At 36.7% G+C, this 72,089-nt stretch overlaps 3 protein-coding genes across 5 annotated transcripts in view; all 3 read right to left on the reverse strand.

The window, feature by feature from the left end:
- LOC149806086 (uncharacterized) overlaps positions 1–12,759 on the reverse strand; it is a 25,968-nt gene extending 13,209 nt beyond the window's left edge. Inside the window, exons 1-3 of one of the 2 annotated variants that reach the window (XM_089950964.1) lie at positions 12,310–12,759; positions 6,995–7,065; positions 281–335 (exon numbers count right to left, since the gene is read on the reverse strand). In XM_089950964.1, the coding sequence (XP_089807090.1) occupies positions 281–335; positions 6,995–7,065; positions 12,310–12,654 (471 nt within the window). In that variant the 5' untranslated portion in view covers positions 12,655–12,759. The remainder of the gene's footprint in view (positions 1–280; positions 336–6,994; positions 7,066–12,309) is intronic. The other variant, XM_089950963.1, reaches the window with a different exon arrangement.
- Positions 12,760–39,624: 26,865 nt separating this feature from the next.
- Positions 39,625–58,631, reverse strand: LOC149806087 (uncharacterized). 2 transcript variants are annotated; one of them, XM_089950966.1, is made up of 4 exons: positions 57,835–58,631; positions 46,436–48,174; positions 45,414–45,539; positions 39,625–41,938 (listed from the first exon to the last, which is right to left on the reverse strand). In XM_089950966.1, the coding sequence occupies exons 2-4, from the start codon at positions 48,081–48,083 to the stop codon at positions 41,502–41,504; spliced, it is 2,211 nt and encodes a 736-aa protein (XP_089807092.1). In that variant the 5' UTR covers positions 48,084–48,174; positions 57,835–58,631; the 3' UTR covers positions 39,625–41,501. The 2 variants fall into 2 exon arrangements, with proteins under 2 accessions (XP_089807092.1, XP_089807091.1); XM_089950965.1 differs by having other exon boundaries at positions 46,436–48,239.
- A 4,115-nt stretch (positions 58,632–62,746) lies between these two features.
- Positions 62,747–72,089, reverse strand: part of LOC149806088 (uncharacterized) — a 9,540-nt gene continuing 197 nt past the window's right edge. The window contains exons 1-3 of the mRNA XM_089937303.1: positions 70,591–72,089; positions 67,965–68,066; positions 62,747–63,562 (exon numbers count right to left, since the gene is read on the reverse strand). The exon at positions 70,591–72,089 is cut by the window's right edge and continues 197 nt beyond it. Coding sequence (XP_089793429.1) covers positions 63,063–63,562; positions 67,965–68,066; positions 70,591–72,058 — 2,070 coding nt within the window. The 5' untranslated portion in view covers positions 72,059–72,089 and the 3' untranslated portion in view covers positions 62,747–63,062. The remainder of the gene's footprint in view (positions 63,563–67,964; positions 68,067–70,590) is intronic.

Consider the following 72,089-nt stretch of genomic DNA (forward strand, 5'->3'; position numbering starts at 1 on the left):
AATGAATTGGGATTATGTTCATAATATGCATACAGTCTTACTTTTCTTACAAGCTTACAAAAGCGAATATGGAGGACCTGAACACTTAAGCTGCTAATCCAGAGAGGAATTTAAAGAAAGGTGGAACACTGCATACAAGGAAGAATCTCTCAATGAATAAGCTTATATCTACTGTTTGATACCGGATATATTAATTGGAAAATGTAGACAATTACATTGTATCTATCTTCAAATAAGAGTTAATAAAAAATGCTGCAGTCTTAAAAACTTTCACACTTACATTTCTGTATGGATGTTTCACATTGTGGGGATTTGTTCCTGATTTCAGGTCGGACCTGCAATAAAAGACAAGTTATGAATATGTGAAGCAACTTTCATCAATCTATTTAAAAGATGGTACATGTAGTTGCTGATAAACTTGTCTAACTTGCTACTACACAAATCTGGACCACTAACTCACTTCCATTTTCGTATCAATCCACAATATGTAGACAGAAGCAGGTGAAAGTTTGAGTTCAGCATGACACCTGACTAATAATAATATGCATAAACAATTTTATCAATAGAGAATGTATCAGAATTTACATCAGCCAAAACAGCAGTGTACTGTAACATCTCATGGATATATATTAGATACAAACTGATTGCAAGAACAGCTAGTTTAAAAATAACATGCTGACAAATCATTGCAGAAAATACATAATTTATTGACTTGATGAATCTGATGTCCAATAAAAACATATTATTCAATTTATCACATATTAAAACTTCACAGTTCAATAATGTTTTAAGTACATTGTTGATGTGTGTTGTATCATAATGTTGTAAGCAGTGTTGATGGGTGTTGTATCATAATGTTGTAAGCACTGTTGATGTGTGTTGTATCATAATGTTGTAAGCACTGTTGATGTGTGTTGTATCATAATGTTGTAAGCACTGTTGATGGGTATTGTATCATAATGTTGTAAGCACTATTGATGGGTGTTGCATCATAATGTTGTAAGCAGTGTTGATGGGTGTTGTATCATAATGTTGTAAGCACTGTTGATGGGTATTGTATCATAATGTTGTAAGCACTGTTGATGGGTGTTGCATCATAATGTTGTAAGCAGTGTTGATGGGTGTTGTGTCATAATGTTGTAGGTGCTGTTGATTGATGCTGTATCATTATGCTGTAAGCAATGTTGACAGGTGCTGAATCATAATGCTGTAAGCAGTGTTGATGGGTGTTGTACCACAATGTCACATGCACAGTTTATACTATGACCTTGTAATACCAGTAAAATTTAATGTAATCAGTAAAACCTAACTTGAGTGACTAGTTTTGGAATAACACCTGTTATAAAAGACCACATTATTCCTATAAGGAAGAGGGATCATAGGTTCTATAATATCATGACCTCTAAGGAGAAATCACCTCTCTTGACAGACCACATTTTGATGGCCAAAGGAGTGGCCTTACAAGGCAGGTTCTGCTAATTTAAAACATTTCTTGCTGCTCCATCAAAACAATTTACTCAGTATTTTTAGTAAAAACTGCTACTTCCAAACTAAAAAATTGACAAACACAGCGTTTTGATTGGTCAAAATATTTCAAGTATGACTAGACATTAAACCAAGTTTTATAACAGAAGAGACTGGTGTTAAGTGTTTAACTTATTTAAGGATTAGACAAAACTTGTATTAAAAAGTCATATTCTGGCACTTATAAATCTATTTTTAAAGCCATTTAAAGAAGATAATGTATTTCTTTATTAGTTTTTATAATGTAAAAAATTTTTTCCAGAAAAAGGGCAAATCCAAACTTTCAGCTATGAAGTTGTCTTTCTAAACTTACTGTCAAACCTATCCCACACTCTAGGGATCATCCTGGGCTTTGCCAATGTTGCAATTGGTATTTATTTCCTTACTACCGATAAATTATACCATCTGGTGATTTGTTTTTGCAACAGCCTTTTTGGCTGTTTAATTTGTACATACAATCATGTATTTGGAGTGGAGAAATTCAAAGGGACCACAAAAGGAAGCCACAAACTTGGATACACAATGCACTGGAATCTATCTGTTACATAAACAAATACTTTGTTCGTATTGACAAACCCATATTTACGGTGCATTGTTACATCATAATTCGCTTATGCTAACATCTGGCCTGAGTACTGTATGCTGTGATACACTCAGTCATGCTACCGGACTATACCTACTGTTGACCGACGTCTGAAGATGCGAACAGAAACAGCTACAATTAACTGACTGACGACTAATCCTTGTTTTTTTTTTTTAAAATATACCAACAAAATAGTTTTGCTGAAACTTCAAAGAAAATGATTACCTTTGAAGTACCGATTGCTGTATATAAATACAAAGCAAATGGAAAAAAATCTCAATCAGAATTATATACTGTCAACAGTGCAACATTATAATGGATAAGTTAGACATTGCATGTTCATCATCTCATCCTAAGAGTAAGTTAATAAAATTAACAGTATTTGGATTTAGTGCAAATTCATCAGACAACAGTCATGGAACCTGATGTTATACCTGACAGTCCAACATCATCTACATGTAGTGATGGTAGTAATGCTTCAAGTGCAATACCACATCATGATGAACGGGTCAAAAGTTCCCAAAAATTTTTTGACGGCTGCAAACTTGGGCATCCATGGCTGAGATATGATACAAAGTTAAAGCAGATGTTCTGTAATATATGTATCAAGTCATCAATTCATTTATAACTGGCTGTGATATTTTGAAGGAGCGTGTCACCAAACATGAATCCAAGTGGGGTAAGTAATATAATATGTTAATATTGTTCACTGATCCTTTACTTTTGCTGTCAATCCTGTGTTACGACTGCAGGGACTTAAACTATGCAATAACAAAGGGCAAAACAATCAAGTTTTGCATAATTGAAAATAATTTTTTTCTCATAATACAGGAGTGAAAGAATTAAATTAACTTACAGCATCGTGAATGAATTCCTATTTCCTAAAAGTCCTATTAATTCCAATAGTTCCAAGAAATCTGAATACATTCCAATGAAAAATGCCCCTTCTGTGTTTAAGTTTCAAATGTACAGAAATAATTAATTATAAAAGAATTCAAATAGTTGGTGAATAGTTTACGGTACAGTTATTCTAGCATGTCATGCAAAAAAATATTTTTTTTCAAGCCTAGTCATGAGACAGAATCTGAGAACATGCAGATTGGGACCTACCATCTGTAATTTTTATGTGGCATATTTAAGCACCATTATCACTAAATATTCTCCAATTTTTGGATCCAATGCACGTGAAATTTTCCAAAAGGACATGCCATTTCTCCGTGTGGAATGTGCTATTTGCCCCAATTTCATATTCTATACAATAACTGAAAGTTAGACTTAAGCCTCTTCGACATACTTCAAAGAAACCACCTGTTCTACATTGAGTGAAGCACTAGCAATTGATTGACAAAAAAAATGCCCTTTTTTGTTATAACAAACAGTGCCTAAAATGGGTGTGAATTTATGTTAACAGTTCAAATGTTGTCTCATGCTACCATCCATGAGATAACCATTTCCCACATTTTATATTCCACCTTATTTTCTTATTGTTAACTAGTATATGCATATAACACTGTTGACTCAATAACAAATGTTTTCCGAATTGGTGAGGGTGGGGCACATATGCTCTGTGATGTTTCTTCACTCCTTTCAATTTAATGATAGTAATTAATGCTTATATATATATATATATATATATATATATATATATATATATATATATATATATATATATATGGTGCATTAATACCAGGTGTTGACTCATGTAAGTTTCATTGGTGGGAATGGAGATCCTAGTTTGCTTGTCGAGAAAAATTCTACAGCATTCAGTGATCATTCTTGGGATTTAGGAAGATTTCACTATAAGCAAAAGCATGTAAAGCACAGCAAAAATAGATTTCTGAACTCCTGGTTGACGGATATGTACTTTGTGAAGTTAGCCATAAAAGGGGGGGGGGGGCATTTAATAACTGAATGCATGAAATTGACGGACGCATTATACTTCACTTATCTTACATTGCAAAGTATGATCATGGGGTTTTAGTATTAAAATGTCATTAACTAAAGTTCCTTAAAAAACTATTATTTGGAAAATAATATACATAATATAGATGTCAGGAAAGTGGATATTTTACATTTGATAATGCATTTTTTTCAGGTGACAACAGTCATACCATTGCACTAAGAGTGATGCGGGATGCAAAGACCATTGGAAGTAGCGAAGATCACTGCTATTAGTAAAAGTAAAAATGCCATTATCGTTGCCATGAGTAACACTTTCTTTGCAGCTTACTACAATCGCATTGGATCATTATGTGACATTCTATAACATTTTAAAAGTGCAAAACAGCCATGTAATGATTTATTTTGTAATATTATAGCTGTACTGCTTGTCATCAATAAAGCAATAACCATCCCATCTTTTTCAATTTTCATTGCCTATTACATTAATAGACTTGGAAAAATATTCACTACTTGTTCTGGCGATATTTTTCGAAAATTGGCAACAAAATATTGAGGTTGGCGATTCTTTTGGTGACAACTTTATAAAAGCCAGGACCATCCCTGCACTGGTCACTTTTATATAGCAGTCACCTGGTCATAATGGTCATTATAATTCCCTGGCCGCCCCCCCCCCCAATAATTATGACATAAAGTACTGTAACTGACACTTCTGAGTTGCATCGACAGTGTGACTGCAGTACAGTAAGTACAATCGAGCTAAGAAATGCTTACACATCAATTCATATGCTATTCCTTCACCGAAACAATGCCATCATCATCAAACAAAAGTTTAATCTGCATGTGTACAGCAGTCACTGTTGATATGCTGCAGTGACTGCTTAAATCTGAGAGGAAATCTGTATCTTAATTTTGTTGATATCATGTAAATTAATCAATGACCAGAGATTCAAATTCATCTCACTGCATCAGGTTCAAAGGTCAATCAATGTTTGAAAAACTGGTCGCTAAAGGCAGGCAACATTTCTGTTAATGTGATATTAATTACAACCACATTTGGGATGAACCATTTAAATGTTTGTGGTGGGGATAGAAGAACTGGCAGAAATCCTCGCTTCGATTCATAGAAAAATAAAAATTATTATATCCGCCATAGTTCAACTATCACTCACTATAACGTGTTATTCTGTAATGCCATTTGGATCCAACTCCATACAACTATCGACTATGAATAAAATCATACCAATGTCGAAGACTGGGTTGACTACGGAATAAACCTAAAGGACAAGTAGATAATACATTCAACTCATCCTCCTGGTTTTTAAAAACAGCCATGTTAATTTCATGCCCTGCATTGCCAACATCATCTGGTATTTACCCCATGAAGCTGTTTGTAACAATGAATACTAACACTGCTGACTTTAGTACTGCATCAGAGGTCTCGCTAGGATTTTAAAACTAGGAGTCCAGGACTCCAATTTTGGTAAAAATTGGAGTCCCACCATCAAAAGTTGCAGTCCCTTCTTTCCTACAGAATCAACACAGACATGAGTTCATCTATTTTTAGATGGAGAGGTTTCCGTAATGTAATCACTACTATAATATAGCTTCATTACAACAGTCCATTGACAGGATCGCAAATTTATGGTTTATTTATTTATTTACGTACTTGTTTTAATTTTAGGCAAATAAATATTATCTTATTTGCTGGGTTTTTTTAATTGGTATTTTCGCAAATAACTGTCAAGTCAGAAAACAGCTTAGACCTTAAAGCGCATCTCGTGAATTCCACAACATAGCATTGTCCATACGTTTCTGACCTACATAATTTGCATTTTAAAGTTAAATCTTCAATAAAATAAGACTTAGACTTTGGTTTCAATGATTTGTATATTTTTTCTGAATATATTTGCCCGATGATTTAAGAAAACAGACAATCTAATAAACTGGTACATCCCAGACTTAGCGAAGTCCACCATTATTTCCCGTTAGGCTTACTGGTTCACTTACAGTTTCAAAATAATTTTATGTCAAAATAGTGTACAAGGCAGTTAATATATATCCCGATCAACGATTCTGATCTTAAATTACAAGTTTGTATGTTTTATCATCAAAGGATAGCATGCAGGAAATTTATTGTTGCTACCTTACTCGGAAAAGGGTTAATGGTCAATCAGCTATCAAAACATAATGCTTGTGAATGGGCAAGAGTTTGTTTGTCAATGTAATTGATATAAAAACTAGACCTAGCTACTGATGCCTTCATGAATACATTTCGCTACAACACTAGAACTAACCGGGATAAGGTGAGGGGCATTTTAAAAAAATATGGATTGGTCAGTCAATGTACCTCTTAAATAATCACAGGGTGAAGTTGTTTTTGCTTTCCTAACAGAAGAAGGCAAAGTTTAGATTTTTAGGCAACTTGTCACCCACTTACGAATGGCATTTTGTCTTAAGTCTTAACATGTCTTGATTCTGAGGTCACATGCACTGCTTATTCCGCTACATTTGGAAATGAACACAATAATGAAAGTTAAAGTTGTTTATTTGATGTACTTTTATAAATGACCACATGTACATCTCTGGGTCTTTCTGCCTATGAATTCAATCAATGTAAATGTCAGTACATTTTCCCACCCGGCTGCCAGTCAAAGCCATTGAACTTGCTGCCCAGCTATTGCATCATGTTTTTTTTATGTACTCTTATAAAATGGCAACATGTACGCACATCAAGGGGTCTTTCAGTCACTGAATTTTGTCATTGTAAATATCAGCACAGCTAACTGATCAACACATTTTCCCACAAAGCAGGTGGCTGAAGCAGTACTGGCAAGTCTTTGAATTTTGCCGCACACCTATTACATGCGTACGGAGGACTCCCGCCTCAGTGATTTTCTGCATCCCAGATAACAAATTGGCATCCAAATATGCGTAATTAAGCGTTTCTGAGATATTTACATATTTCAGGTTATCATAATTACTTACTTGTACTTTCCTTCATAATTTATAACACTCTTGTGGACCACCATTACTCCATAGTCACCCTTAGGTCGAAACTGCAAAAAAAAATATATATATACTTAAAAGCCATGAACATCAAATATAAACTAATGACTGCTGTATGAACATCTGTTATGAATGCAAACATTAATATTTTTTCTTGCTGTTTAGAAATTATCATAGTGACCAAGTTCTTTATAAGATTCTTTCATTACATGACAGCCAGTATATTTAGTGGACAGCCACTGACCCATAGGAAGCTACTGACAAGCTAGCATATCCACTTCTGTTGAGCCAAGGTTTGAACACATGCTGAGAGATAGAAAACAGTGAGTGATCTATAAAGGCAAGTGCCCCAGATGACTCTAATTTTGTTAATATATAAAATCCAGTGCATTAGTAGTTGTTGTAGGGTTTAATGCCATTTTTCAGCACACGATAGGCTATACATAGCGGCCAGTATTAATGGTGGAGGAAGAACCCGGGAAAGCCCCGGAAAGAACCACCGACCCACGAGAAGCTAATGGCAAGCTTTCTCACATACCCACATTAGCCGAATCCAAGACTTGAACCCATGCAGGTAGAGGTGACAGTGCATTAGTTATAAGTAAAATTCTTTACAATAATCCATAGGTTAACACTAACTTGGACACAACATGAGGTTATATCCACAAAGACAAATGTGTTGGTACAGGGTACAGGGCACAGGTCCCCCTAAAACCCATGTATATTTTGTATCAATTAAATTTTATTTTATCACTGACTTCATACTGCTTATAACTTTAACCCATCAAGTGAAACATAGAACATCTGAAACCGCTGTAACATAAAAGACCAGATACCACATTTTTAATTATTCTGTTATGTACCAATTTATTTTTAAATGCAGATATAAAATTTTCATTATCTTAAAGAGTTAACTTTGTATGGTGCTTGTCTGAAAAATACTGTACTACCAAATAATGATGATAGTAAATGTTCAATGTGACAACTGGTCTAGTCCCTATAGTAATACTTGGCAGACTCAATAAAGCAGTCAAGTAGGAAATGTAGTATATACAAATGACATAATTTTTTAAGTAGATAGAGTTTTACAATCAGAGAGGTTAATTTGACCTTTGTAATGGATCAAAATCATCAATTATAAATTCCTAGGGGAATCTCTGCCGCTTATCCCCGTCCTACATCTGACTAAATGACAGCACAATATTGTTACAAATTGGATAAAAATGATTACTGTTTTAAATGTTTTGTAAAATAAACTCAATGCCAAAAACTATCACACTTTCCATTCAAAGTGACATTTCAGGCTTTCATTAAATCCTGTGACGGGTAAGCTTTTGTCATTGAGATCCCTCAAAGGCTTAAGTTTTAGAGGAGTGAATAAGTTTGTGCATTCACGAGTGTCTGTTTCATTCCATTCAACTATCTTAGGATGTCTGTAAGCTACTATTTCCCGAAAAATGGGTTTTTCCTATTGTGTTCACCCATTCCCAGAAATAGACTCATCCGATAAGCTATCATACATCTAAATGAAGCCATTTATGTCACGTACCAAGAGGCACATCAGGTTTCAATCCACATCTCTAAGATAGTGTAGGTAATAATATTAGGAAGGTCAAGTAAAGACATGAGAGTCTGGCCTGGCCAAAACTGTTCAAAAGCTGGTACACACTTTGCACATATGCACCAAATAACAATGACATCCTGCTTTTTCCAAGGAAAGAACTTATTTACTGAATAAATTTTACATAAACTACAGCTTACAGATGGCCATATTATCATTTGAATTGGACAAAAAGCAGACATATCTACTGTACATTTTATTTCAGTGATTCAAATATATTTCTAGTATAGCTTTTGTAAAAACATTATTTTCAGGAAAAGTAATATCCTTTCTGAATTCCGTGACTTTTTGCAATTTCTTGGCAAAGTGGTCTTTTTAAACACAAAATCGTTACAGCTGAAAACAAAACAGATCTTTGCATGAAGCATGCGCTGTAGATTGCTATTTTGATAGCTTGTATTAACTGATACTGTTATAAAAACAAAACAATCAAAACCAATGGGCCGAAGTGGTGACAATGCTGTTTACAAGAGTCTTGTGTACTATATTAGTCTGCCTCCAGACCATTATGAACTGTACCCCACCCCGTCCTTTAAAGAATTTAACTGGAACAGATACAATCTAACTGAGGAGTATTTAATCCCAGCAAGCCTTACAAATTTTAACCAAACCTTGAAGACAATTTCAACCAACAATTCTGTGAGGCACATTGACATTACAGGCAGTGCGGATCATGATTGTGACAACAATTCTGTGAGGCACTTTGACATTACAGGCAGTGGGGATCATCATTGTGACTACATTCAGTGGAGGAAACTCTCCAAATAAATGCCTGCAAAATTTTCACACATCTCCCGAGCACGTGTAAAGTGTGAAATTTCACAAGAAACTAAAAACATGCACAACACTTTCAAAATCATCAAAACATGGAAGATTAACTATTATCATCATTTATTAACTTGAATACTCTTTCATTGTTTTGACAAGCTGCTTGTGAAGAACTTCTGATACCACTTTCAGCTTGTACGAAACATTTATGAATGGCCTGGGGCTCCTGCTTTCAATTAAGAAAAAAAAAAAACGTGTTTCCTATTGCACTGGTTTAATAATTAGGGTAGGCAGATTTCTTTTAAACATTATATATAATGATTAGTATAGATGATGTACCAAGCAATTCAAGTACTGGGCTAAACCAGCTCCATTAGATGCACATATCAATTTTGGGATTTTGCCAAAAAAATTGTTTTTTTTTTACCCTGGGGTGAAAAAGATACTAGGGTTGGCAACAAAAAAGTGGGATGGTTGGCTGACAGGAAATATTTTCTTTCGGCCTGAAACAGTCACTGACATTTTCAAAGATGAAAGTGACTGTAAAACTGCTGGAAGTTTCTGCGTAAAACTGATCTTCCCTGTCTGTGCTTTATTGTTATAGTATAGTTAAGGAACACTTTTTTGCCAGCTGATCCAGAACTGATTTTGTCTTTGCAGCTCATGCACCAGGCAAGTCCAGGTTCCTCCAATTAATAATTCCCCACTGTTATCTTTTACTTCCAGCCAGCTCTATCTGAACTGATTTTTTGTACTGACTGGTCAAAGTTAGTTATATCCGTACATTTCTCTCTTTCTAAAAGTTTCAATTCAGTAGAAGCCACAAAAAGATGCGAGTCTGTGAAACGTTACTCAAAACTGCATAATGAAGAACTGAAACAATGATCAATTCCTGCCTGCACAATTATCTTCTGATATACGGTGTCTTAGTGTTTTATAAACTTCTTTCCCACTCAACTACATCCAGGAATAAATATTCCAGTTAAAAAAAGAAAAACGTGGAAAAAGTTCCACCGGAAATTTTACCAAAAAATAAGAGGAAAATTGGTCTGCATTAAAAACTGGATTTCCGACAAAATCCGGAAAATGTCCATCTCTGTACACTGAAACAAACTGAGTGGATGATGGCTAACTGATTGGTGTGTGTGTGTGATTAGGATTTTTAATGTAGCTTTAACAATTTTTCAGTCATATCGCTACGATGTCTGCAGTGTGGCAGTTTATAGTGATGTCTAGCATTGGGGCATCATGCGCAGACATGTAGCATGATGTCCCACCCAGTCACATTAAACTGACACCAGGCCAACCAGTCCTAACATTAACCTCTTAATGCTGAGCGCCAAGCAAGGAAGATGTTAGTACCATTTTTGTAAGTCTTTGGTATGACTTGGACGGGGATCAAACCCATGACCTCCTGCTTCAGAGGCAGACACTCTAACCACTAGGCCACCGGAGCGGTCGCTAACTGATTGGTATTTTTTTTTTACTCAGATGATGAATATGTGGATGCTTTTCAAGTTATTAGACATTTTGAAAACTTGACCACTCGTTAACTTTGCCCAAATAAAACAAAATTGGATGTGTGCATAACATTACAAAAGTTTACTGCATTCCTGGAAAAGGACCTAACTAAATCCAACAAGACTAATATTTTTACATTAGAATTTATTATGGATGAAAGCTTCTGAACCAAAATGAAAAGCTTTCTTGACTTCCCAATAAGGTCACAATCAAGCAAAATGAGTAAAATTGCAATAGCCTTCGACTTTCATGATGTATTTTGTAAAATCTTTTCACCTTCTTAAATGATGTAAAATTCCCAAAATTTCATAGACTTACGAGGTAAAACTGCATTCTCTCATGCTGATACACTACTGACTGAACAATTATCCACTTCTACACAACAGCTTGTCTGACTGGGATTCATTATGATAATGGTTAAATGTTAAACAATTTGCTGGCATGCTAAATGCCTTCTAAATAGGAATTAAGTACAATTCTGTGTAAAACACTTCTGTTCCTGCTGCATTATTGTGAAATGTTTAACATATAATTAAAAAAAAGTGATAAAATTGTGCTTTCTGCTTAGCTGGCTTATTTATGATTCAAAGAATTTTTTTAAACTAGTTGTGTATCCTTTTATTATAGTTAAGTCTTAAAGCTGCAGTTATCTTGTATGGTGTATGCAGTATCGATCCACATTACAACCATGCATCTAGTAATACAACTATCAAAGATTCTGTTACAATATTATTTCCATTTGTATTCATTACTGATTGGGATTAGAAACAAGAAATGACTAGTATCTGACTATTTTAATTATGACTTTAAATATAGTTCTAGTTAGATAAATCAGACCCCCAAATCGGTGTTGATACCAATAGACAATTTGTGGGTATGATATCACCTTGTTCACTGAAATGTGCATTTTGCTGCATGCAACTTTTTCTTGAACTCTCTTGCATACAGTTTAGACCAGGGGTGGGCAAACTATGACCCGCGGGGCATATGCGGCTCGCCAAGGGCTTTCATGCGGCCTAGGAATAAGTCATCATTCGCACTGACTCTGTTTATGTTACTCTGTTTATTAAATAAATGTGCTTCTTTTGAAGTTTAAGAATATTAACAACATATTAACAACTGAAAATTAATTATGATGTTATTTAGAAAAACCTTTTGATTTTGCTATTTCAAATATTAATTATTTTACTTAATGAACTATGCGGCCCGCGACAAGGTGTAAATTTGTGTATGCGGCACTTGCACTGGAAAGTCGATATTTCCTAAGATGTCTGAAATTGTCAATTTCTCATGTGAGCACTTCAATGTAATGTCCATTATATTACATTCACCAATACTAAGGACACGTATAGGTAAACTAGCTTATGCTTGGTTAATACACTACCACAAGATCCCTTCTGTAGGCGTTGGCCCTCCGCTTGGCGAACAATATAAGCCAGGTGGCCAGGCCGGAACACAACAAAAACATTATGAAGAAGAATGGACCCAGAAACTGATCATTCCAATCCCACAGGTAAACATGGCGGTACCGAAGGCCCACAACAAGAATCCCAACAATTAAATTGAGGGCCCCAAACACAAACACCCATTTGGCAATGGTGCATGGAATATGTCCAGGCCCAAAATCAACACCATTTAGTTCATCCTGTATTCGTCCCTGGACGAATTCGTGATAGGCAACTACAGTGTCTTTATCCGACTCCTTCGGCTTCCTCGTCTTCGGCTTCATGATTTTACCGATTCATAATTTTAACTTCAAATATTAACAAAAATGGAGGTGCAATCAAAACTTTGTCAAAAATTGCTAGTCCATGATGCACCTGAGGCTGGTTTAAGGCCTGAAAGAAATACATTAGCTTCTGCTCGCAGGTTCGAGATAAAATATTTCTTAACCCGTCTATTATTTTACCTGAGTCATTTTGCGCATGCGCAGTGTTGTTTACCTGAAATTATATACCTTGAATGACTCAACTTTTACAAGGTGAATAGTTTTAATAACGGGAGGGGGGAGGGGGGTCTCTTGGCGCGCTTAGCATATCCTCAATTCTGAAAAAGACAGAAAGAGTAGGTAGTCGTGACCCATCTAAAAAAAAATTGTTTGATGGCATATGTTCTTCTTCTTTTTATTATTATTATTATTATTATTATTTAAGTGGGGTGCATTTTATGTAATCTGAGAGTGAAGCTGTAGATCCTGTGAACCACAGGAGTGTGCGAAACTAGGTTGTATCCATTTCCGGGTTGGGGTGGGGCAGTATGTAGCGGTATATATTCGGGGAAGAAGAACCAGGAAAAACCACAGACCCACGGAAGGCTACTGGAAAGCTTTACCACATACCCACTTTGGCCGAGCCTAATACTTGAATGAACATGACAAAGGTTAGATATTAGTTTTATGTAAAGGTAAGCGCCTTATACCATTCTTCCACCTGTGGTTCCCAACTTTGGTGGTCCTTTTGGGTCAAGGGAAATCCTATGTTAAAATTGTCCATATGTTTAATGTGGAGATGGTTTTATGGAGTCAAACTGATTATATGACAAAAAATTTTTTTTAGCGTCAAATTTGTTTTTAGGATCGAACACGCGGGCAGAGGTGAGATGTCAGTGTTATGTAATGGCGAGCGCCTTAGACCATTCTGCCACCAGGAACCCCCACAAATTAGGCAGTATTTGTGGTAATGGGGAAATCCTATGTTAAAATTGTCCATATGCTTAACACGGGGATGGTATTAAGGAGTCAAACTGTTCATAGGAACATACATTTTACAGAGTCAAAAGTGTTTTTAGGTTCAAAATGTTTATAGGGTAAAGAATTTTATAGGGCTAAACGGAAATAGAAATGTTAAGTTTTTGTATCTGCAATCGAACACATCACATATGCTATTAAGCAACTGCTTTTTTTTTATTACCGTCAGACACACCACATGTACTATCCAGCAACCACTTTGTGATCGCTATTCAGCACACACTCCACTATCCATGAGCGACTTTCTGAATACAGTCCTCGCCACATAGCATCCAGTAACCACATTTTCGTCACTATCCAGCACACACATGACTATTCAGCAGCCATTTATACAATTACAATGCAAACACAAACCTCTAGTATCCAACGAAAACGGCGGGAGTGTTTTTACACACACACACACACACACACACACAGACACACACACAATGATATATACACATACATACTATTATTCAAGGGTATGAAGTTTTTATAGACACACAACTAAACCCTCACACATACTGTCAAAAAGAAGAGAGAAGGTGTACGGGGTTTTAAATTTTAGTCTTTTGATGGGAAAGACAAAGCCATACACAAAGCATAAAATTTGGCAAATATGATTGGTATTCTCTTTTCTAGAAACTAGGTGGTCCTGAAAATGATAGTCGATGATTGTTATTTAAAGTTGGTTAACACATGTGGCATAAGTAGTGTGTTGTTGTTCGTCCGTCGAGTCGACGAGGACCATTCTAGTGATACCTGGGTTGGAGGGACAGGTTCTATTATGTGCGGGTGCAGGTGGGTGATGAGGCCAATCCTTGCACGGAATGCTCGTTTGCATAAAGGGCAAGGGATGAATGGGACATCTCCAGGAGGGTTAATGGCATGTGCTTTTCTAACTTGCCTCTTCAACTCTGCAGCTGCTTGATTCGCAAAGCCTGGAGCCTTTGTTCACGGAGGAAAGCCTAGTGACTCGATCGCTTGATGTATGCTCCCAGGAATCAGGGTTTATGCTGAACGTTTTCAATGTAGGTTTCAAACTGTTTTTGAAGCGTTTCTTCTGACCTCCGTTGGATCGCTGTCCTTTCTATAGCTCGCCATAGAAGAGTGTCTTAGGCAGCCGATGGTCTGACATGAGTACAACATATCCCGCCCAGCGTAGCTGGAACTGCATCAGGATGATGTGGATGCTGTGTAGACCTGCTTGAGCGAGTACCTCAGTGTCTGGAACCTTGTCCTGCCACTTGATGTTGAGGATTTTTCAGAGACTTGTGGTGTGAAAGTGGTTTAGCTTCCTGGCGCGGCTTTGGTACATCGTCTACATTTCATATGCGTAAAGGAGTGAGGTGGGCACAACTGCCCTGTAGATCTTTAAATTGGTCTGGATGCTGATGCCTCTTCTATTCCAGACGTTGGCATACAGTCTGCCGAAAGTTGAGCTGGCTCTGGCAATGTGGAGGTTCACTTCGTCGTCAATAGTTACGCTCTGTGACAGTGTGCTACCAAGGTAGGTGAAGCGGTTCACTACGTTGAGTTTTTGGCCGTTGACGGTGATGTTGGGCTCAACATAGGGCTTTCCAGGGGCCGACTGATGCAGGACGTCAGTCTTCTTGGTACTGATGGTGAGAACGACGTCTGTGCAGGAGTTGGAGAACTTGTCAACGCTGCGTTGCAGGTCGGCTTCTCAGCTAGCGTTGAGGGCGCAGTCATCAGCAAATAAGAATTCCCTGATGATGTCTGTCATGACCTTGGTTTTTGCTTGAAGCCTCATGGGGTTGAACAGTTTTCCATTTGTACGGTACCTGATGCCGCCTCCAACATCTCCGTCTCTAAAAGCATTAATCAACATGACGAAGAACAATAGACTGAACAGCTTAGGTGCCAGAACACAACCCCAGCTTGATGCCATTGGTTACTGGGAATAGCTCAGATGTCTCTCCGTTGTCCTGGACTCGTGCCTGAATACTGTCGTGGAAATGCTGTAACATGGATATAAATTTTCTCGGGCATCCGTACGTGGCCATTACCTTCCACAAGCCTTCTCTGTTGACATTATTAAAGGCCTTTGTCAAGTCGACGTAGATGGAGAAGAGGTCGACGTGTTGCTCTTGACATTTCTTTTGTAGCTGCCTCGCAGCAAACACCATGTCGATGGTTCCACGTTCTTTTCGGAATCCACACTGGCTTTCTGGCAGAAGTCCCTGGTCAAGGCGCGTAGTGATGCGGTTCAGTAGGAGTCTGGCGAGTATTTTTCCTGCGATTGGGAGCAAGGATATACCCCGGTCGTTGTCGCAGTCCTGGCGGTTCCCTTTGCGCTTATATAGGTGGATTATGGAAGCGTCTTTGAATTCCTGGGGGATCATCTCTTGCTGACACATCAGTAAAAACAGTAAACAGTCAAACTGTGCCCCCTTCCTTGTAGACATCAGCTGGGATGGAGTCTGATCCAGGGGCTTTGCCACTGGAGAGCAGACGTATCACTTTCTGTCTCGTGCAAGCTGGGGGGGGGGGGCATCCAGTGCTTCGTTGATGGGTAATGGGGGAGACGACGGATGGCTTCATCGTTGATAGATGAAGGGTGGTTCATGATAATTCATGATCATAGCGCTCCATGGCACTTTGCTGGGAATCACCTTTCTACCCGTTGACTATATGGTGGTACCTCCGCGCAGGCTGCCGAAGCCAGTCTTCACATGCTAGGTAGACAAAGCCTAACTCACCGAGAGCTTAAGACCCGTCGGCTACCCTCAGTCTGGTTTAGCCGGCCACATCCTGGCATAAGTAGTATATGGGGACTGTTTAGTGACAATGGAAATCTCAGTCAAAAAGTCGTGGGCACGTTTAGCGACAAGATTTTTACTGATCCCCTGGGCACGTTTAGGACTCACGGTACTAATTCAGTTTCTATAGTAAACCTATGCAAACACCATCATATTAAAAATTCAATAACTTAAAATATCTGAGTGCTCATGATCAAACCTATATTTATCAACATAGATGAAACCTTTATGTCAGCTTCTGTGTAGAGGAAAGGATATGCGCCTCGGCATTTGCTTGACCTGCATGTGTTTGAAACACGTGCTTTCAATTCCGCATTAAAGATTCAGGTACTAATTTTCGTAATGAGTGTTTCAGACTCAAGACTGTTAAAGGACTGAAATTCAATCAATAAAATACCGTCTCTATTTTTTTCACTTACAACTAGGATAAGCTCTCAAAAGCTTCTTTTTCCTAAATCATAACTTACATTATTAACAAATCCTGGTCAGCCAAACCCATATATACTCTATTTTTTTGTTCACCCATTTTCACGCCGATTCCCATTTTTCCATATCATTAGTACATTGTGTCCTATATCCACCCTTGATTTTCTTGACAGCCCTAGGAATAGTAAGTAGTTCAATACATAAGTAAGCAATGTGCATAGTTCTGCTTGTCAAAGATTACATTAGTGAAATTAAATCATATTGCAAGTTCATGTTCACTTAGAAAGCAATGGTGCATTTCAGGCAACATTTAAATATTTGAGCTTTATTTACGAAAATCAGAAAATAATTATGGCTCTTCAATTTAATACTGAAATATATTGCCAGCCTTGTCATATTATGTAATTAATGAGTAAAAGGTCAAGGTGACCATCTATATGTACATGTATCATTTCAGAAAAAGAGATTTAAATGACACAAATTACCTAAAATTTCTCCCATGACATATAATTTAAAACTAAAGTAAGGTAGACTTAAGTCCATTAAAAGGCAAAATATGAACTTATAAAACATCTAATGAAAGAAATTAGTGGGATGCTAAGTCATGAGAGGTCAAAGTGTAACCTTCTGCATAATCCTCGTACGTAATGCAGATGCTGGTGTTTGTTCCAAGGTGTCCCCATGCTTCATACTGGGACAAATACGATCTCAAGTATTTCTTCTTCTCGACACTAAAGTCAGGTTCGAAAGGACTGGTACACAAGGTTTTGCCATCTCGACTGACTTAAATCTTGGACGCGTTGTAGTGCTGAAACTCAAAAGTATTTTCTTCGTAGGCTCCAATGAAAGATGCAATTTTGACGATACCAATGAATAAACCTTTATGCAACTGTCCTTGGAACAGATGATCTTCTATCATCGATTGATGTCCAGTGGGAATGGTAAAAGTTTTCACTTCCTCGCGTCGTATCGGATACTTGGCGGTTGTTCTGTACAAAGTGTGACTGATGTCGTTTGCCACTTTAGGTAAAACTTCCACACGTTGTACGTAGAGTCTGGCTTCTTGAATGACTGTTTTGTAATAGGCAGACTCAGCTATCAAATGGAAAGCGGCACTGCTACGATTCAGTATCAGGCGGACATCCACTCCGGTCAGCTAATAATTCTCTGCAATCACATGTCTAAATGCAAACGGTCCATCAGTTCTAAATCTGTGTTAGGTCCTTTGATTTATTTTCATCAATCGTTGAATCCCACATTGTGGTTTGTTTCTCTATCTGTAATCAAATCAGTATCGTTGAATTTGCCTGTTGTGCGAGGTTTCCATACCACACAAGCATCCAGATGGGTGTTCTTCGTTTCGTTTCTGTACGTCAAGAGATTTTCCAGGTACGCTCGATAAGGGAAGGTGTCCATGCTGCTACTGACCAGTTTGATATTCGAGTAAAAATCCACTCCACTGAACAAGTAATGCATGAAATTGTTGACGGGGGCTCCTTTATCTTCGTCCTTATATCACGACCGTCCGTTGATGTGTCGATCACTTTCACTGTCAAGTACGAGTAATTGCTATTGCTATCAATGTAATCTTCGGGCTGTCCTTTGATTTCAAACTCGATGGGAGCTGATCCTAAGTCCTTGACACAGGAGACGGGATGAAATTCAACCCATTGGGATTCTTTCATCGTCATCATGGTGGGTGGCATGGCAAACAGATTCAGTTCCGACATGGAACAGGCACAAGACATTCGGTGCATCATTTTTCTCTGTCTGTGATTTAATAATCATAAACGTCAAATTCTCGGGCGGTTCTTCTTTTCTTGGTCTTTCTATCTCGGAGGGTATGAAGTTCTCTTGAGTGGTGTCTTCGTCGTCACTTTCTGCTTTGTTCTTGTTGTCGCATCAGGAAAGCAGGAATGACTGACTCGGTAACATACAGGGCATTCATAGGAGTTTCTGCTCCGCCCAAAATGTCTTTGCCTTTTGATGGAAGACATGTTTGCCTGCTCTCAAGAAAGCTTCGCTGAGGTTTTGTTTGTCGATGATGACATTTTGGAGAAATTCTTCGCCGTGAGTCAATTCGACATCTCTCAAAGCGTGCAATCCTCATGTCACCATCGGTTTCGAAATCGGGTCCTCCGAAGCAAAGGCCGATTTCAGCTTATATCCTAAACCATGTCCTAAAGCGACGCCTCGGTACACTGGCTACATGACTTACAACTCGTTGGAGAATCGTTTCCGAAAATGAAGTTTTACCGTGACTTCCCCTTTGGAGAATGGAATATTTTGTTCCAGATCTCCTTTTATAGCAATGTTGGCAGTCTCAAAATACGACATACTGATGGGTAAATAGTGAGGATGTACAAATTCGCGGTGAACATGAAAGGTGTTTCCACATTCCTTGTCATTGTTCGTGGCAGAATCCACTTTGAAAGAAAAAACACGTAGTAACGATACGGAGGTGTGTCCCACTACGTTGTACTGAATCACATCGGTATTCACAAAGATAAAATTGAATCCTTGGTTCATTTCTACATGGGATCCACAAGACCGTAAAATCAATATTAATATTGATCTTCGGGCTCTAATTCTACGCAACCATCTGTGGATATCCACCCAAAATTTCAAACAAACTACCATTAAACCTGATGGACAACGTTTTGGCATCCTGAAATTTCATCAGCAGGCGACAAGCCACTTTATGATTTTCAATCGTAACACCTTTCTGACTCTGTTTAAGTCTTTGCCAAACGCTGTCTCGAACCTGTCAGCAATTGTGTCCACCAAATGTTCACCGCTATAATAATAGTATGCCGGAATTTTCAACCCGTAGATGCTGAATGGTGAATTGCTTGCTAACTTTGTGTCACCTGAAAACCCAATTTTATTCATCTCATCTTGCAATTGGACGTTTAAGATTTCGACCAGGAGAGTGTTTTGAGTTTCAATGATGTTTGTGATTTGTGTAGGGTAAATCATTTCCACCAAAGCCACTTCCCTATGGGCTTCGTGATTTAATTGGATGGCGTGAGGTAATTTGGCCGTGTAACAACACAAAGTATTGTTTGGAAACACCTACATGGAACTGTCAGTGGGTGAGGTTAAGTAAAATTGGTTGTTGTTGTTGTTCATATTTCTAGAATTCTGCTGATGTCCGAGGTGTCACTCGGAATCAGAGGAATGTCTAAAAGAGAATTGCTGTTGTCTTTATTGTTGGAGGGGTGACTGATGTTGGACACAAGACTCCCGTTGTTCCCATTTTGTGGAGTACTTCGAGCAGAATTGGGGAGAAGGTATCCGATGCAACTGCTCAATAAAACGGTCCACAATTGTTTGTCTCCTTGTTTGAAACTCAGATTGGCAATGGCAGCACGGATGACACATACAACACAACGATTTGGCAGAAAAAGACGATTTAATTTTAAGGCACATGTTTTACATACCAAACCCACAAGGTTTGCTTTTGTAGATCTTGCAGAGAAGAAGTCGGCGAAGGAGTGGTCACTGCGGTTTTAGCGGTTGAAGCTATGTTGAAAGGCATAATTGTCACTTCTTTTTATAGTCGGTGACTTGCGAAGCGTAGATCCAAGAATCACAACTGGAAGGATATCCTTTTCAACGCACTTTAACTTCTTTGACAAGGAGCTTTCCCACTTTACGGGTTCTTCGTTCGAGAATGCTTTCGATGTCGTATATTTCGTCTTCATTTTTGGTCACACGTTTAAACTCGGGTAAGTAAAACGTTACTTTTAACACTTCCCGGTTCATGTCTTCCAATTTATAGACAGCAGGATGACGATCACGCACTCGTCCGGTGACACGAAACAATTCACTGGTCCAGTTGGTTAAATAACCTTTGTCGAAATTGCGTTTAGTTTTGCAAATGTGCACCCAATGTCCTGCTGACAAAACTTCACTTTTCTTGGGGACAGCCACCGTCGGGAACGTACCAAACAGGCGCTCAAAAAACAGTCACTTTGTTGTCGGAAGTCAGTTCTTGGGGTCACATCCGATGCTCCGATGCTAAGATTGGCTGTACGCTTAGACTAGGTGCGGTGAGACGTCGATGTACTTGAGAGTGTGTTGATGCGTAAAATATTTTCAAATGCGTTTTTTCAAAGTGCGTTGAAAACGTTCCACGATGCTGGGTTTTGTTTCGGGATTCTCGGTGATGAATAAATGAATGTCACGTTTCTTCAAACCTTTTTGAAAAGCTTGGTTCAGAAATTCGTACCTGTGTCGGTTTGCCATCAAAGAGGGTGACGACCAATTTGTTCAACACCAGTTTGATGGCTTGCACTAACTCACTATTCGATTTGAAAGTCGATGGCACGACCCAGCCAGATTTAGAGAAGACGTAGATGATACAAAACAAATATTTGTAGCTACGATTGTAGGTGGCCAAATGGGAGACGTCGGCTAAATCGGCTTGCCATTGATGATCGATGCTGTCCACTCGGGTGCGACGTCTGGAAAATTGTCGTCGAATCGGCTTGTGTCAAATGTACGTGACGTGTTCTTGTAACCATCGTTGCACTTGAGTTAACAGACACTTTTCAGTCGAGTTTTGGTAGCATGATACAATTTCTGAACTCCTCCGTAAGCTGCGGGATGGGACGGATCGTAGTAATTGCTGGCTAACACCTTCTCCATTTGTTATAAGTCACCCACTCTTCGCTGATGATACTTTTGATGGGGTGAGATGGTGGTTTGAAAACGACTTTACATGTATTACGTGCCACGGGAGTGGAAGGCGAGGGTAGTTGTGGGGGTGGTGGTGGTAATGGGCAGGATTTGGTCTTCTTTTTTTTCACTTCTGGTTTCCCTTCTTACCTTTTGCCTTCTGTCGAAGGATGAGTGGGTGTTACCTTCTTAACACAAACTCTGAATTCTTCCCGTTGAGGAATGGGGGAAATGGTCAACAAGGATGCTGAAAGTTTACTAGGGATTTGAGTTGCTGTCGTTTCTTTGAAAGACTTCTCGTGCATCTGTTTCCTCTGGCATCCGTGGGTCTGTCTGTCTTGTCCGTTGGAAGTGGTAGTGATTAACTTTACATATGAGTCTTAAAATCTTTTAGAGTTGGTAGGGCTGTTTCGTCTACAGCTATCTGGTAAAAGAGTTGCAGTCGTTGCAACAGTTGATCGTACGTTTGCGATTTTTCTTTTTCGGACAAATCGCTTTGATCCATCAACGATTGCAATTAGTCTTGTAACTGGAACATCTCTGTCAAATTAGGATTGGGAGGCGAATGCAGAGCCCGTTGTTCTTATCAACGATGGTATTCCATCCATCGTTTATAAGGCACTAAAGTCATTTTTCGTCCTTTCATTTGATTCCAAAGGTTATGTCTGAATTTTCCCGAAGCCAGATCTCCAAAGTATCTTCTTGGTCCTTTTATCTTGGACCCATGGATACAACGCTTCCAAGGAATCTTCACAGCATGGCTCCAGATATTTCTTTGACCCAAGGTCCTAAAATAAATCTTCCGCGTTGCACCATCATCTTTTTCTTTTGAAGGATTGTTATTTTCTTTTGGACCATTTTGCAAAGAACGTGTCGATGTTAGGCTAAGCATTTTTTATGGTGTTTAGACAAAGATATCGTTCCTTTTTATATATTCCGACAACATATGCTCACGGTATTTGAATATGTTGTTTTCGTATGGGTGGGGGAGTTTTGGACAGGACAAGACACGTGTCCGAATATTTGGCAAAACGAGGAGGCAGTCCTTTCCTTTTCTTTCTTATTTTTTAAGCCAGAGAGTGGTTTGCACTTCATTTAGGGGACTTACTTTTGATTCAGGAGCAAAAAATACATTGAAGTCCATGTCATGACATGCGTCTTTTTATCTTATTTGTCTGAGAAGGTTTGAAAAAACAATCCTCCTTTTTGGTTGCTCCTCGTTTTCTTTGGACGACTGCGTCTTTTCTGGGGGTGACGTCAATGCTTGGCTAAGTGTTTTTCGGATGTAGACTGCCCTTTTCGTTTTCCTTTTACTTTGTGGATATAAGAACGAGGATGGTCGAAACGGTGTGCATTTCTTTGAGGGGACATCTTTGGGTGTTCAGGAGCACAAAAACACTGGTCCCTATCCTTTGCCTCAGGTCTCCTTTTATACTGGAATGCGCGCCACTGATTGTCCTTACGTCGCATCAACTTGATGACAGGTACAACATTTCGTGGAAGGGTTCGCAAAGGACTAATTCGGGTTAGTTCTTGCTTGAATAACTTGAGAAAGCATGCCCAATCTCTCTTGGATTTTGATTTGTGAGAAGCTGCTACTGCTACTGTAGCTAGAGAGGAGGAGGGTGTTACCGCTGATGTAGAAGTTTGTGGAGACGCGGGTTTCTATTGTTTCGTCACATGAGGAAGAATGGCTGACAAATTGGGTTTGGCAGGCATTACCAGCTACGGAGCAGTGGAAGAACCCGAGGTCGTGGTTTGCGAATGTAAGGTTGCGTCCTGGCCGAAGTATCTCTCTTGCGGATGGAAGCTGTTTTCTGAAGGCTTTTATTTTACTGAGGATCTTTTTCCCTGGGATGTGATATGATCTTGACACCGTTGATCTTTTCCTTCTTCTGGGTACGTCGGGGAGTGACGTTTTTCTCGTGGAGGACTTTTGGGGCATTGGGAACCCATTTTAAGAGGGAGCGAATGATGACACATCCTAGAGAATTAATACCTCCAGGTTTCAAAATGATTGTGCGGGTCGTATGTGGTCACTTGAAAGTTTCCATCCTCTAGAGATTGCAAAGTTTCTTTTAGCACGCCAAAGTTCACCACTCGACTGGTGCGATAATTAAGAGTCAAACTTTTCACTTTACATTTGGCTTGAACTTCTCCTTGTTTGTTCCGGTATTCGTAGCCGTAATTTTTGGAACCGCCACTAGCAAAACTTAGGTAAGAGCAAGCCAGGCAATTGAAGTAGTTGCAACTGTCCGTGTCAAAATACAGCACGCGATCTCCTAACAGTTCTAAAATTTCGTACAATTTTAAGCGAGCATGGGCTGTTACGTAAGCCGCGATGACGAGATTTCCAACTTTGTTGGTTTATACAAAGTCCAGTTCTTTTTCGTAATTGACTAAAATCAAATCCTCATGAAGGACGTCCACGTGTTTCATGTCTTTGGTTTTGTCGTGAATCATCTGGAAGTAGCGGGAAGGTTATGTCAGATACTCCGTCTTGGGTAAACACGGTCGTTGTGCCATTTTGCCCCACAAGAAATTTAACATCACTTTGGCAAACGATCGTCTTCCTTCGTTTTTCTCAACTTGGCCTAATGTCATGCCTTCCTGCTCCCAGTATTTCTTTTTGAATTTTTTTTGGTCTTCGGGAGTGTGGAACCAGGGAGAATAGCCACTGGCTTTTTGTTTCAGTTTCATAAAGGCACCCACGTAGTCTGCGCAAATGTCTTTCTGAGTTTTGTCACCCTTGCGGTATTTTTCTGACCTGGGAAAGTGGTAAATTTTGTACCTTTCTAACAGGTGGTATCTCAAGTCCAGAGTTTTAAATAATTCCGCGCTGACCCACGTTCCTGTCAAGACGCGTTCTTCCTCGATGTGCTGACAAGGCTGGTCTTGATTGCTCGTTTCGACAAAAGTACGGCACAAAGAAAACATCAGTTTCCCTTGGCAATGGTGCGGTAAACGAGATGGTACAAGTCCGTGAGAGGAAAGACTTGACATTTAATCAATCCTTTGTATTGTCGAATGTTGTCCATGTCGATATGTTTCGTCCGCAATTGCGGGTGCCCTGCGGAAAAGCGACAATATTTGCACACGTACAAATACAGAGAACTCACGTCCAAGTATTTTATTTCTTCTCCTTTCTCCTTGTCCTCTTGGTACATCAAACATGTTGCATTTGTCCGTCCTTAGTACAGACTGTCCCTTGGGTTCAGTGGGTCCACCAGCGTTTTACTTGCCACGATGCGTTTAAACTCGGGAACGGTTTTCAAACGGTGATCGTACTTGTGTTCCCACATTCCCACCACTTGGTATCCTTCCTGTTCTAACTTCAAACGCCGCTGACAAGTAGCCCCGTACAAAGTTTCCATGGTACGTTGTAAATATGATTTTTAGTGTTACCTTGAAGGTACCTGAGGGGACATTCGTGAAATAGGCTTCCATTAAACTCATACACGATCTGAGGGTTTTAAAAGTCCCAGCCATCCACCGAATGCCTTCCGATCGTCTTTTCGTCGCCTCCGTTATGGGCATTTTGGATACATTTGTCTTCCTTGTCGCGCAAGTAATGTAACCAGCGTAGGGCTTTGACCCAGTATTGACGTTTGACAACGTTCGTCGTTTGAGGACTTATGAAAGCCAGGGTATTTTAGGGCCTGACTCGTAGGTGGTACACTAAGGAACACGCTTTGGCAATCGTGCATGCTTATTTCAAAGGATTCATTCCCCCGTGCTCCATGAACAGTTCTCGAAATTTTCCACAGCAGCGGCGTAAAATGTCCACGTCTGGTCGAAAGCACTTTAACTTTACTTTCTGAAACTCGAGAGTGTCAGAGGTGTGAGTCTGGTACCAAGCGTAGAAAGCTTCTCATTATTCGGTACGCATGTTCTCGGGGTCGTGGTAGCGAACCTCATGCAAATGGGGTAGAACAGCGTGTTAATTGGCTTCAGTATTGAAAAAGTGCGTAACAATAACCTTTCGTCATTTCTGTCATTACAAACGTTTCAGGCATCTGGTTCAAAGGCATGGCCAAGTAACTCGTCGAATCTATAAATCGTGCTCGTCCCACTTGTATGTAGATAACTTTGGCTCCGTTCAAAGTCACTTTAGGACGTTCGGTACGTTGTTCCGTATAGTATCTGAGAAGATGCTGTCCATCGTATCCCGAGACACTGTGAGCAATTATCGTGCAATGGCGATGCCAATCTCTGTAACGTTCGATGTCATCTTGGTTCCACGTCTGGTCGATGGGGTCTAAGATCCGTTGGGCGAAATCGGCTATCGTGTTACCGACAAAAGTGCGCTGACAAGCTTGGCAATGCACTCGTTCTTGTTCTTCGTCAAGACGGGTTTGAGAGGCCAAACATCCCTCAGATTTCGATCCACAATGTTTGTGTTGCTCTAGCTTGTTATAACCCTAGTCACATTTCTCACATTAATAACTTTATCCCAGGAATGGGGCGATACTGGTAATGGCATTGAAATGTTAATCGTGATGACAGACGTTAATGTATTCTCCGTCTTTGAAACATTTGCCTCGAAACAACAGAGGTCCACGCACTTTTTACTGGTGAACGTTCAAGATGTAGCGTGGAGCTAAGACGTCTTCGAACTTTTGCAGTTCAGGAATGTCACAGGGAGTGTCTTTTGATAACCCCGCTTGCTATAAAAGAAGTTCGGCTTCTCTTTGTTATTTGGCTCGGTCTCATCGTTGAATAGTTTTCCACGCTTAATTATACCGTGTCGTTCTTGGCGGCATCCGTTCGTCTCTCCACGATGGCATGGGCTAAACACGTCTGGTCTTGAGGGTTGTTAATTTGAATGAGGCTCCTTTTGGTGGTGCAAAGGGCGTATACCAATAACATCTTTTTGCGTCCGGTCCCTTTGGGAAGATACACGTGGATCATGAACAGAGTTGCTTAGTCATCAGTGATGTGGAAGGTGTCAGTTCTGATACGCTGGTAAGCTCGATGCAAACGGGGCACTTCAAACTGTCGTGATGAATGGAAAGTCTCGAACGATCGTCTTTTTTGGCTTGACATTGTCGTTTCAGCGTGGCTAACAATGAATCACACACCTCGATGATGAATCTCTCTGCTTTCTCCAACGGTACGACGGACTTGAAATCTTTAAGCTTCACCGTGTGCGTGTAAGTTGTAGTGCTAAATTTTCTAGAGGAGCGCTTTTCCGTCTCTCGAATGTGGCAATACTTTTCAGTGTTCGCTGGTGGACTTTGGTTGAGTTTAGTCTCTCTGGGTCTTGATTCTGGCTCATTCATATCATCTTCAAAGTCGCTGGCATGCATTTGAACCAAGACTTCAGCTACTGTACTGTGCGAGGGGATAAATCACGTTTCTGCCTCTTACTTTCTTCTCGTTTCTCAACAAAATGATGCGATCGTTTCATCTTGACTGCAAAAGGTCAAATGACTACATTTTAAACACCATATGTTCCTCTATCCATGTCAAACCAGTGTCTTCTCTATTTAAAGGGTCAGTGTCTTCCCTTCCAGTTCTTATTTCACTCTCAAACCGACCAGAACAATGGAAGAAGCCACACAGATCGAACTTCTGATCACAGCTTTGCGAGGTGTCATACGAAAGTTTTCTTCAGACAAGCCGACGGACTACTCCCCTCCCTTTTGAGATAAAAGTCAAGATACTTGCTACATCTGTAAGAAGAAAGGACATTGGTCTTCAGAGTGTCCAGATCGTCCAAAAAGCAAGACACGTGTCAGAAGAGACAGAAGCCAAGATACCTGTTTTAATTGTCAAGAGAAAGGACACTGGTTTCAGAATGCCTAAAACAACAGAAGCAAGAGGTAGAGAAGGGTTATAACAGAAAGAAGAGTTACCCTCCCAAAAAGAAGAACCCAGACACGTCCAGAAAGAGAAAAGAGATAAGAAAAGAAGACGAAGAGAAAGTGAGAAAGAAGAAGATGAAAAACCTTTGAAAAAGAAGAAATTAAAAAACAATTGAGAGTGAAAATAAGACACAGAAGAGGTCTATGAACTTTATAAAGTGCTATGTTGTGAATTGGATTGTAGAATTTGTTCCAGAGTAGACCAGAAAGAAAAAACGTAAGTATCTCTTGGTTTTAATTTTAGAATATGGACCTACACTCAAGCATTCACACACGTTCATCATGGTCAAAAAGGGTATTTGAATTTTAATTGATTTTGGCAAAAAGGATACTATCTCTTTTCGAGAGAGTAAGGTGGTCATGAAAAGGACCGTTGGGTGTTGTTTTTTTAACAACAAATTCAGGAACGGGAAGGGATCATCTATAACTGCCTTAAGCCTTTGCCACGGTCAAGGCCTACTTCTCGACTTGCTCCTATCGAAAATGATTAGGTAGAAATTACTAGGGTGGGTATCTCATGCATATTAACAGGGTTGGGCTGTTCCGGTCGGTAAGGTATTTTTCTCTTGGGTAGTAATAAAGTAGTCTGATACATTTGTTTCAGATTCCTTAACTCTGCCATAATGTCTAAGAGTACCGTTACTGTCTGACTTTGACTGTCCTTCTTCTTCTCCTAGACCTTGTTTCTTCTCTGCTGCTGCTTCTTCCTCCTGTTTTTTCTTCTTCTAGCCTCTTCTTCTTGCTGTTGATGCTGCTGTTGAAGGAGAAAAGCTTGTTCTGCTTCTTTCTGCTGCTGTAAAAGTTTCTCCAATTCTTCTTTCTGTCTCTGTTTAAAACGCTCGACGTGTGTTAAAGACGGAGAAGTTGGCGAAGCTGCTGGTATCGGAACAAATTCTTGCGAAGAAGAGAGAAATTCCACTAAATCCCAGTTAAAATCGATCTCTTCTGGAAGTAGAACCGTGTTAACTTTGGTAGTCGCTGCTATGCCATCGATTCTCGTCAACACTGCCGGTGTACCCAAATTCATCGTCTTCTTAGTTTCCGTCATGTTTGAAAACTCTGTTGCTGAGATTCATTGCGCACAGACGCTAATCATCTATATAGGGAATGTAACAGCGGTTTATTTCATTTAATTAACCCGTTCTCGTCACAATATATGGATTAACATTGAATCATCTACCCTCGCATCGTCGATGCTGCTCGGTACGGACTTACCCTTGTATGTCAGATCATCATGTACAATCATCCGGATCACCGGTACGAGTATTTGGAAAATATGAATCTATGTGGAGAGACAAGGATGTCTGAAGAGAGTTCTCATCTACGGTCCAGAAGTGAGAAGAAGTCTGAGGCAGAGAAGAAGACGTATGCGATGTCCTCCTTGTTAGCGGATGGTGTTAACAAAAATACCAAAGGCATTTTTCATGGCCACTCATATGTCTCGAAAAGATTTGCTTTATTGCTTAAAATTTATTTTAGTCGATTATATAGTTTAGGTATGATAGATTGATGTTCATATGTGATGTATATGTCTATATCTATGTCTCTACTGTATATGTCTCTCCCTAGAGTAGTGCGTATTCAGATCAGACCCTTGCCACATTGTTAACGTGAGGTCACTCACCTTCCATTCCTATTGTCCCTATATAACAACCCCCATTTTTCCCATGTCGCTATACAGAGCCAATATTCCTCATGTTAAATTCCCCTTGTCGCTAAAAGTGCCTACGACTTTTTTGACTGTGATTTCCATCGTAGCTAAACAGCCCCCATATACTACTGGCATAGTTATCGTTTGTAACTGCCCAAGTCACTGTAACTGTATTGAATACTACATCCGTGAAAATCATTCTAGTTGAAAGTTGCCATATTTTGTCCATTTTCTTCAAATCTACGTTTGTCCTTTTGATCCTGTTGTGTTCCGAAGTGCGAAACCATCTACATAATGAGAATCACCCCTCCACAAAAAACCCAAAAACATCGAAGATCTACTTTTGTAAATAATGCAGAATTTTACTGGATAATATGTATCTCCTCTGTGACATTTCCCTATACATTTAATAAGAGTCTGTTAGGTTTTTTAATAATAGCTTTAACCGATTTCTTTGGTATCCATTGGAAATCCAAATTTTAATAAATTACGGATCATCACAAATCTTTGCAATTATAAAACTATTATATATGTTAATCATTTAAGCTGTAATTATTGGAATTTAATTTGCCGTCTGACTATATGCCAAACCTCTTAAACTGAAGAATTTCTATATCAAATACAAACACGACATATTTTGCAGGCTTTTTATGACTGTTACCAAATTTACATTCAGATAAATCTTGTGCTGTGAAATTTGTAGGATCACATGCAACATATTATTCCGATAGATTGGCTGTTGATTTTATACAGGTAATATTCCGATTGTTTGGCTGTTGATGGTATACAGTAATATTCCGATAGAATGGCTGTTGAAGGTATACAGGTAATATTCCGATAGATTGGCTGCTGATGGTATACAGGTAATATTCCGATAGATTGGCTACTGATGGTGTACAGGTAATATTCCGATAGATTGGCTATTGATGGTATACAGGTAATATTCCGATAGATTGGCTGCTGGTGGTATACAGGTAATATTCCGATAGATTGGCTGCTGATGGTATACAGGTAATATTCCGATAGATTGGCTATTGATGGTATACAGGTAATATTCCGATAGATTGGCTGCTGGTGGTATACAGGTAATATTCTGATAGATTGGCTGCTGATGGTATACAGGTAATATTCCGATAGATTGGCTATTGATGGTATACAGATAATATTCCGATAGATTGGCTGTTGATGGTATACATGTAATATTCCGATAGATTGGCTATTGATGGTATACAGGTAATATTCCTATAGATTGGCTATTGATGGTATACAGGTAATATTCCGATAGATTGGCTATTGATGGTATACATGTAATATTCCTATAGATTGGCTATTGATGGTATACAGGTAATATTCCGATAGATTGGCTATTGATGGTATACAGGTAATATTCCGATAGATTGGCTATTGATGGTATACAGGTAATATTCCTATAGATTTCCGTGTCTTGCTTTCTGTGTCAGTATGGAGCACGTGAATCAAATGATTACAGGGCACACATTTTGGATTTTGAATTTGTAAACAATTCCACTGAAATATGCAAGGAGTGTCTCCATAGGCTCGGAAATGTAAAGAATGTCTGAACAGACACGGGTAACAGCTGAATCTGATGAACAGCAGTTTTAAAAATTGTACCTATATTTTATGATCGCCTATATACATTTATTGACATATCGTCAGAGAAAAGATAACGATGCCTAAATATTGGCAGAACTGATCATATAAAGTCAAAGCATTGTATGTTGACACTTACCCAATGTAAAATCAGTGTTCATTTTCTTAACGTTTGCTGAAAATTTTAAATAAAATCGTTTCAAATGCTGAAAATATGTCAAATACTAGGGTTTGGCTGACATACGGAGATGTGTGCGTGTGTGCGTTCTAGATTTTTAACGTAGCTTTAACACTTTTTCAGTCATATCGCTACTATGTACGTTTGATTGTGACAGTTTATAGCGATGTCTGGCACTGGAGCATCATGTCGCACTCAGTCGCATTATCCTGACACCAGGCCGACAAGTCCTAACACTAAACTATTAATGCTGAGCGCATAGCGAGACGGCTGCTAGTACCATTTTTATAACTCTTTGGTATGATTCGACCAGGGTTCGAACCCGCGACATTCCGCATCCGAGGCGGACGCTCGAACCACTAGGCTAGCGGAGTGGTGTCATACGGATTTTAACATGTACAAATTTACTTCATATGGTGAGAAATACGTCATATTATTATTATGTATGCAATATCGGATTTCCAAACTTGTTTGATATCTACCTTTATCTCTTAATTTGTAGGATGAACGATTTTCTTTTTGGTGCATTTTTTGCATGTTTTAATAAGTGTGATCTGATCTTGTTCATTGTGTATTGTCAGCAAGGCATATGCAAGAACGAGGTATCAATATTACGAGTATAGACTGAATATACCTGCCCGTTTGTTTGTAAAGTACCCCCCTTCCTTTAAAAGACGAAAAGCACAAATGAGATAAAAGATGCACATAAAGTAGTTCATTTCTTATTTATAATTTCAAATCTGACTATGCCCAGATGGCACACTAACATCATTATCTTCTGGGCTTTTAATTCCAAACGGACGTTTTCAAAGTAAAAAACGACTTGTTCGCCCGTCATTTCCAGTTCCTGGACAATTCCATTTTCAGCGAAGGGGTATATGCATGATTACACATGTATGTATGTATGTATGTATGTATGTAGAAAATACTATGTCGTCTGCTTCCTATATCTACAATGTCGAATCAGGCAAAGGAAAAGAATGACAATTACAAATTTGCCTTACACGTGGACTAAACAAGCGGTGTAAATTCTATGTACATATGTGCAAAGGATATGACTCTAAACTCTCAACACTATAGTAATTTACGGAATTATCCGGCAGTTACCGAATAGGATGAACAACATCACCATGTTGTAATAGAAAATCAACTAGCCCATAGTGTACGCAACGTGGCGCCGTGTTAGTATGGAAAGTCCGTTAAGCATGAAAAGCGCAGAGAATACCAGTTTTAGGACCATATAGTGAATAGAGTTTAAAAATTGTAAATCAATGAATGAATTGACTAAGTTATATGAACCTTTATCACATTAAATATTTCCGTTTTTGAAATCATTAAGGGGTACGAACAAACGGTCAAGTATAGTCAGATTTTTATATATAGTTATTTTCCTATATAGGCGTACGAGATCGTTTTCATTTGCATTTTGACTTTAGCGCTCATAGTCTGATACAGTTGAATGTACAGTCCTGTAGCTTAATCGGAACATTTATCTAGAAGAGACGAAAGACACACTGATCAATTTTTCACCCTCTAATAATAAGCCAATCATTAAGTCAAGTCAGTTTTTCCATAATGATAAAACATTTGTTTTCGAGGACTAAAATTTCCAACTTTAAATAAGAGTTCTTTCCCTTGTTCCATTGGGTATTTTAGATTTTAGCTCGCAAGACTGTAAGGCTAAGTATGTGTGGTATGGGTTCTACGCCTGGCATTTAGAGCCTATCTTGCGTACGTCAATTTTTGGTCTTTTTTCTTTTAATTCTAACAGGGGGGTGGGCTGAATAGACAAATTATTCGGGCAAAATAAGGCTTATATCAAGGGGCTGAGAAGGGGGCTGAATAAACAAATGATTTGGATAAAATAAGGCTTATATCAAGGGGTTGAGGAGAGGGATGCATAGATAAATGATTTGGGTAAATAGGTCATAAATCAAGGGGTTGAGGAGGTGCTGAATATGCAAATAATTGGGGTAAAATAAGGCTTATAATAAAATTTGGCATCCATTTCGCTATAATAACTCTTCAGGAAATTGCGAAAAATTTAAAACAAAAAAGAATTGTGTATGTGGGTGTGCGGGTAATCGACGTTTTTCACCGAGAATCTTCTCACTGGGGTAGCGCTGACAGGTTGCTCAACCAAAGATTTAATCAAAACCAATGCGATATCGTGTTTTTGGATAGTGTAAATTCTGAAAACCGCTAGAGTAATATAGTACAGGACCAATCCAATTGGACCATGGCACTTGCAGTAAATCCATAGCAAAACCGAAAAGGCATTGCATTTGATATGCGTGATCTTTGTTGTTATGAGAAACATGTATCGATGTCCAACACCATCTGTGGCTACTTAACCGGTAAGGATGAGCCCTGAATATGCCAATGATGCACTTTACCACATTTTATAGATTGTGTTACAGTTAGGATACATCTACGGAGGAATACACAAACGACGAAGTGGCTATGTGTGATTTAGATTTGTAAAGTAGCTTTAACAATTTTCAGTCTTATCGCTACGATGTCTGCAGTATGTAGTGATTTCTAGCACTGGGACATCATGCCGAAAACACGTAACATCATGTTCCACCTAGTCACATTATCTTAACATCAGGCAGACCTATCCTAACACTAGCTTTTTAAAGCTGAGCACCAAGCGAGGCAGCTGCTATTACCATTTTTATTGGTCTTTGGTATGACTTGGCCGGGGTTCGAACCCGAGACTTCCAGCATCCACAGCGGACGCTCTAACCAAATAGACCACCGGAGCTGTTCAGGGACGATGTAAACACGAGTGAAGATTCGTACTCATTTGATGAGTTCAGAAGTCTTGGTTAGTCCTCTCAAAACGACTGATAATATGTCATTCGAACATAAATAATGTGATATTTAATGACATTACTTCAGTCTTACGATACAATCTAGAAGATCTCAACCCAAAATGTAAGGATTAGACCGTAATATCATTCCGTTTGAGGGTTTTGAACTGTTTACTGACTAAAGTTTTTCAACATCACAATTGCATAACCCAGTGGATCAACAAATTTATATATAACTTTACTATTCACCTAGCATATAAACTATTCATGACAATCAACCAACTGAATATACCAGACTCTTAAACTTCAAACCTTTGATACAAAGATATATATTGGTGATGACAAAATATTTGATAAAATTCTCAGACCATGTTCACCAGTTTATGCTCAGAAATTTAGCCTACTCTTTGATACTTGTATTGGCCACTGTAAATTCCAGATCGTTTTAAATAAGTACATATAACCAAAATCCACAAAAAAATCAGATCATATGGATAGAGGAAGCTACCAACACATGTGCATACACGTAGTGGGTTTTGAGAAAAAGTAAACATTGTTATACAAGGAATAAAATAGACTAAATACCTGGTTCAATAACACCTGTCAGCTTAAACTTTCATTAGAATAATTATATGGGCGTAGACCACGTGAAAAATAGGTGTACGTGTATTCCTTGATTATTCATGCTTTAAACAGAGATCGATACTTTAGCACCCCCGGGGACTCAAATAATGCTAGCCTGCCTGCAATTAATGATTCCAGTTGATACATTACCGTTGTTGTTGTGTTAGTTTTAACACCATTTTGCAGCACATGAATGAGAACCACCGACCTACGGGAAGCTACTAACAAGCTTTCCCACATACCCACGATGGCCGAGCATGGGACAGGAACCCACGTGGATAAAGGTGAGATCTCGGTGATATGTTTAGGCAAGCGCCTTAGACCACTCGGCAGTTCGTAGCCCATCTACATAGTTGTAATTTAGCCCTCCATATATGAAGAAGAAGAAAAAAAAGCCACAAAAAATCCTGAGTAAAATAGAGACAACGCATGCATTGTAGTGTATGAAGTTATTAAATTTGTCAAGTTCGTTAACCTATCCAACATCCGTCCGCTTTACTTACTGACGCGAAATACTCTTGGCTGGTAAAGCTGAACCCTAATTTCCAATGGACTTATAGCTGTGAATAAATAATTTCTGCATACAATGCGCCTCTATGAATCCCTTGAAATACCAGTCTTCGAGCGGACTAGACCCTATGCATATCCACTGAAAAGTTAAACCATTAGGTCGTTCAGGTTGAAGTTTGATTTAAAAACATTAAATAGTATTGGAAAAAGATAATGCCACAACAGTTAATTAGTAATCGATTGGAGAGTATGATTTTCAAGAGTTGTTCAACAGATGATTGCTGTGAAAACATGCATAAACACAGTGTGCAGTATATATACCGTATGGAAAAGTCACATTTTTGTTGTTGTTGCTGTATACACCTGAATAGACATGGTGTACAGTTTACGTTCCATATGGAACCGTCAGATTTAAAGCTGTTCACAGTGTACCGTTTATACTTTTCCGACTCTATGGTCTTAAACTGAAAGACAGAAAAAGTGAAAACCAGCAACCCTTGTAAAATTCAAAAAATTATTTATTTCGCTAGAATAAAAAAATGAAAATTTTAAAGTACGTATAATATTGTGAATGGAATCCCAAAATTGTCCTAAATTTTCTCTCCAAAAGAATTCAAGTGGTGTTCGAATGAATTCAACTTTCGATTTTCCTGATGTGCCTGTAGCCTCTAATGTGCTAATGTACCAAAAGTCTTCATGTATCACAGTGGTATTATCTAAAATGTCCTTCAATGAATTCACAAAAATTTCAAAATAGTGATTAGGTCCGTAAATATTGAACACTTTGTAATGCAGGAATAATTCAAATAAATCAGTCTTCTCAAATAAGGACTAAATACAACATAGTCCGAGTTTCCTCTGACCTTGGCCACCATATTTTTGATATTTGGACGTTTATGTTGGGGTGTAGGATCAGAGTCAATTCCTTATCGAAAAGTTGGAATTCGCCGACACCACACCACTTGGTGTCGGCATGGGGTATCCGCTTACTAGCCGGCCTAACAAACTTTAATGAACTTTCACCGAGATATACCTGCATGAAATCGATAGGAATATTATTTTTTTCTCAGATATTACCAGTAGAGCGATCAAATAGCTTCATATTTGATAACGTTGACATGAGGCGTATTTTTGTTAAAATACACTCGAAACAATACCCTGAACAATCAATTGAATGTATTTTTACAAATGATGCTGACAATATTTCACGGCCGTATATGTACCTGATTTAGGCAATACAATAGTATCAGGACGCTGATAGTGGATCTCATACATCAGCATAAGAATTTCGAACGGTCTATTCGATTTTTCATTTTGACGAGTCAAAACACTCGGAACGTGTCATTGGATCGTCAGCGGAAATCGAAGTTTCCTGGAATCTTGGAACACCTTTAAAAGCAGCAGCATCTGATAGTTATAACGCATTTGCACGTGTTACCAGCGGCAGGTTCCTAACTGTCGACGCAACTAAAGGCCAAATGATGATACAGGTACATACGAAAATGATCTTATAAAATACAATTACAACGACGAAATCATCTATGAAAGATACTACAAAAGAAATATATTTGACAAAGGGATAAATAAAAATGTTGGCAACTGCATTTGCTAAGCAACGTTAGGTTTGTATTTAATCTGTTATTGGCGCAAATAACATTATTGCAAAACCATCAGCTCGTACTCGGAACGCTCGGCATCGCAGCACTATCAGGATCATTATCATTCGCAACAAAAAAGCGGTTTCCGGTGACGGTATCAAACAAGTTGGGTAGTACTTCGATTTTCTGTGACAGTAACATATAAACAATGCCATCAATAACGAAGTAATCGCAAAGAACGACAGCGAAAAAAAGAAAAGAAAACAGTGAAACGAAGAGAGACATCAACAACAAGAAAGATGCCAGCAAAACAATGCAGGGTGAATTTAAAGGGCCACTTCTAGCAGGAACAGCGGGCAGTTTACTTCCGAATCTGTTGGGAATAGGCCGGAGCGTCAAATGTCGCGGAGTAATGTCACCGGGCACCAGGCGATGATTCCATGCGCGTTAAGTAACTTTGAGATACTTCATAAACTAAAATCAGTGTAAGGATTTCGTGGAGTATATTTCAAAGACCAACTCGAGTCCGTAAGAGTTGGTGCAGGAAATTCGTGTGTCATTAATATCCAGACTTTCGAGGACAAAGCAGGTACTCACTAGGTTGCCGTTTACAAAATCTTTTATTCTGATTCCTTCAGACTTCCACCCAGCAACATCATCAAGCAATATATAACACAAAAATACCCGAAAAATTATTCATCTAATCAAATGCAGTCGGTTGGAACTTCTGATGTTTGTTAATACTGTGTTATGTTTATTCGACAGACGTCCTCCGACGCAGATTTTCTCAAGTTAATCTTGCAGTTTCATCAACGTCAGAGTTTGCGTAATGATAATCAAGCTTGTAATTTTATATAGCAACGAATATAAAATGACAACATATTGTTTTAAATGCAGGACTAAAACAGCGAGCACAGATGAAATAACAGAAACAATAAGGAACAACAGATCAAGTATCTGTGCCGTATGCGTCAAAAAGAAAAGTTGTTTCTGAAACAATCTACAGCGTTGGACTAGAGTATTAATGTAATTATGTTGTCGCTCCCAGGAGCAGACAAACTTATTCTGGTCAGAGATCGATAAAATGTTCGGTTGAGAATAAAAAATATATAAACTATACATATATTTTATTTATATCACATACAAATACTTATATTTTCTATATGAACGGAGTTAGATGGATTTTTGCCCTTATCTTGATACGCTGGTCAACAAAGAGAGGAGAGAGAGAGAGAGAGAGAGAGAGAGACAGAGGCGGCCTTTTCCATATTTATTTAATAATAATCGATTTTTGTAACCTTATAATAGGTTTAAGAAACAACAACAACATCAGCATAGTCTTAAAAACATTACATATGTGTACCCCATAACGAAGACAGTTACCTTACTGTGTCAACCGGTAATTGCAATTTTGTATCATTCATTATAAAAGCACTTTAGATAGGTCCCAAGAGAAGTGTAAACATACCGTTAAGAAGAACGATACTGTATGTTACTTGGTGCAATTTCAGTTTCAATTTTTTTTTTATCCAGCCTAGTTTTTTCTTTCTTACTCCAAATTTCTGCTTATTTTGTCCCTTGTGCATGAGAGGGGAGGGAAAACGTAAAAATGTGATTGAGATTAAAATGTGTACCATTTTATAGAAAACTGGTATTATTATAAAATTTTATTGTTATTTTCATTCCCTAATAATGAATAACGAGTGGAAATCCGTCATTGATCTTTTGGAATAGACCCAACAGCACACAATTCTAAGAATGTTTATATATACGTATTATTCCAAATTGCTTTATATAGAGCACGCGCGCGCGCGCGCGCGAGAGAGAGAGAGAGAGAGAGAGAGAGAGAGAGAGAGAGAGAGAGAGAGAGAAAGAGGATAGGATTATAAATATACACCAGACAGAACGGAAAATGCTATCCCTGGATTCTATAGAAGAATGCTTGATAATAGTAGGCAGGATTAATATTTAACACAAATAATGCTATCATACAGATTAGAAAATTTGTAATTAGCACTGTACAGAGATTCAAACTCAGGTCCGCGGGTAATCGGAACCCATTGCCTTGTCTGCACACAACAGCCCATATTCCATCACGACTAAGCGCACATCACCAACAAATGATGTAACTGAAAGGGTATTGTATGCACTCATATGTAGCAGACATATTCAAATGGCGACCCAGTAATTAATTCTAAATTGATGGATGAAACACAGATTAGTTCGTTATTATTTTAAAATTAACTATTCCACTTTAATAGGAGATCATCTGTTACTCTTTGTTTAAAAACTGAAATATACCTGGAGCAATTTACAGAATCAAGCTTCATCACTTCATCAAAACCAAATCTGTTAAAAACATATTTTATGGGTGCAACCGAAGTGATACTAGTATTTGATTTATTTTCTATAAATAACTGCCTATGTGCAGTGCTCAACTAACTCTTTGCAGAATATAACAGTGAGTCCACGATGAGCCGTTGCAGGTATCATACAACACTTCATTTAGACCACTATATTGTACTGACATCATAACTGTATTAAGTTATAACAATTATTATTGTGGGATAAGGAGCCAATGTAGGAATATCTTTCTGCTATCTATTAATGCTGCAATATCAAATAATTCTGAAAATCATGCTACCCAAATATTTTTTTTTCTCGGATATTTCGTTTTCTGTTTTTTTTTTCTTCTTTTTCTTCTAAATAATAGTGAAGTAATTTTCTGTAACTGCAAGCTTATATTGAGATGTATTATTAGGCATTTGTGTTATACTTACGCTTTGCATAACATTAAAACTTTCAAATACGTCGCTTTGGAATAAAGAATAGTATTTCTTCTTTCTCTCTATTTTCACACACACACACACACACACACACACACACACACACACACACACATCAGAAATCTGTTTTTCGTTCACAACACAAGAACAGAACTACTTCAACTACGGCTTTTCCATACATTTTGTTAACCATCCATATTTACATGTTTTAAACAAAGCCTTAGATATGCAAGAGCACATATATATTTTAGAAAATATCCAAACAAAATGTGAATACTTTCTTTAGTGTGTTCCATTGTTTAATTCATAGATTCCAGTAAAATCATAATTTTTTAATGAAAAAATAAACATTGTCAGTTTCATATCAGTGAATGCAGAGTCTTACGTTACGTGTTTAGGCTCGAATAAACAGTAACAAAAGAAAGAGTGAAAACAACAAGCTTTGAAAAATGTAACAAATAATTTATTTCCCTGGATAAACACTATTGAAAATGAGAAGAAAAAACAACTTACGGAGTTAAGAATAAAATCCAAAATTAATCATAGCTTAATCCACGAATTAAATTTTGCAAGTCTAAATAATAAAATTTTCTAATGAATTGAAGTTCGAGTCACGACGAAGAATCCGAAATTGAAGGCGATCCCGTATACTGCAGTCAGTAAAAGTTGTATCGTCTACAGATCTTTTTTTATTCCAGAGTCAGTAATATTCCTGTGTTTGAATTTCCGAATAAAATTTAAATAAATCTCTTTGTCCAAGAATTCTGTATGAGCACTCCAATATTTCCAAAAAAAAACACAAGCCCAACTGAGATGTCTCTAAGCATCACTATTAAAACTCACTAATGCGCAATTTCGGAAAGCGCAGAATTGCGAAATGGAGGCTGTTTACATATTTTAAAAAATCACGTAGCCCCAGTATGACCTTGATTAAAACCAATCATTTTACTCCGAGAATATAAAAAAGTTGTTTATTTCTCTCACTGGTTTCTAAGGTCGAGAACTAGGTCAGCTTTAGGTGTTTACAATTGAACAGTCAAGGTCAAACTATTTTCGAGTTCCTTGTAAACAAAACTACATTATTTTGATATATAATGAAATTAATAATAAAAAGATTTTAAAACTTACAAACAATTAAATTAAATCAAATATAAATTGAATCAAATATACGTAACAAGAGATATATGTAAGAAAAGGCGAACGATATATTTTTGCGATTTTCTTTTCAATTCGCCGCTTTAACGGCTAATATAAACAATAAATTGTCATGGAGATTGACGATAATACATTGTTACTGGTCGAAATTTAGGTGCATAGGGGCAGCTTAATTTGCTGTCATTAAAGTAGCCTGTTTTGTTAGAAAGGCAGCCTCGTGCTCAAAGAATTAAAAACTGTCAGAAGATGGAATTTAAAAAATGGACGAAGAAATACAAGCTGCTACGGCAAAAGAAATTACCAAATGGTATCCGAGCAATGAAATCGCCACCTCTTTGAAAATTTATAATTTCTATCTAAAATATTAATATTTCAGTTACACTGCAGTTAGCATCGCAGCACGCCATGTGTATGTAAAAATGTAGTCAAACGTCACATGGTTGCCAACGGAACGTGTTTAAGATCGTCCAAAATGTGATACTATCTAATTTTATTAAAGGAAAATATTGAATAGTGACAATAACTCAAATAAATAAAATTTGTTGTCAAAGTACCCTATATAAAATGTCATATTTATTTATCTTACATTCATCAAACAAAGATATCGCAAACGATTCCTTGATGGTCGCATTGTATTTCATAGTACTTTATATTGTCACTAAGAAGGTCGTGTCTCACTCTGGACAGCACCAACGGCTATGTCGCAGTAACCTTGACCTTTGTCATTTAGCCCTAAAGGCAGTAAGCTCCGTTCTAAAAGGGTAGAAAAGCATATGTTTCAAGTTTTTTAAAGTTTGTCGAAAAAGTACTTCGCCGAATTAAAAATTGATGACTATAAACCTTGACAATACGAGAACTCATTTTTTTTAAATCAAGGTAACTACTTTCAATTTTTGTTAGAGCTTTGATTTGTCGCAAAAGCCGAAATTCCAGTTCAGGAATTTAATAATTGTTAACATTAAAGACCATATTTGATTCTTTACTTAAACACATATCAGCAAACTATTATTAAGGTATAAACTTTAATATTAATCACTGACTTCTGACGTGTGACATCTGTATTCGGTACACTCTAATTCCAGGTCTTGGTTTCCCAAAAGTGCTTCCATGAACGTGGGAAACACGCTTTAATTTTGATATTTTAATTAAGCACACTTATTGTGTCATACGAACGTTATCGTCGAATATTCGCAATATTTCTTTTGTCGAAACACGATATCTTTATCCAGCTGATGAATGATGGCAGGAATTGCCTTTTTACCGGACTTTGCAGGATTGCCTGGTGTATGTGTTTCTCTGTTGGCCATCTTCCGGTTTGTCGCCGTCAGTACTTTCAGAAAGGAGGAAGGTTTTCGATAGTCGTAATTCATGACCTCTCCCCACAGATAGTGCAACATCCACGATCCGTCCGTGTTGCTTCTCCATGCGAAATGTCCTGACGGAATAGCATACATGATGAGGCAATCATTGTTGCAGTGTACTATGGGCCTGTCTTCACATATGTCTAAAAAACCTCTAGCGTCCGTGTCGTCTATACTTTGGACACGAGCAAGATGTGGGTCGGGCTCCACTGTCTCTCCTTCGGGGTTCTTTCCATCATCTGCGAGGTTAAAACATACAGAACTTTACTGCAGGAAAATATTCATCTGTAAATCGATATTCTCTTCAAACTTGCCATATGTTTTGGTCTAAATTGTTTGATTGTTATGTTCATTATTTAAACTGTTGACCTGCAATCTGCATAACCTGATGGTAGTCTTTTGAGGAAACTTCGTATGTCTTTATAGCTCGTAGCCATATTTTTAACGTGATATTTGGGGAAATTTTAAGGAGAGTTATGGTGTACATTGACTGATTTGTCCCAAGAGCGGTTTCTCAGTGAAACGAGACAACTTGTAAAGGTGTGCTTAAACATTATACCTGTTCTGAGGCCCAAACCCATGACCCATAGGCTACTGTTATGACTGTTTGGCCTTTAAATAAAAGAAAGCAAAACCCAAGGTTTGTAACATTCAACAAATAATTATTTTCCTTGAACACAAAATGAAAATGTAACCACAACGTAAAGTATTGTGACTTAAATCCCGGTGAATCCTAAAAGTTCTATCACATATCCACCAGTATAGAGCATTCCGTAATGAATTCAAATGGTGTTACGACTGAATTTTAACCTTTAATGTGCCGATACTATTGGCCAGGAATAGTGTTGATGTGCTACCAGTGTTGATGAATCACGTTGATATTATGTAAATATGTCTATAAATGAATTCAGGATAATCTCAGAATAGTGTTTTGGTCTGAAAAATATCAAAGAGCATTTTGCAATTAAAGTGACTAATTGAAATAAATCAATATTCTCGACTATTAAATCACTCACAACTAAAATTGATTCCGCTAAAGACTGATGTTAATATAGGAATGGGTAATTATAATATAAACAACATTAATATATAAATACTAAGATACAATTTGAGGACCAGGATGAGGGTCATCCTAAAAAGCTTTCCATCAAACTGTAAACAAAATGTAATTAATGTCAGTATCAAGGTTATATCTACATGATATTAGACAACTCCTGTCCACACTGTATAGAAATCAAAATTTTCCGTAATTTACGTCAAAATGTTTTTTAAATGGATTTTTGCGTTCACACTCTTTGCCTGGAAATAAAGTTAAGTCTAACATTAAATATTGCATCAAACCTAAACACTTCAATATCATATAGAGGTATAGGAAACCTGTGCGAGAATCTACCTTCAGTTTTCTAACATATGCATGGATGCGTTCCCGAACATATTGTTGCGGTTCTATTCGAAAGCTTAATTGTTAGCGATAGGTCGATAGCGTTTAATGACCCATCCCCTCCATTTTGATTTCTACAGTATAACATTATCAAAGTTTATTTATTTCAAACCATCATGGTATGCAGTCTTACGCATGAGTTATGTCCTCCTGGCTTTAGAGTCCGCAGCATGACCTAATCAATACCTATAGGATTTTTAAAAAATGTGGTATGGGGCTTTATACTGAAGTGTCTTTGAAAGCCCTTGATCTCCAGCGTTCGGTGTTAGCATTTAGATTAGTTTTATGCTCCCTGATTGTCTGTCCTCCGGACTTTGGTTTCCGGAGTGTAACATTGCCGTGGTTTTTGGTTTTCAGCCAAATTTATTATTGGTTTTTATGTACATTTTACGTCGAATAAACTTGTCTCCAGAATTCCAAGACCTTATTTCCTCTCTGCTTTTTCCGTCATCCAGATTTTTGTTGTTATTTTACCAGAGATGGTCGGATTCAAAACATATTTGGTATAAAAGATAATAATGGCGAGGCCTTTGAAGAACCTACTGTTTGCATTATCAATTATAGGAATTACGGCTATTGATTGTCCGTCCTCCTGTGTTTCCACAGCATCTCTTTAGTAATGGATTTAGACCAAATTTATCATGCAGCATTTTATAGACGACATCTCGAATGAGTTGGATTTATATGGTTCCATGCCATCATTTGGAGGTAGTATGTGTACCTGATTTCCCATTCCCCAAAACTTTTATTTAACAACACAAGTTACTCTCTGTAATGGTAAAATATGCATGTAACTACTTAAATTTAATGTTTAATCGTGCATATCTTATATTAGTTACTATAAATTTATACCGCATTCTTTACGGTTATTTGCATTTAAAGTATGGCCCTCAAAATTGACGCAGGTGTTTACCTGCCCCCGATATCTATGCAGAAGTAACTTATCAGTAGAAGAAAAGAACTGGATTACGTAGAGATTATATGTAGTAATATGATAGAGTTTATGGAATGAACAGGGTTTCTGTGTAAATTGAAGAAATTAATAATGCTACACCTACATTCATAGTTGTCTTATATTGATGGAGAGATGAAATAATTGTGATAATGCGGTTAATTCAGATACATTAGCGGGACGGGGTCCTTTTTCAAACTTTTGTTTGACATAATCGACACTGAGAAAATAAATATATCAGACGAATAAAGTTTAATCGAAATTATAGACAAATACCCCTTCGAAATTAAACATAAATTCTTTAAAATGGTACGTGGGTTAATATGTTCCTATTTTCACGAAACCCCTCGTCTCCTGACATAATCTTTAGCCATTTCTATATTAGTTTAGCTGATTTTTTTTCTTCAGTTTCAATTACAGCAGCTACGAAACAAATCTTTTATGAAAATATGTGTCATCAATTCAAATGTATTTACCTTATGAAAAGGAACGGTTGATTTTCTAATACCCCCCTCTCTCTCTGTCTCTGTCTCTGTCTCTCTCTCTCTCTCTCTCTCTCTCTTCATTGCCTGAGTGATGTATACATCCTGTTTCATCGCTAGGTGTGATTTGTAATAATTTAATCACTTGTAAGGAAAATGAGGTTCAGTCAGGGGAGGTAATGTAATCAATTGTTATTGTTGTAGGTTTTAACGCTATTTTTCAGCACGCGGGGCTTGTATAACTGGTGGAGGAAGAACCCGGGAAACTCATAGTAAGAGCCATCAACCCACAGAAAGCTGTTGGAAAGTTTTCTGACATATCATCACTGGCCGAACCCAAGAACTAAACACAAGAGGAAAAAGGTGAGATGGCAATGATCCAAATAGGCGAGCGCCTCCCACCAGGGTCTAATGCAGTCTATAAATTGGACACTGAACACTATAACTGTTCATTAATCTTAATGGTGTTTTTTTTTTCAGGAAAATTAAGTAAATTTTAGCGTACACCAGGTTTGAATCCATTATTGGCATAATTAGCAAGCTTGGAGTGAGCAAAGTCCTTTGTAGTGAACCATTTTGCTTATAACTTTAATTAATATTTGTATTTATAACAGTCACACACAGTGACTAGTCATACACAGTGATTAGTCAAACTTAGTCATACACCGAGACTATTAACGCAGAATCCAATAAACTACGAATGTTCAGTATTATAGTATTTGATTTGTCATTTCAAGCATCGAGTCAAGGACAACATAAATTTATGTGATATCCGAATTGAACACTCTTTTAATCTATCACTTAAGCTAACCATTCTTGTTTTGTTAGATGTTACTTACAGTACGATGGGAAACTGTTGTTGTGACCAACACTGGGCTGTGTCCCGATAACTTGTTTTACTTTGTTGGCATTGTCGTCATTTGCCTCAATTACAGCTATTTCTGCGCCTAGATCGGTTTTAGAGCCTGCAAGAAAAAAGACATATCATCGAGAGAGAGTTTCATTCAACACGCATATGACATTAATTCCATCCAGGATATATAAATGTTAAGTTGGAAATGAACATCTGAATATACACCTTTTATTTTTTATACATAGGATATAGTATTTAGAAAGATCACGGATAGCCCTTTACTATGAACAAAACTGTTTAGCAAACAAATGGCCTTTTCTGTTTATGTTCTATAACAAATCCCATACAGGTTCCACCAGAACATTAATCTATCTATAGAGTCATACATTTAGCATGCAAAGTATTTAGATGGCAGAGAAACTTTTGTTCAAAATGTTGAACAACAGATAAAATATTTGATATTTAAATTTCAAAATAATCTTTCATTTGGAGTTTTTTTGTGTCCTTGGTTATTATCGGTATTTTGAACCCATGGTTTGTTATATCATGCCTAGAAAAGGAGAAGTTAGTACCTTTTTCAAAGTCACAGCTGGGTAGCCCTTTGTATTACCAGTTCGATTTCCCATCAGCTCAGCAATCGTATAAACAACGTATATATTGTATACACTGATCGCGAAGTATTAAAAACGGTAAACAACGTATCTATTTTACACTGTGATCGCGATGTATCAAAAGGGGTAAACAACGTATCGATTTTATACTGAGATCGCGATGTATTAAAAAGGGTAAACCGTATATATTGTATGCAGTGATCGCGATGTATTAAAAAGGGTAAACAATGTTTCTATTTTGTACTGTGATCGCGATGTATTAAAAGGGGTAAACAACGTATCGATTTTATACTGAGATTGTGATGTATTAAAAAGGGTAAACCGTATCTATTATATGCAGTGATCGCGATGAATATGACCCAAGTAATTGAGAAAATATATTTTGAAAGAATGATACCTCTGCATGCCTGAATGAAGAATAGCTTGGGTTTTCCTTTGAGGCTGGGGCAGTTGTCATCGCTGAACATTTCCAGAATATCACCTGTAAATATGTATTGGTCATCGGAGCAGTAAATCGCATGTTCTTTCTTTCCGTTTTTTCGTGGATTTTCTTTTTCATCGCCATGGGAACTGACAATCAATGCGAAACTATCAAATATAGAATGATCTGTGTCTCGTGCGGCTTTCAGTATTTCTAGAGTTGAGTCCTTGTTTAGGTTTTTACATTTATTATTCATCTGATAATAACCGAGCTTTTGAAGAATGTCCTTCGATTTACTCACATCAAATTGTGCACCGTCTCTGGTACTGAAGTTTGTGAATCGTTTGTTCACAATGAGAACCGCGTAACCTCGATGAGGAAACGAAAAGTCATATTTGTCGTGATCATGAATACGACTTACATGCGACACGGCACTAGTGTTAAAAGGATGGTGTCGCACGTATGACTCCTTGGCAGATTTCCTCGACAAAGACGCATGTTTCTCATATTCTGCCTTTACATTGCCACGTTTACGTTCTTGGAACTGAGCTGGAGCTCCGATAGGTTCTTTCATTGTACTTCCTCCAATTATATCTGAACTGGGACCACCACCTTTCCTGACAATTTGAATATATGGGTGTCTAGGCTTAACACAACGCTCATACATTGTGTTCAAAGGTTGCACTTTCGTTTGTAGAGTTGGGTCAATTTGTTGTTCCTTTGCTCTGTCCTTTGTGGACTTCTGAGGAGTAGTTATCTCCTTATCCTTTGCTTTTGACTTTCCTAGACAACTTAATAGTTTCATGAATGCAATGTCTCCCTCATCAGTAACGTAATATGCACCTACACTGATATTATTAGAAACTGTGTCATACTCACGGAGATAATCTTCTGTTACTACACGATGCTCAAGTTGAATGTCGTCAGAAACTGTGTCAGTCTCACTGATATGATCTTCTGTTACTACACCATGCTCAAGTTGATGGTCGTTTGAAACTGTATCAGTCTCACGGATATGATCTTCTGTTACTACTCCATGCTCAGTTTGATGTTCGTCAGAAACTGTGTCGTTATTAGATAGATTATCTTCTGTTATTACATCATGCTCAGTTTGATTGTCGTCAGAAACTGTGTCATTGTTAGTGAGATAATCTTCTGTTATTAGACCATGCTCAGTTTGATGGTCGTCAGAAACTGTGTAATTGTTAGGGAGATAATCTTCGGATATTACACCATGCTCAGTTTGATAGTCGTCTGAAACTGTATCATTCTTAGGGAGATGATCTTCTGTTACTACACCATGCTCAAGTTGATGGTCGTCTGAAACAGTATCATACTCATGGTGATGAAATTCTCCAACTGCATCGTTATTAATGGTATCGTCTACTGAAATCAAATCATGATCATTATCATCGCCATTTAAAACTCTGTCTCGAGAATGGCCTTGGTTCTTTAAAGGTATGTCTTGATTTTTATCCATTATTCCTTCGCTTATCAAATTAGAAATAGAAGCATTTTGCTTGTCTGTATTTCCTCCCTTCACATACACCAGGTCTTTCTGACCTAAACTGTCATCCGTCCATGGATTGCCGGCTTGGTTTTCAAGATTCGTTTGCTGGGACATTCCTTATTCTTACGGTTCAAAGTTTTCACATGAAGCGTCACCCGTTGACTTCAGGAAACTGTTTCAACCGATGAAATGTTGTCAATTTTGTCTATATATATATATATATATTCTCCTAACTTTCTAATTGCTCTCCTGCATCTCAGGGCCTTCCATCTGAAATTTTAAATCGACTTAAATGAAATATTAAATCATTAGTAGTTAAGAACTTTGTATGCTATATTGATATTTTATTATTTTCGTGAGAAATATAATATACCAAATAGGGTATAAATGACGACGTAGAGTAATTTTTAACAAATCTCGATAAATATACAATCTATGCATTTATCTCCGCTCCTGATGTCTGTTGGAAACATATACAAACCGTTACAACACATAGAGCAAAATCCAACGTATTACTAACATGTTTCTTTATGAAGTACAATCTCGTACTATCATTGAATTAACAATGTCAGATGTACAAGGGTTAAGCCCATGGTTGTGCGAGGTACACTATATTGTCCCAAGCGAGTGAGGGCTGGGTATATAGGCCAACTTCTGGACATCTTGTCGATTCTATTCCGTTGATATTTAAACATATCTAAAAACATATTTAAACATATCTAATAACCTATTTAAACATATCTAAAAACATATTTAAACATATCTAAAAACATATTTAAACATATCTAAGAACATATTTAAACATATCTAAAACATTTAAACATATCTAAAAACATATTTAAACAAATATACAAAGCACACCAAACCACTTCTGTGTAGGATGTTCCATGATCTTGGTGTCACGGCGAATGACAAACGCCAAAACTAGGCTATTTAAAACACATCTTTACATTGTTTCAATCAATACAGCGAATAAAAATTGACAATATATTCTTTGTAAGACTAAAACATACCTATCGTCTCCAGTTTGCCGTAATGAAGGCTTACGTCAACGAAAATTTTTTTTGAATACATCACAATACCGTTAGTGTTTGATATTTATTCCCTTACTTAGCGAGTAGGACTTAACGACAGAGAATTGTACTCAGCTAGAACCCTAGGTTTAATGTATTATAAGAAGTCGATAATTGATTGGCGTGTATTCGACGTGTCTATACGTGTCAGTGTAGACAACATTTATTAGATTATCGAACGACCAACAAAGATATGAAAATTTGTTAACATCAATTTTTTTTCCTGCTTTCATGTCAGTTTTTATAACTTTTTTCTGCAATGACATAAATAACCACTGGAAGGTGAATAGGATGTTTATATTGTCATTTGCTTTGCTGATAAGAAGGTCAGCGATAAGTCAACTGATACATAAGTAGTACAGGATGGTGAACCAGCCTCAAACTGAATCCTCTGTTAAATAGGGTAAAAAGATTCTAGTCTCAAACTGGAAATTATTATTAGGCCGACATCTAGGATGGAAAAATGTACTTTTAAAAAGTAGTTCAAAGGTTGTTTCTTTTCATGTGTGATGAATCTTTCTGGTTAAAAATAGTAACAATGAATGATGTTTGTTTCGACTGGAAATGAAATCGTCAAAAATCGTTCGTATTTTATTTTGTTTTGTTTAGTTGTTTTGTTTTCCTTAGGATGAATCTGTCTGGATAGAAATAACAAAATTAGATGGGTGAGGCGCGAAATTTGTATGCATTCAAACTGAAATATAGCATTATTTTACTGGATAAATATATCGACGTAACAGTACATAGAAAATATGAACTTATAAACATTGTTTTGTAAATATGATTGTGTTGCCCTATGCAAGAAAAAAATTTTGTTTGGAAGAAACTGACTTGTATTGTTGCAGTAGCACACACGTATCGTAACAGGTAACAGGGGATGTCTATGAGAGAGAGAGAGAGAGAGAGAGAGAGAGAGAGAGAGAGAGAGAGCATTGGGGTGGAGGTGGGATGGAGAGAACGAGAATTCACTATCCAACACTCAGTTATCTACTGTCCTGTATCCTGTTTATTTTCCATCCACCGCTGAAGTATCTACTCTCTGCCACTGATTTATTTACAATCGGGCACACAGCTATTTACTAACCATATCACCTTTCCATCCTCATTATCCTTATAGTCCAAAGAATATTAACATACATGTCAAAATAGCAAGAACGGAGTAGGATTTAAATGAAGGGGAAAAGAGAAAATAATTTGATTCAGTTATGATCATCATAACAAATAATCCACACTCCCATTAAATTTTCCCTATTCTCCTCTGATGGACAGATCTGTATGACCCCTAATCCTTACACCAATAGTATTATTGACGTACGCGGAGAGGAAAAAAGAACTTGGTATGGTTAATAGATGTGACATAGTTTATAGAATTTATAACCAACACTAATGTCCTGATAATATTCTCTATCATGTTTTTAAACAAAATAAAGTCCGTTTCCACTTTACCTTCCACATGATCTTCTTTATAAGCTCGAACACGTATATATGTTCCGTAAAAAAATTTAAAAGACAAAACTATCATCCTCAAAAAAAATTAGAAAACATTAACTTGGTTTTTGTCTGCAATTTAAATGTGAATATTTAGCACCAGGAAAAAACACGAACTTTTGTTGATTAGATATCAATGAACTTCATGTGTACATATCCTAAAGAGTTCAAGCGTAGTATAACATAATAAAAATGAAGGCTTTATGTTGGAGTACGCTTCATTGAATACCTCTTGGAGTGATAACCTGACTACTGATGATGCTGTAGCTAGTATTCTTGCAAAAGAGAACTAATTCAATTCAGCTTTTTGCAACTTCTTATTGTCTTCGCAAGAAGTTATTCTGGTAGTATAACTTTCTCGACCTCTTCCTCTATTATCACCAGTTTATGATTACTTCAGTAGGGAAGAGACTTGAATGCAACATCACAATGAACGAGAACATACACTTGTTCAGCAAAATAAGGAAGCGATAAAGCAGAAGAGGAGAAGTTAAAGATTTAAACCAGGGGAAAAAGGAAAGGTTGGAAACAAAATTGTTAATGTGCTAAAAATACATTTTGGCACAGTTAAACCATCTGAGAGAAATGTATGACATTTCTTTGGAAAACCTAAAGGAAAGAGACCTTCACAATCCAAAATGTTTAAACCTTATTTATTGCATCGATGAAACCATTCAAACGCCAGCAGCAAAATCAGTCACAACAATTACTATAGCGTCCGGAGTCTTTAGTCTTAAAGAGCTTCTAATTAATGATGTGTATGCAGCTCGTAATTTGTTTATTTCAGAACCAAGCGGTCATTTTTTAAACATTCGTTATTCTTAGAAACACACATACTGTTAAATAATGTACAGCCTATGTGCTTATGTTTGTGATGTCTATGTGTTCGACAGAAACTAGACTTTAAAGTTCTAATCCCTTTTGTGTGATAGCATATAAGAAAGTATGCGGGCTGTGTATGTTTCAGCACTCCTACCCTTCGTATTTGTTTACAGTCAGGTATTTATTTACTTCCCAAGTACAAACACATGAAAACTAAAAAATGAACACCAAAAATGCAATTTAAGATTTAAAAAATTGAATATCAAGAAATGACAATTGAAAAAACAGATTGAACATTCAAATTAAGATGGAAACGTTGAAAATGAAAACTGAACATTAAAATAAAAAATAAAATAAATTACGAAAATTTATAATGAAAATAGCTATTAAAAATAAAACTTTAAATTGAAAATTAAAATTAAAAAACAAATTTAAATCAAGATTTGAAAATGAAAATTAAAGATTTAAAGTAAAATTAAAATCTTTTCAACGGACATTAACATATGTAAACTTACAAAGCAAAGTGAAAAAATAGAATTTCAGTTGAAAGCGAAAATTAAATCTGTATAATAAGCGAAATTTAAAATTTAACTAAAAAAGACATTACCATTATTTTTATAAATGTAAATAAAAATTGAGGAATAAAAACGAAAGTTAGAAAAAACAAAATTGAAAATGAAAATTGGCAATGAAAACTGCAGTTGAAATTAGAATGAACATAAAAAATTAAACTTAAGAATGAGACTTGAACTTGAAAATGAAAAATTTAAAAACTAAGATTTAAAATGAGAATTAGGATGGAATATTTAAGAACGTCAATTTAGCAAAACTGAATTTAAACTTAAAAGTGAAAAGTAAAAGGTGAAACGTGCAAACATCAAATTTGACAATAGAACTTAAAAAATAAAATTAAAAATAAGAATTAAAGAAATGAGAATTGGAAACGAGAACTTGAAAAAAAATCCCACAATTTTAAACTTTGCAAATCAGAACTTAAATAGCAAATGGAATTTTAACTTAGCAGCTACTTGGATAGGAAGGGTGGAGTGTTGGAAACAAATTATTGGGTTTTGTTCACACCAACTGCGTGTTGATAGTATAATATGGATGTTGGAAAATATATAATATATAACTGTGTAATGATCACCGCATACCACTTTTGGTGGTATAGTGTATGCGTTGGATAGGACATAACTGAGTATTGGTCACTTTAAAGGTTTGTTGATAGTATAATGTGGGTATTGGACACAACATATCTAGGTATTGGTCAATCCATAGGCCTGTTATTGGTAAAATGTGGTTGACGGAAAGTAAATACGTGGGAATCGTTCCCTCCAACACCGAGTTGATGGTATAGCGTGGATACTGGAACTGGACAGTAATTAATTGAGTACTGACACTTCAAAAAGAATAATAATTTTGTAACTGGAGTTCCGACATTAAATTTCCGTTTAGACAAATTAAAGACCAATAAGAGTAAACCAATTAAAATTATTAGACTTATATTTCACGTTAATTCACGTTAAGGGTCAAGAGACGACAAAATATAAAAAATATAGCCTCAATGTTAAATTCGCATATTTTAAATTAACTAACAGAAAACTGTTATTGATAGATTAACATGAATGATGTATATAATAGCCATTTGCAAAAACAAAGTAATTGTTAGACTGTGATTATTTCTTGAAAGCAAAAATTACATCTGCGCTAAACAAGGAATTATTTTAGCATGGATCAAATCGACCAAGACAGTCTCTTTCGTTTAAGCCACGCTTACATACACCAAGTTACAGTCATTTATTTGCTGACAGAAACGAATAAATAAAAACATGCTTATGAAAAAACCAAAAAACAAAGTAACATTAAAGTAGCCGATTTTAGTAGACATGCAATACTATCTTGTGTGTTGGTAAAAACAAATATCAAGTTTTAAAAAGGATCCAATATTTTAATGCAATGTGTTTTTCTAATTTCATAACGAAGATGTATCCAAAAAAATTGTATCCCACTTTTTCTCAGTGTGTCACACACCAACCCATGTCAGCAGTCATATTTCCCTCACGTACTTTCTTTCTCGTTTCTTTTCGATACCATTTCCTTTAAATCCCACTCTGATTTTTATTTCTTTGTACGCATGATACATTAAGAATGTGGGTATGATTACGAAGATGGTAAGTTGACCTGGTTAGCTAAATATGTGCTGGATAATAAATAACCGTGTGCTGGACATTATATAACTGAGTGCTGGAAATTATATAACTAGGTAATGGATAGTAGATACTTGGATGATGGATAGTACGTAGCTGGAGAGTAAATCTCTCTCTCTCTCTCTCTTTCTCTTTCTCTCTCTCTCTCCATTACAATAAACAACTTAAATTTACTGTTATATATGTCAAACTGAAAATGAAACATTTCAGTTAAGGTATAGACGAATTCACATTTATTGCCAAACACATCTAGCATTCTTACCATTTCTAACCAGACACTACTACTACTGCTACTAATAATAATAATAATAATTAATAATAATAATAATAGTAATAGTAACATTAATAATAATAATAATAATAATAATAATAAACAATAGCGATAGCATTAACAATGATAGCTTATTATCATTTTTTCAATTAAATTTCAAGCGAAAACAAATAATTTACATTGCTACCGTTTCCATCCAGAAAAACTCATCACACACTGAGAAGAACATATAAGCGAAATTTTAGACAATACTGTAGTTTTTCTTATCCAAGATAGCAGACTGTTTTAAGTTCCCGTTATATACTGGAATATTTGTACCATGTGTTATGTAAATTTAATTTTTATTGTGTGCTTGAATTTTGTCTATGATTGAGGGTGGAGTTTTTGCCTTTTTCACTATTAACATATTTTGTCTACCTGATTTTTGTCATGATAATAAGTTGTAAACAAGTTCAATGCCTAACCTTGCTTCAGAGTTAGTGATATTCTCCCATTGGATTTTCGGAACATCCATTGTATCGCATGTTAGGTGAGGTGTGTAAATATAGAGATCTCATAACATATTTTTCATTTCTGTTTCATATCAGTCTTTGGGAGTCTATGATCGGAGTTTATAGCTGTGTTCATGCTTAATTTGAGAAGAATTATTTAAAATTACTCGTTTGAATTACAAAGTGCTCATTGATGTTTTCAACTAAAACATTACCTTGGGATGATTGAGAGCTCATTCAAAGATATACTGGATTTATTAATGTGGTACATCAACCCACTCAAGACTAGTATTAAATCGATACGTTAAAGACTATTGGTACATCAGCATGTTTAACACTACTGTAATTCATTCGGGACATTCTATATTTTTGAACTTGTGATATGACATTCAGAATTCTTTGGGATTTAATTCACATTACTTAATTTTTTGCTTACGTTTTCACTTTGTAAGTTAGAGAAATAAATTATTGAATTTACTTAAATTATTGTTTTCACTTCCCCTCTGTTACTTATTTTAAGACTTAACAGTCGTAACACCTGTTTAACCCAATACTCCCGTAAGAGGCTCTATCGCCATCATATACTACTTGTATACATTCGCCATTAATATAAATGCTGCCGATTGGTCGAATTCTTAGTGCCAGGTGAAGGGTAGCTATGGACGCTTTTGGGGTCAATCGGCGTTACAGCTAATTCAGGTTTACGAACTTTCGAATTTTTTTCAAACACTTTTCCATATGCTAATGTAAAATCAGTGATCCGTAAAATCAATCGAAACTTAAACTGGTGCAACGGTGGCCAGTGTTGGCATCATTTGTGCCCCTTGGATGCCCTGATGACAGTTGTCCTGTGGTAAGAATAACGAACTGCGAAAAGGAATATGTTCGCATCTTACCATTGACCATCACCAATATTTGTATGAAAATTATTTGCTTTGGTCTTTTGTGATGTTCTTCTGTGGTATTTGTAGCGGTTTTTACATAAATTTTATCTCATTCTTATAGCCACGTTCAACGAGACTTCTCACATTGCTCCGTAGGATATATGAGTTATGATGGTCTTGTTAGACGTATAGACTTTCATTCTCTCGGACGGAATGAGAATATTACTGTTTTGGTTACTTTAAAAAAGAAAGAAACAGACACAACAACAAATGACCATGAATTATTTATAATTTTTACCTAGTAAGATTCACCGCCCTTTTGTACTCTTCTTATGAAAGAGGAATATCTTCTTATTTAAAAGCAGATGGATGTTAAAATGCTTTTTTTGTTGTTGTTTTGCGTTCATTTTCTCACGTTTGATTGAAATCTGAATACATTGCTTGAATTTATTTCTGTCAAAATGAATTTAACGTCATCCACAGTTGGTATGTTTTTGTCCGTTGCTAGACATTTGAGGTGTGGGTACACATCACAGATGAGAACATGCTTAAGGCATTCAATCAGATCATCGGTTGCACGGATACACAATAGTCGTATTGGGTCTGTCAAGTTGTCTGTATACATACTAGGTAAAAGAAGACTTTTCTTTACAGTTTTAGAACAAAGCTAATACAAAGACAAAACTATAAACGTCTTTTGTTCCGAGTTGGCTGGAGAAAAATTAATTTGATACGGCGTACTGAATATGTTGATTTATAATGTTACATCGATACTAATGATGTAAAACATTTTAAAAATATATTAGGCATTTATGATGTTACATTGATACTGATGATGTAAAACCTTTTAGAAACATATTCTATAATTGTAATGTTACATCGATACTGATGACCAGTCTTCGTGTATACAGAACTGTTCTCTACTGAGAATGAGAGAACAAAATGGACAACGTGTTATTGTGTGACAAGGAAATCCAGTTAGCAAAACCTCGTACCTACCTGTAGCTGCTGACCTTTGAGTGAGATTTCCCACACTAGTGCATATGGATGGATTCTTTTAATTTAGTCCATACAAAAACTCGATATTACCTTGTCAGGTAGGCGAGAAATTATGATTAATAATCAGTTCGAAAATGCTAAAACTACGTCTCATTTTCCGTATACAAAAAAAACTTTCTTAATCCGGTCTTTTTTGTTACCTGCAATTCGCACGGATTAGCAAGGCAAATGTAATATCTAATATCTGCCTAAAAACTTAAAACAAATTGATAAAATTGGAATTATAGTTCTAAACCCCCCCCCAAAAAAAAAAAAAAAAAAAATATTAGTGGATAATTGGTATCTGGATCAACAAAACGCATTGTCCGTATTAAATAAATAAATATATCACATTGTTTATTTATGCGTCTTTTTACAGGATCCAAATGGACACATGGTAATTAAATCTCGTATATTAGACGTATATTTATCCGATAACCACTTGTATATAAGGGACAAATGGTAATGATTCCTGAAAAGTCACGAATGTATTGAATTCTTTTATTAAACAAAGACCTTTATCAACCGATTTTACAATACAGAGATTTACTTTCAAAGGTAATGAAATTAAACTGTGAAACACTGAAGTCGACTGGTTGAATTTTTTTTCAGATTCTTACTCACGTAGCCACAGCACGTGCTCACATTCATGAAAGTGTTTCGCTTTTATTATTTATTTATTTTGTTAATTTTGAAAGGATTAAAAAAGTAATGTATTCCTCACAAATTGTTTATCTCAAGCAAATTGATCAGTATTCATTCATAAGACACTTTCTTTCAGTGCAAGCAATTTGAAGTGAGTTAAAATGAATCGACCAAGGCAAGTGAAAACAATAATTTAAGTAAACTCACTGCATACACTCTTTGACACCATGATGTTAACAGTCTAATCTTGATTATAATTTCGATATCAAATCGATAACTGTGACACCTGTCATATACTTGAAAATATGGATATTGCTGTTAGTAGAAAGCTTGTTTTTAATCAATTAAAAAGAGATGAGGTTGAATAAAATATTTCCCATTTATCTATCATATATACAGCACTATTACTACTACTACTACTACCACTACTACTACTACTACTATTAATAATAATAATAATAATAATAATAATAATAATAATAGCAGTAATAGCAGTAATGGTTAATTGTGAAAGATAACTAAACTGATAAAAAGTTGAGAAAAAGATGACATATTTTCATTTGATGGGTAGGATATATGACTGCACTATGACTACATTATTGTCTGACTCTTTGTTCCTATCTTCCTTGGGCTTCTATCCTTTTTAGATGATCTTAGATGCGTAACAGATACTTTAAATCTCTGTTTCTAGCTTAGATGTTTGAATGATTAATTATGCATATACATTGAATGATTAATTATGCCTTTTACATTGAATGATTAATTATGCATATACATTGAATGATTAATTATGCATATACATTGAATGATTAATTATGCATATACATTGGTTCCCAGTTCCAATGAGCAATCAGCTGATTTATTAAGACAGTGCATTGGTTAAATACTTTTTAAAAAAAATGCTTCCTTTTGATAATTAAATATAACAACATGGAGTACAGTGTACCTTTATAACGTGTAGGTTATGCTGAAATTAGCTTCTTTGGTCTTCAGTGCTGGTCGACAACCTATTACACAAACCTCCGATGAAAACGTAGATAACCTTCATCTCAAAGGGATTCCGAAATAACAAATGACCTGATATCAACTTGAATCCACCCACCTGTTGGAATTCTCAGTGCGAGTCTTATCCAGGTATCTTTTTCATCTTAAATCCACTTTATGAATATACGGCACACGTGTGATTGAATGATGTCATTTCCTCATCTCAAATGCGACGTCTTGTGCCCACTGTGGGGTCTTATCTTTGACACTGGGTTCACACGTATATCAATCGTCCCATTTCTTGTGCTTAGTCAATGCCAGGTTATGTTTCAGGCAGATTGTGTTGAAGTTTCGTGTTATTGAGACACACCAAGGTGGATAATATATTGAGTAAATATGTACAACAATTGACAGCAAAAACCTAAACCCAGCACGCATTCATCCCTCACTACAACCCGATACACAAACACAAAACATTCCTGCCCGCTGTTTTCTTTTTATTCAATATAGTACAAACCCGCCCTTGTGGGTTAGATTAAGTATGTCTATCGCTGATCTATTTATATTTTTTCTTCTCAGTGTGCTTAAGAGGAAGTATATACATGCACGTTTCCTTTTCTAATACTGTGTTTTAAAAAAAGTGATATTATTGATTACCTTTCGTGTATGGATATCACTCAGTAAAGAAGACAAAAAGCAGCCCATATTTATATCAATTAACAATATAATATCTTCAATAGATTACTATGCCGCAAATGTGACTCGCATCATCCACTCAAATAATTGTAAACTTCGACAAACATGTGACTTTACAAATTGTATGAAACTAGAGGCTCTTGAGGAGTGATGCTGCTAGTTCAAAAGAATATCAAAGTCATGACATTGTTTGTCATACCACATAATTCCACCAACTCATTTCTTGTAGTTGATATATTGATAGAACTACACCATAGTGCAATTTATAACCGAGTGATCTTTATTTAGCACATGTTGTACCTAAGCGTGCATAAGTAAATGCACTGAAATAATTTCGAGCTATTTATTTCAGTTCTGTCAGTATATCCACCGAGGGAGCCCCAGAGTGGCCCAGTGGTCTAAAGCGCTCACCGTTCCGGATCACTGCCATCTCACCTCTGTCTGCATGGGTTCTAGTCCAAGGATAGGCAGCGTAGGTACGTGGGAAAGCCTGTCAGTAGCTTCTCGTACGTCGGTGGTTCTTCCCTGGGTTCTTCCTCCACCAGTTATACTGGCCGCCATGTATAGCCTATCTTGTGCTGAAAGATGGCGTTAAACCCTAGAACAACTACATATCCACCGACATGAAATCACATGTCTATTTCGACTCGGATATTTCACTATAATATAAACTGGTTGATCAATGAGACAATGAAAACAGAAAGAACACAGACAGTAATCTGAACATTTTTACACATAATAAACAATTCCACAAAGCAGCATTGTGCCAAATTGAAACAGTTTTCAGGGAGGTAATATAATTTCTCTATTTTGAGATATTGTTATGTCTTTATGGTTTGGAGGGGATGAAACTGTGTTCAAATTTAGTTGTGTCAAAGAATAATATTTAAGAGAATACAAGTGTTAATTAGCTGTTGTTTCAAATAGATACAGATTGACAAACTACTTTGAAGTTTAGGATCTCAAATATAATGCCCCTGGTTACGGATCAACCAGTAGGAAGTAAGTCTGTGTTTTGTCATCATCGTCCCCTGCATTGTGCAAGTCTTGTAATGTCTGACACTATATCCGCTTGTCCCGGTGATGGGTCCTTAATACGTTTCTTATTTAACCCCTCGTTTGAAAGTCGCTAGTTCGCTACAAAAATGTAGTAAGATGTATTCCTGACACCATTGAGGACACATTGTATGCTGGCTTAATATATGCCCTGGTCATTTAGAGGCTAAATTTCTTGTCGGGTATTGTATTATTTTTGGTATGTCGATGTAACTGGGACTTTATTCGGAGGTTTAACATAATCGCTTTTAGGCACAGTCTAAGTGACACGGCGTGACTGGAACTGTATCCAACATGGCCACACAAGTTTTCTTTAGGCCTCATTCTTCTTTTGGGACGTCCATTAATTATGTCAACAATTTTTAGGCATTTGCTTACCCCTCCCCCTTTGTCAACAACTGTCAAACTTTCAGTGGCCCCCCTTATAAAATTTTACACACACCCCACAAACTAACAATATTTTATACGGCTGGCTTTTATGCTAAAAATAGAAGTATGGAAATTAAAAGGTCTACAAATAAATTTTAGTACATTTTTTTATATACTTGTTTAACAGATTTCAAATTGACTATAACACTTTCGATTCATGAAAAATCGAGAGTTTATGTTCTAGCTTCTATCACCCATGGGAATGGGGAAGCCAAATGTTCCTCAATTGTTATAATGGCCATAGTGGCTGATTCATTAATTTCTTGTGAAACCGATACACCCGACAAACCAACATCATCTTCATCTAACCATTCTGCGCTTAACATCTCTCCATGAGCAATAATTGCCATCAGCTCTCTCTGTATTTTGGCAGCCACTCGTATTGGCCGAATTCTTTGCCGTTGAGGAGCATGTGGTAATTGCCCAGGCCCAAGATCGTGTTGTCGGTGCTGTTGAACATGCTTCTTCAACATGACTTGTGAGGCAACATAGAGGTGACAGATTTTGCAGATCATTTCAAGAAAAGACAACTGAATGGAAGGACAGTATAGATCATATGGAAGAATTTTTAATGCCATTGCCGATCGAGGTAGCATGTTATCAACTTTCAAAGACTGATTGAAGAAAAGAGATGGAAATCTGTGCAAGTCGCTCTCAGATGCATCTGATGCTTTAAGGCCTTCACTAGTCTGGCAGATTGGAATTGGTTGTGGAATGAATATATCGGCGATAATCTCAAAGTACAAGCTTCGAATCGGTTGGCAACAAATTTACATCATGGCATATTACAATTAGTAAAAAGTATTGACTTGTTCTTATATGGTTTTTGCACCAATCTTGATCCTTAGTTAGCAAATTTTCTGCCTCAAGCTCAGACACTTCCCTTAAAAATCTGTCTACAGTCTACAGTCTACACTGAATAAAAACAAAATATGATGACGCAAGACTATGACTTCTTTGGCAAGAGCTCAACCGGTTTAGGATAAACTGGTGGGCTGTTGACGGGCGAGCGAGTGTGTGCCATACCAACGCACCGACTAATTTCCTATTTTTGGTTTAATAAAGTTATGGTAAAAAGTAACATTTTTGACGTCAATTTATCTTGAACTCCCCCCCCCCCCATGTTAACAATTGTCAAACTTCTTCAAACCCCCTTTCCCCTATTTTGTTGACATAATTAATTGACGACTACTTTGCAGACGGATCATAATCCTGTTTCAATCTGGGTACATGTTCATATATATACATATAAATAAATTATGCTTGTATTATCAAGAAGTCTTCTGTAGAATGCAGTGGTGAATATTTGTATATTTGCAATCACCTTCTCTCTCTCTCTCTCTCTCTTTGTATATATATATATATATATATATATATATATATATATATATATAGAGAGAGAGAGAGAGAGAGAGAGAGAGAGAGAGAGAGAGAGAGAGAGAGAGAGAGAAGGTGATTGCAAATATACTAATATTCACCACTGCATTCTACAGGAGATTTCTTGATAATACAAGCATACTTTTATAAATACGAACAATTATCATAAAATCATACGGGAGATGTATAATTCACTTTAAGTCAAAATTCTCTAACCTGTAAGATAATGATATCATGTCATTTATACATTTGTAATTATCTACATTAGATGGAAAACAAAAATGGTATTAGGTCAACCAGTGCAAAGATGAATGAAATGCAAATTATTCCTGCAAACTCCACGGACATCAATTGGTATTTGCAGGAACTTTTCCACAAAGCTGAATTTTAACTTTTACAAATAATAAAATTAAATTCTTAAATGTAATTGCTAATGCATCATATATATGTATAAGGTACAGAAAAGTTAGAAAAATAATATGCATGAATATTGTAAAAATTCCAGTGTTAGAATTACAGACATAACTAAATTAAAAGATTCTCACAAAACGCAACAAAACGTTTTGATATAGGTTAAACATCAATCAATAATTAAAACAATTTCAAAATTCAGAGCAGCTTATGTTTAAACTTGAAATAAATATTTATTGTATGCACGTGGTAAGTATTTCATTGCACTTGGTATGTTTTATAGGTACTGTCTGACCTAACATTGTTAAGAGTATATATATATATATATATATATATATATATATATATATATATATATATATATATATATATATATATATATATATATATATATATATATATATATATTGTGTGTTTGTTAGTGATTATAGATTATATTTTAGAATAATTATTACTTGTATGTAAACATGTTTACATGGATTGAAGTTCAGAAAACTGGATTTCCACTCGGGAATTATTGGTCTACCTGATATTTGCCAAGTTTGTTACTAAATTTAAGTGAAAGACCTTGCCTTGTTTACAACTTAGAAAGTTCTCGGAAGTAAATTTTGACCCTGATCCTGGTCCTCTTATTGTGTCTTGGGTTTTGTATTCAGGTTGCTTACATCAGAATTATTTATTCCTACCTTAACATCTGAAGTGGAATCAGTCTTTAAGTTTTGTTTTACCTAATAATTGAGAAACTTTGTTATTTAAATTATTCATTCGAATTACAAATGATTTATCAATACTTTCGGATTAAGTCACTGTTTGGGGATTATTGTGAATTAATATATAAATGTTTTGGATTATGTCATTGTGATAACTCAAGACTGTTAACACTTCGACACACTTCCAGGTTAAAAGATGAAGTTAGAAATGTTAAAAACAATGGAAACAAAGTTCTTTCGAGAAAAATGAAAAGTATTACACTCAGCAAATAATTATGAATGACATTAGAATAGTGAATTTGCGTATAACAATTGATTTCAGAATTCGTTCTAATCTACAGTTAACAATAAATTGAGGTGACCGGAATGATATGGACCTACATGGTCAGCAAACAGATGCCTAATATGCATTCATTAGTGCAGTTACTGACTCCTTGATAAGTAATACCTCTAGTGGAGAAATGTTTTGAAAATGCCTGTCGAGGATTTTTCATCGTTCTTCCATGAATGTTTAAACGAAACACGTTTTGACATTGTATTTAGGAATCCCATTCCTTGGAATGGTGCATCCAACGTATTTAATTTCTTTTTGTTGAAATACGATATCTTTATCCAGCTGGTGAATTATGACAGGAATTGCCTTTTTCCCAGTCTTTTCAGGATTATCTGGAACATATGTCTCTCTGTCGGCCATCTTCCGGTTTACCGCTGTCAGTACTTTCAAAAAAGAGCAAGGTTTTCGATAGTCGTACTTTATGACTTCTTCCCACAAGTAGTGCAGCATCCACGATCCATCATCATTACTTCTCCAAGCAAAATATCCTGACGGGATACCGTACATGACGAGGCAATCATTGTTGCAGTGCATCATGGGCTTGTCGTCCGAAACGTCGACAAAACCTCTTGTATCCGTATCATCTACACTTTGGTCACAACAAAGAGTTAGTTTGGATTCAGATTTAGAGTTCATTACAGACTCAACTGTCTCTTCAACAAGGCTCTTTCCGTCATCTGCCAGGTAAAACAACACATATGTTATGTAAAATTAAATATCCATAAACACGTGTCCATACTGAAAGAGATATTTTCAGGCTCTGCAAACTGGCCATACATTCTTGTCCCGATCAGGGAATTTTATTATAGAAGTGACCTTTGGAGTGCAGTATATCCATCCGACAAAATGAGTTCATATTTTCCCATACAAATGCAGTTGCCTTTTTATTATATGCACATTCCATTAATCTACCTTAGGCTTAATTATATAAACAAAAATACACTACAAGGAACAAATTAACGGAATGTATGCCGTTTTCCAAACTAAATACACAAGCGCAGATTCATCAGTATACAACAACAACATTATTAATGCACATAACTCCGCCCAGATTAATTTGAATTTAGTCGCGCGCTAGACATAACTTTTGAAAGAAAATGGTGTTTTGTTCTAGTTAAAATTGAAATTTTGAGTCATATTGAGAATGAATGCGCTTTGCAACAGCTTTTTCGTTTCATCTGGAATTAATAGATTTTGGTATTTTTGTCGTTTCTACGAAATTTTGTGATTATGGACTGGTTTTATCTATACCATTTCTACATGAAGTACATCGGATATTAGCGGTGACGGAGCAGCTTGTTGACATCAGCAAGTGTATTTTGTTCGGTAATTGAATGTTAAAATCATAATGTGGGAAAATATGAAGCCTTTCAATTGCAATTATCAAAAAGAAGCTATGAAATATAATATTTATTTCATTTTGAGTGCAGTAAGAAGGATGTAACTGCACTTGCAGTATAGTTGAAATTACAATACAATTTCGAAATGTGTAATCATGCTTGAGAACCCATGACATGGCTCATGTAATTCGGATTTGTAGAACTAAGAAAATGTACTTTGAGGATGTTGTTGTTGTTGTTGTTTTAGGGTTTAACGCCATTTTTCAGCACAGGATAGGCTATACATGGCGGCCAGTATTAATGGTGGAGGAAGAACCCGGGAAAACCCCGGAAAAAACCACCGACCTACGAGAAGCTACTGGCATTCTTTCTCACATACCCACATTGGCCGAATCCGAGACTCAAACCCACGCGGACAGAGGTGAGATGGCAGTGATCCGTAACGGAGAGCGCTTTAGACCACTCGGCCACTCGGGGCCCCACTTTGAGGATGTAAAACAGTAAGTATATTTTTTGCCATTTTTATTACCAGCTAAAGAAGACAGCTTATACATTGTAACTTGCATGTTATTCGTAGGAACCCATCAATTTTATAAAATCTGGCGTCTATCGCCCTCCTAAATCCGAAACATTGTATCAAAAAGGTTAACGCGGAATGTAGCAAGGCAGCTGATATATGGCAGTCCGCGAAACATCTGCTTTAGTTCATTCAGAAACAGATTTGATCAACCAAAACGTAAAGCGCCTACTAAGTGGATGTACATGATTTGTTTTCAAAGTAGTTATCATACAGCAATCGCCTTCTTCGTTGAAATAGTTTTTAGTCTATGAATTCATCGACATTGTTAATGCTGACATCTCTACTTTCAAATGTCTCAGACAGTCGGTTTACTTCATCCACAGACAAATAAAATAAATCAAAAGTGCTGGCGTCTACGTCCATTGATTTTTTTTACAAATAGAAAGTTGTTCCTTTATTCACGTGAGTTCAATATGAATTGCACGCGAGTTCAATATCGTAAAATGCTGCACAATTCTTACAATGTAAAAGTTAACGGAGAAAAACATGAGAATTTAATAATCAGGCATATATATATATATATATATATATATATATATATATATATATATATATATATATATATATATATATATATATATATATATATATATATGCATAAGTTGTTCCTGAGCAGGTCAGTGCAATGATATTCAAATGTCCTATTAACAGTGAGAGTAGAGATCTAATTTTAATAATAATAATAATAATATCCAGTTATCCGTTTAACAACGGGAGAGTGGTGTTCTAGTTGTTAAGATTAATGATTTATCATACGCTCATTTGTTTCCCGTTAACTTTACATTGTTAGAATCGTGCAGTATTTTTCCACACTGCATGGCTTCATATACGACACGTGTATAAAAATAGCATATTGTATTAGGAACTACTTTGTAAATAATGTACGCTCATATAGTAGACGATATAGTGTTTGGTTTATTAGATTTGTTAGTAGATAGACTAAACAAGCTGTTTCATATTTAAAAGAAGAGATGTTAAAGTTAACGATGATACAGCTAACGATACAGTTCACCTTGTCACAAAAGAAACTTTCAAACAAGCAAACGAATGAACGTGATATTCACAATGTCCACATCAACCGTGAGAGACGCAGTATTGCAAATGCCATTCTGATCATTTAAGGAGTAATTTCAGAGAAATATTCATAAGCTTTTGAAAATAAAATCGTTCAGACCAGTGCTCTCTAGGGTCCATACCACTTGCACAGAATAGCATACTGAGGGCAATGGTTTTGCATATCGATCAAATACGTACCATTTTATAATACAGTCAAAATAGTAAATTCGAGAAAAATGGAACTGAGGGTTTTGTTAGAAAGCATCAGAGTTAATAAGCCAAGACGAAGAAGTCTTATTTCCGCTAGCTGTCACACAGTATCAGCTTTGCAAATTTCCCCGTTTAAGATTTTTGATAAACTCTTTGGATTTAAAGTTGCCATAAAAGCCATACAGGCCATATACTTAGGTGGGGTCCTCGTATGAAATCTTTAGCTAGTAATGAGAATGGCAATACAATATACTTACAGTTTGCATCTTCAATTTCCTCAAAATGTACTTACTTACTTAGCTCTACAAATCCGAATTAAAAGACCAGTGTTATGGGCCTCAAAACTTGATAAACACTACACAGTTGTACTGTTAGCGTCTTTTGATTATTTAATTTTAAAGAATTGATATTAATTAAATTCCAAACAATCAATGATAAACAGAGGCGTGGTTGATTCAATGTCAGTGAACTGCTCAAATCAAATGTTGGTCCAACGGAATTGACCCCGCTGATAAATTCAGTACATCACAAACATAAAAGCAGAATCAAGCTGGATCAACAGAAAAACAAAATCCATCCATTCCAGAGCAGCTCGAAAAGTTATTTCAGTGTGCGTTCCTTCACAATATGACTATGAAGTTAGAATTTAATTAGGCAAAAACGAGATTTTGTAAAAACTGCTGTCGATAGGGAGATGATAAAAGGTCATTGGGTCGCGCTGTATCTACTCATTACTATGCTTGCTGTATATTGATGAATTTAATTTGGAATACAGCATAAATTCAATTACCTTGTTTCTTGTAGTGTATTCTGTTTTTATTAAGCCTTAGGTAGGAAAACGAAATGAGTATTAACAAAAACTTTACTGCATTAGAATAGGAAAATATGAATTGTAAGTATTGGACTTTATGCACGGTCTGTGTGGGACTTCTGTATTGGACGTTATGTAGGGTGTATGCGGGACCTTTATACTGGAGTTTAAGCCGGGTCTATATAGGGCCTTGATACTGGACTTATGATGAGTTTAGGTGGGACTTTGGTATTGGACTTTATGCACGGCCTGTGTTGGGGCCATTATACTAGACTTTACACAGGGTATATGTGGAAGCTCTGTATTGGACTTTATGCGGGGTTTATGCGTATATACATACTATTCGTTTCTGATGCACTGCACTTAGTTGACTAATAATTAAATTTACTAATTGTCAATATTTGTGACCTTAAGTGACACATTCTGTGCGTTTTGGACTTTAAGAGAAAAATTACTAGCTATCTGGAACTTTAAGTGACAAATTGTCAACTTTCTGGTACTTGGACATATTATCCACGGTTTGGTACTTCGAGTGCAATTGGCAACGCTCTTGGACATTGACTAACAGATTGGCAACGTTCTTGGACTTTGAGTGACAGATTGACGACGTTCTTGGACTTTGAGTGACAGATTGACAACGTTTTAATACATTTAGCTCGATTCTCTTGCTCTAACGGTTTAGAGCACATGGTGCATGGCTTTACTGTGTTACTTCTATTAAATTACAAGAACGATTGTGACAGAATCAGATCAAAGGGCGTAATATGTTGCTGTATCGCTGGGTCTGCATTTTTTGATGAGAACAAACAATGTAGACGCAGACCCTCAGTTTGTCCTTGCGTAAAGCACTTCGATTTACAATATAGTTTTATTTTTTGAAACTGCCTACTGTACATGTCATTGAAAATATCCATAGTAACGTGAAATTAAATATACTAAATCTATTTGGACTACTTTATTTGATCATGCGAGTCAAATATCCAATTTGAGACAACAAAACGTACGCAAACCAAAATATACGCAGTATGTACAAATGTAGAACTCCTAACTTTACAATCAGTTTGATGTTAGTTGTTACTTACGGTGCGATCTGAAGCGACTGTTGTGATCATCTCTGTGCTTCTGGAGTTGCTTACCACCATCTACAGTTATTCCTATTTCTGCTCCGGAGTCAACATTAGTGCCTTAAATGCAAGACCTACACATAAATATTGCAATTAAAAACAAACAGATGAGAAAATAATTAATAAATAAATGAGTGATATAAATGAACACATACGGCGTCACGATCCATTTGTATGTCTACAGAAAGGGGATCTAACAATAAATAAGCAAAATAAATTCCTGATTAAGTCTGGTAAATCTATCTTAGATTTGTTAGGACCTCAGACAACTTTAAGCATGGAAGCTGCTCATAAGCATCAATTGGCAGACTTTGAAAACTGATGTGGGATAGGATGAGATCCTATCTTTGAGCCAACGTCGAAAATTGCCATTGAACTCTAACAACTGGCGTAAATATTACCATTGATCTCTAGGAGCCAGCGCTTAAGACTGCCATTGAACTCTATGAGCCAGCTTAAAGATTATCATTTAAATCTAGCAGCCAACATAAAGATTGCCATTGAACTCTTGCAGCCAATGTAAAAATTGCCATTGATCTCTATCAGCCAACGTAAAGATTGCCATTGAACTCTAGGAGACAACGTAAACATTGCCATTGAACTCTAGTAGCCAGCGTAAAGATTGCCATTGAACTCTATCAGCCAATGTAAAGATTGCCATTGAACTCTAGAAGACAACGTAAACATTGCCATTGAACTCTAGTAACCAACGTAAAGATTGCACTTTAACTCTAGCAGCCAACGTAAAAATTGACATCGATCTATATCACCCAACGTAATGATTGCCATTTAACTCTAGCAGACAGCGTAAAGATTGCCACCGAACTCTAGAATCCAGCGTAAAGATTGTCATTTAACTCTAGCAGCCAATGTAAATATTGCCTTTGAACTCTTTCAGTTAACGTAATGATTGCCATTTAACTCTAACAGCCAACGTACAGATTGCCATTGAACTCTAACCGCCAACGTAAAGATTGCCACTGAACTATAGAAGTCAACGCAAAGATTGCCATTGAACTCTAGAAGCCGGCGTAAAGATTGCCATTTAACTCTAGCAGACGACGTAAAGATTGCCATTTAACTCTAGCAGCCAATGTAAATATTGCCATTGAACTCTAGAAACCAGCGTAAAGATTGCCATTTAACTCTAGCAGACAACGTAAAGATTGCCTTTTAACTCTAGCAGCCAATGTAAATATTGCCATTGAACTCTTGCAGTTAACGTAATGATTGCCATTGAACTCTTAACAGCCAACGTAAAGATTGTCATTTAACTCTAGCAGTCAACGTAATGATTGCCATTGAAGTCTAGCAGACAACGGAAAGATTGCCATTAAATTATAGGCTCCAGCGTCAAGATTGTCATTTAACTCTGGCAGCCAACGTAAAGATTGCCACTGAACTCTAGCAGTCAACGCAAAGAATGCCATTGAACTCTAGCGGCCAAAGTAAAGATTGCCATTAAACTCTAGTAGCCAACGTAAAGATTGTCATTGAACTGTAGTAGCCAACGTAAAGATTGCTATTTAACTCTAGCAGCCAGCGTAAAGATTGTCATTGAACTCTAGCAGCCAGCGTTTAGATTGTGAAACGGAACTCCAGTCGTTTATTCCTTTAGACAAATCGAGGAAATGTTTACATATTAAAAATAACACGCTAATTTATAGCTTCGTACCGCTAAGAAATCAACGGAAAGATTCATGTCTGTGATATTAAAATTGTATTTGTCAAGAACTAATTTAAATTCGGCGGGATTATTTCCGCTGTTATCTCAGTTTAACTAATCAATAATGCTCGTCAAAAATACGGATTTTTATATTATCGACCGCACGCTATCATCTAGCTGATACCATTGGGTAGTTAGAGGTAAATTCAAAGTCAGACTATCTTCGTGGCATATTTTCATGTCATCATTAGCAGATTCATAAAATAAAATTACAAAATAATAATAAAATTAAAATTACAAGAGCGTTATAATAATAGAACTACTGTCTACGACAATAGAGCATCTGGCGCAAGTCGCATAAAGCCTTTGTAGAAGAACAACAGCGATGAAGAAAGAAAAAAATTATCGCGTTGGTTGAATGTATCTAAAACAGCTTGAATTTAGATAATGCATCTAAAAACCGCTTGAACTTGGATAATATTCCTCTTTGTCTACAACATAAGGCTAGTAGTGTCAGTGTAAAGCTCGTATCGTTTATGTTTGTAGCTATCTGGTGTATTTGTAAATATTTATAATGAATACAAATATTATTCCTATTTCAGACAGGTTGGTTTACAGTTTAAACAGCAAATGACACAAAGAATAATATGCATCTCCTGTTTAGTGACTGGTTCTACAGAGATTGAAATTGACTCTATCGTTCTCTCATCATGTCGGGCACTAAGTGGATACTGAACTCTCTTAAGGATGTTAATGACCATGGACGCAATGTGCGTTGAGTAAAAAGTATCGAGAGACTGCTTTTCTTTAAATCAGATTGTTGAAGAAAGAACTATTGTATTTTAACTATTGTATTTTTCTCATTTGGCTCAACGCATATGTTAAAAAATATTAAAACTATACTTAAATGAACATTACCTCTGCACGCCTGAATGAAGAATAGTTTCGGTTTTCCTTTGAGACTGGGGCAATTTTCATCGCTGAACATTTCCAGAATATCACCTGTAAATATGTACTGGTCATCGGAGCAGTAAATAACATGTTCCTTCTTTCCATTTCTTGGATTTTCGATCTCGTCGCCATGAGAACTAATAATAAGTGCAAAACTATCCATTTTTGAATGATCAGCGTCTCTTGCGTCGTGCAAGATTGCGAGTGTTGATTCCTTATCCAAATTATGGCGCTCTATATTTTTATTGAGGTATCCAAGTTTTCGAAGCATTACCCTTGTCTTTTGAACATCGACCTCTGCACCATTCCTGGGGAAAAGCCTTTCAAAGTATTCATTAACTATAATAATTGCGTAACCTCTATGTGGATGCGAGAAGTCATATAGGTCAGGAGCAATACAGGTGTTGTGTGAAACATCCTTATAACTGTCAGGATGTTCTCCTCCACGTGACTCTTCAATAGACATTTTCCCCGTAATAACATTTCCTGAATTTGTTTTTCCAGACTGCATTAAAGTGCCTGTAGATGCACCAGTAACACTTGAATTGCAAACGCCGCCACCCGATAACGTTTGAATATATGGTTGATTTAGAATAACACCATGGTTATATTTCGTGTCAAGAAGTTTCTGTTGCGTTTGTTGAAACGGGTTAATAAATGGCTCCTTTGCTTTGTCCTTGATTAGCTTTTGATGTGTATGTTTATCCTTAGTCTTCGCTTTTTTCCCCATGCATGAAAATAGTTTCATGAATGGTAAGGCAAAGTCTTCTTCATCAGTTACGTAGTATGCATTAAGACTGTCATGGCCTTCTGGAATTGCGTTATTGTCGTGGTCTTCTGGAATGGTGTCATTGTTGTGGTCTTCTACAGTGGTGTTATTGTTTTGGTCTTCGGGAATGGTGTTATTGTCGTGGTCTTCTGGAATGGTGGTATTGTCGTGGTCTCCTGGAATGGTGTCATTGTCGAAATCTTCTAGGATGGTGTTTTTGTCGTGGTCTCCTGGAATGGTGTCATTGTCGTGGTCTTCTGGAATGGTGTCATTGTTGTGGTCTTCTAGAATGGTGTTATTGTCGTGGTCTCCTGGAATGGTGTCATTGTCGTGGTCTTCTGGAATGGTGTCATTGTCGTGGTCTTCTGGAAAGTTGATAATACCGTGGTCTTTTGGAAAGGTGTTATTGTCATGGTCTTCTGGCATTCCTCTCTTATCAATTTCATGGTCAGCTGAAACTGTGTCGCCATTGTCAAAGTCATGTGTGCCAGTGTCAAGATCATTTCCAGTCTCTTCTGTATTTTGCTCGTCTGTATTTGCTTTCGTCTCACGTATCAAAATTTTCTCCGATACATTTCCATCTGACGTGAACGAATTTGCATTACCCTGAACTTCATCTAGGCTAAATTTACCTGGTTTTATTTCGGTCGTCATATGCTCAGACATACCCAATTATTTCGGTCCAATCTTTTGAGAT

The sequence above is a fragment of the Sinohyriopsis cumingii genome, chromosome 2 (assembly GCF_028554795.1).
Source record: "Sinohyriopsis cumingii isolate HCF-2022 chromosome 2, ASM2855479v2, whole genome shotgun sequence".
Classification (NCBI taxonomy): domain Eukaryota; kingdom Metazoa; phylum Mollusca; class Bivalvia; order Unionida; family Unionidae; genus Sinohyriopsis; species Sinohyriopsis cumingii.

What these genes read in the sequence shown, in the direction of transcription:
- LOC149806087 (XM_089950966.1), bottom strand. Translation starts at nt 48,083, where the DNA reads ATGTCCCAGCAAACGAATCTTGAAAACCAAGCCGGCAATCCATGGACG. An exon ending in CTTCATTCAGGCATGCAGAG is followed by an intron (nt 45,540 to 46,435) that starts GTATCATTCTTT and finishes TTTTTCTTGCAG; the next exon opens with GCTCTAAAACCGATCTAGGC. An exon ending in CAACAGTTTCCCATCGTACT is followed by an intron (nt 41,939 to 45,413) that starts GTAAGTAACATC and finishes TTAACCTCGCAG; the next exon opens with ATGATGGAAAGAACCCCGAA.